The sequence below is a fragment of the Xenopus laevis genome, chromosome 1L, assembly GCF_017654675.1.
Source record: "Xenopus laevis strain J_2021 chromosome 1L, Xenopus_laevis_v10.1, whole genome shotgun sequence".
NCBI lineage: Eukaryota > Metazoa > Chordata > Amphibia > Anura > Pipidae > Xenopus > Xenopus laevis.
The window spans coordinates 56,437,425-56,509,513 of NC_054371.1; the positions used below are offsets into that span (position 1 = coordinate 56,437,425).

A 72,089-nucleotide genomic window follows, 5' to 3' on the forward strand; every position below is an offset into this window, starting at 1 on the left:
ATATATGAGGAGACAGATAAAAAAATCTTTGAACAATCTGGTATCTGAATCTGGTATACAAATCATACAAAACAATGTAAAAAACTGTAAAATGTTAGAGAAAATTGGTCCAAATAATTTGTAAATTTACTTGAATTCACAAGATCCTAGTAATTTTTACTTTTAACAGCAAATCTCACTTTTCATTGTATTTTTAAAGGGGGTGGTTCACCTTTAAAGTAACTTTTATTATGTTATACAATGACCAATTCTAAGCAACTTTTCAATTGGTTTTCATTATATATTTTTTAATAGTTTTATAGTTTTGTCTTTTTCTTCTGACCCTTTGCAGCTTTCAAATGGGCGTCACTTTCCCTTTCTAAAAAAACAAATGCTCTGTAAGGCTACAAATGTATTGTCATTGCTACTTTTTATTACTGATCCTTCTATTTAGACCCTCTTCTATTCATATTCCAGTCTCTTATTCAAACCAATGCATGGTTGCTAGGATAATTTGGTCCCAAGCTACCAGACTGCTTAAAATGCAAATAGAAGAGCTGCTGAATAAAAAGCTAAATAACTCAAAAACCTTCAATAATAAACAATTAAAACTAATTACAAATTATATCAGTATATCACTGTCTACGTCATACTAAAAGATATCTCAAAGGTGAACAACCCCTTTAAGATTTTTTTTTTTTTTTTTTAAATAAGGCCATCTAGAATTTCTGACTTCATTTTACTTTTAAACTGTGTGTAGAGCTTTTATACATACTGCATTAATTAGTACTAATTAATGCTGTTTACTATCTACAGCAGACCTGTTTAGACAATAGACACAGAACAAATGAACCGATGACAGGTGTTTTAAACACATACACATTCTCAACATTTGTTCCGCATATTTGTAATATCTGAAGGACAGTAGGCAACGCTCTGACAGACATCTGGAAAACACTTTAGGCTGTATATATGAATATTTATTTGAACAAGTACAGATATTAATATTGTACCCTGGGACAACATAAACAGTTCATTGTTTGTTTTCAAAGCATTGCCCTTTGTCATTTTCAAGTAAAATTAAAATGCCACCTTGCTGTATTTTCTTCAAATAATGAAGATCCATGGAGGGCATCAAAAAAGTTTACTTTCCCAAAAGGTTAAAACCAAAAAAAAAAACATTTATCACCACCTGCTGGACAAACCATCTTCATTTCTTAGAGAAACCCGTTAATAGAGAACCGGACACGACAATGCAGAAGGCTAATACTAGCAGCAAATAGTTTCTCATTCCCTGTAGAAAAATAAAGCAATATAATCACAGAACATAAGCATGTAAAAATAAATCCCCAAGCCAGGAGAAGCTAAAAGGTGATTCAGAACCCCTACTGTAGAGAATATAAACAGATACTACTTTGATTTTAATTAACTTTAACAAGTTAATTAAAAAACATATCACATGTTTAAAAGTGGCCTGCACAATAAATATATAAAGGATGGCTAACCTAAACATTATTACTAGTATTTTTAAACAAGTGGTATGCAGTGTTGCAATTCATTCACCTATAGTCACAACAGGTTTTAAAAGTATTTAAACTATTTATAATATGCAGACATATTCTGCAGAATTTTCACATCAGTTTCTGTCCCAGAAGAGCTTACATTCTATGCAGCCTGTTAATCTCCTCATCACCTATACAGTTCTATAACAATCCAGGTCATTGTAGCCTGTGAGTGCCACTTAGTACAAACGTCTTCATTTGCAGCCCAGAAATTGGGTGAAGAACTGAAAAGAAACTCACCTTTATTTCCTTGAATACTAAGACTCCCCACATTGCAGCTATTATTCCTGGCCCCTGAAAAAGCAAGAATGAGCAGATTGTTATATTTTTTTAAAAACTGAGAAATGATACTTGTCCTACAGTAGTATTATCTTTCAGCCAGAATATATTAAAAGTTAAATACATAAATCAATATTGTTCCTTTACATAAAAAGTAAAGTTACTGAGTGGGTTTGCAACAATATTTAAGGCAACATGAATTAAATCACAAAAAAAACCCACAAAACTATGATGCAAAATAATAATTATGAACTATGTTTTCATGAAAAATAAATGCACTTATGAAAAATAATGTAAATAAATATTAACAATTATGTGACTAGGAGGCAGGGCCGCCATTAGTAATCACGGGGCCCCATACAACAACATTTTCAGGGCCCCGCCCACCACACACCACAGTAAAAAGGCCACACAGACATCAGCTCTAAAAAATGGTAACCCCCCACATACAAGTTATGAAAAGCCATTGATGGTCAGGGCCCCCCTACAAGTTAAAAAAAAATAATTGGTGACCAGGGCCCCTATAAGTTAAACAAAAAAAAACCATTGGCGCCAGGGCCCCCAGCATAAAAGTTTTTTAAAAAACATTGGTGGCCATGGCTCTCCCATACTAGTTAAAAAGAAACATTGGAGCCACAGACAATATTTTTTAGCTTGGGCTCCTTTCGGCTTTGAGTCTTTTCGCGGCTTCAGGACTTCATCTTTGGCTCCTTTCCTGGCTTCAGGTCTTTTCGTGGCTTCAGGACTTCAACTTCAGGTGTTTTTGCGGCTTTGGGACTTTGGCTCTTCGGCACAACTTTGGCGCTGTCAAGGGGGCCTACCTTTTTGGAAAAGTGGAGCACAGCCAGGCCCCCCTTTAGGCCAGGTATAACAGTACCCCCTGTGGCAGGCGTTGCAAATGCCTCAAAAGCGCTCGCAGTCTTGGATCATGTGTGTGGAATGCTCTGGACAGCTGTTAAGAAGCTAAGCTGAGAAGAAGTCAGAAACAACCAAGTAGAAAAAGAGGTTCTGTCAAAGAAGCTTTTAGTCCTCCTTTGACCATATACATAAAACTGCTACCACCTTTCACCTCTGCTGGGATTTTATTATTTTGGATGTCACTATTAGTTCCTGGTGGCTGCCATTTGACAGCATACATTGCATCTTAAAACTGGGTTGTTAGACCTCTGTCAAGACAAGACTCGTGTAGAAACAAACTTTGGGTTAAAGTGCAACCTCTGTTGTGGGAAGATGGCCCAGGCTTTACATTTTCTATTCATACATATTACAATGAGTAACATTTATAATAAAAGTTTAGTTACTTACTGCGGTTATAATTGGAAAGCTGACAACAGCGCTAAGGTAATTATTGGCCAGGAACCAGCAACAAGTAGCAATTGCCCAAAGTACACCAGAAATAAAACCTTAAGAGATACAAGGAAAAAAAAGCAAATCAGTGCTTAATATATGAAAAAAGTAGAAATAATCAGTTAGAGTAATCAGATTAATCACTAAGCAAGGGATCAATAAAAAGGTGCAAGGTCTACAGAGCACATAAAGGAAATCTATACCGCAGAGAAGTTACACAGATCTTTATCAAACAACTGACTTCAATATGATCTCAAAAAGAGAGTAAACAGTATACAGCTTGAGTTGTTCTGATTATGGTCACATGTTGAAAAGATGAAGTAAAAAATAAACATTTTTTACTTTCATAATATGCGTACACTTCACAATAATGAATGTTTTGAATACCATACTCTCCTTGTAAATATACAAATATCAGAATTGTTTTCTGATTTATACGTGTTGGCTTGGGGCTGTATAAACTCACTCATAATTCAAGCTGAGTAAGTCTTTACAGAAAAGAGACATTAATTCTGAGTTTTGGATCTTTTTATCATGCTGATATAGAACAATAAACAAATCATTTTCTTCCTCTGTCCCTTTAGTAGAAGAAATTATGTTTGGCGGAAATATACTCAGGCTGTGCCGGTGCCTGATAAGAGGGTTGAAAGACGGAAGGAAGCAATTTGCCGAATTCTAATGAAAGTAAAGCTCATGCAAAAGCACCAAAAGGGTGAGCTGTCAGGATAACACAGGCAAAAAGTCGGATGAAACAGTGAAAAGCCTAAATAAATCTTTGGAAGTACTTACCTGGCAGTATTGCTTGTGGATAAACTTTCGGGTGATTTTTCATTATTGCGCAGTATATCAGAAAATAGACTGTACTTGTTAGGAAAATTCCACTGAAGTGTGCAAAGACGTAATCTAAATCTTTCGTTAAAAAAAGGAGTATTACAGAAGTCTATGACAATTTAATACCAATAATGCATTTTTAAGAAAATATATACCCTTAAAGGGGACCTGTCAACCAGACATAAAAAGCTGTATAATAAAAGTCCTTTCAAAATAAATGAAACCCAAATTCTTTTTTATTAAAATATCCATACCTGTTATAAACCAATTCAAAAGTCTTAGCTGTCAATGATATATTGCCTGTCCCATCTCTATACCTTAGGAAGGCAATTACTTTCACTTTCCATTCTGCACTTCCCAGATGTCACTGCACCAGGGTTGGTAGGTTGGCGGTTTTCCAGCCAAATTGGGATAGATGGTTTTGAATGTACAAACTAGCCAAGGTACAGACTTGGGCTACTCTTTGGGTCTTTGGCTGGTTTGTAATTTGGAAACCAGACAATGTTTTTCTTGCCCTAATGTGCCAAGCCTGAGTCTCCCAATGCATGTTGGGTAATGTAGTTTTCTTTTAACAATTTGCCAACTGCTAAGTTTAATGTAAGACTACAATTCCCAAAATGCAACGGGACTTGTGTAGAAGTTGGGAGTTACCAGTTTTTGGGCTCTGTACCACAGTCTCCTGTCACTCTTCAGCATTCTCGCATTTTACAGTAGCATTCCTCGATTTCAGACAATTTTGGGGCAAAAATCTGCTGGCCACCAAAACGTCTAGAGGTTGACCTGTTTTACCAATATTTATTGAAATTGTATGTTTATTAGGACCTTATGGGGTCCCTATACCTCCTGGGCCCCCCTCTGTATTTACCCCGATGACAGGCAAATCTGTCCCATTTGGCTTCATGGAAAAATTTGCGAAACAGTGAAAATTTGAAAAAGGTGTATTTTCACATATATTCATTTATTGTGTAGACTTTTTACATTGCACTTTTAAAGTGCTCTTGAGCTAGTTTTGGGCTGGTTTTGTAGCTGACTTTGGCTGGTTTTGAAAATTAGACCTGGCAACCCTGCACTGCACTCCTCACATTCCCCTTCTTTCATTGCCACCTAATTGTGTAGCCAGTGCATGGGCATAGTCATCAGGTGCCCAATTCAGACACAAAAACAAGATGTTGGCATAATTCAAAGCTTGCCTTAATAACAGTATACACATACAATGGCACCCGCCTGCTTGCTGTGACTGAATTGCAATACTAAAAAAAAACAAGATTTAAATAATTTTTGTATTAATAAATATTGTTCAACTCACCAAATTGGCTTGCACCAGCATATATGCTCTGATTATTTTTGCTGTGATCCTTGATGTAGAGAACTGGGATAAAGTTGGAGCCATAGAGAATTCCTGCTACAACTGCCATCGCAGACCCTCTAATACAAACACAATTGGCACAGAAAACAGTGACATAAGTCACACTACCATCAAAAGTGCATAAGAACCCAGGGTCAGTGTCATGTGACCCTTAACCTGTGGTATGGGGGGGGATAATGAAAACTAACCAACCATATCCTTTCCTTTTACCTATAGACCCAGGGTAGGGTACTATTAATTACAAAATGTTGACCAGAAATACCTTAAAAATAAAAAAGCCATTGACATCCAATCCCGGCAGTAACAGTAACAATAAAAATAAAAGTGTTTTAAAGTAATAAAAATATCATGCAGTGTTGCACTGGTAAAACTGATGTGTTTGCTTCAGAAACACTACTATAGTTCATATAAACAAGCTGTTGTGTAGCAATAGCGAAAATTTAAAAAAGGCTATATGGCACAGGTTAAATAGTGGATAACAGATGACACCATTATGTTCTACAGAGCTTATCTGCTATCTGCTGTGTAACCTGAGTCGTTTTTTCTTTGAATGGCTACACAGCAGCTTATCTATATCAATCATAGTAGTGTTTCTGAAGCAAACACATCAGTTTTACCAGTGGGAGTTTCCTAGGGAGCTAGAGCTAATTCATTGTCATTCCCCATGATAAACACCTTGGCTAGGAAGCGGACCGAAAAAAGTCTTCTTTCAATTTGACAAGTGAGCATTTGTCACTAACAACTGCCGTTTGAATCTGTTAAACAATACTCATGCATACCCTAGTAATGATTTCAAATATATGATCACTAACTGAGGAAACAGTCTTGGGTATAAGATTTAAATGTCCCTGGATTGTTACATGCATTCCAATTTTTTTCATTGTGATTTTAAATGTGATGAGTCAATGTTTCTTACATCAATCGTTTTTGCAGCGGTGATAGCTTGTCTACCCATGATTCATCTGAAACAATGTTTTGCTGGGAATTAAGCTATTGCAAAAAAAAAAAAAAAAAATTCACACGAAGTTAAATCATTCTGCAATACGGATACTATACCAGAAGACAAAAGATTCTTGGTGGAGCATGTGAATCAGAAACATATACGATTAAAATAGATCATTATAATGATTTTATTATGTAATACGTACACTATTGCTAAGTAGCGGGGTGATATCTGATTCTGAAACTGATGGGGCACTGTTTACGTCGGATTTCACAAACAAAAAAATGACGGCACTAGAAAGCAAATAGAAATAGTGCACATTAAATTGCCTTAAACCAAAACCAAATCATTACAGTAAAATGTATTCCATTTAGTGAAACTGTTTTTAAGTTGAGCTGTTATGGGATATTTTCATATCCAAATATATTTTTGTTGAGTGTTGTTTGGCTGCTGAAATGTAAAAAAAAAATTGCAAGTTATGATCCATAATGGGATTTAAAGCATGCTCATTCTATATGACAGTTTCTATCACCATTAAGTTACTTGATACACAGAGTGAATAGTTCAATAGACATGGTAGACCCTAATGTACAGATGAAGTAGGATATACTGGTCCATTATAAATTAACGTGTTACACAAGAAAAGGGTGTGTTATGCTCCATCATTACTGAGCATGTTCTTGTAAAGCCCAATCTATTTAAGGGGTTATTTATCAAGGTCTGAAAAATGGACCTTATTTATTAGGAAAAAAGCACAAAAAAATAGGGTCGGGAAAACTTCGGAGCTTTCCCAATCAATATTTGGCCAAAAATAATTCAGATATTTATTGGGCAAGTTGGAAACCCGTTAGGTGAAAACTACATTAGATGTTGATGTGCTCCTCTCCAGAATGGTCTCCACTGTCCTGTAACATAATACGATTGGATCTTTATTCTTACCTAAGTTGTTATTAGATCTCATTTATCAAGCTGCCTTGTTGACCAAAAACAAAAATAGGTGTAATATTGAGTATATAGAAAGCATTTGACTCATGCTAATCTAGCATTTACCTAATAGTGTTTTGTGTGCCTAAACTATTGCAGGATCTACTATAACTGAGACTCAAAGCAGTAACATTAACACTATTACTTCTACTCAAGGGTGACTAGCACTCTGCGACTGCATGAAAGTGAATAGTGTGCAAATGTAAAGTGTTTAAGAGAATGTCCTATGCATAGCTTACCTTCACTGACATGGAGCCTACAAAAAGCTACAGTATCCTAACATGACTTTGCATTGTGCAAGAGGATTAAGAAGAAGTGCTTGAGGCGCAGAGATTAATAATGTGCACAAAGAAACATCATTAAAAGGAACACAATGCTTTGAAACTTGAAATGGATCATACAGATACCTTAATGCTGAAAGACCAGCTCCAGCATAATTTAAGTTTGGGTTAGCAACAATTTCTGGGTCTATTCCAAACATGCCAAACCTGAAAAACAGCCAAACATGGTCTTGTTGGTGGTGATGCAATGATACCATTACAGAAATGTCTACCAACTAATTATGAACATGATTTCATGTATAACAAAACATCCTTTCACTGCTGGCCCCTGTTGGTTTATCTGTGCAATGGGCTGCCATGAATACCAGAAATGCACAACTGATGGTACTTTTATGTTGGGGTCGTAAATTCTGCATTTGTAGATATGAAAAAGGGATAATGCTTTCTCTTCCAGATTAATGAGAAACATGTCATTTACACTATGAAATCAATCATTTGTCAATCTATGTGATATTTTTGAGCTGTGCAAAATACTTTTATATATTGCCCTGCTGCTATCCAGGAACAGAGAGCCTGAGGGTGCCATCTCTTCTTATACCTACACTTATAAATTAACGGAGAACTAAAACCTAACTAAAGAAGTAGCTAGAAATGTTGTATAATATGTTTTGGGCTTCTGTACCAGCCTAAGGCAACCACAGCCGTTTAGCAGTAAAGATCTGTGTCTCTAAAGATGCCCCAGTAGCTCCCCATCTTCTTTTCTGCTGATTCACTGCACATGATCTGTGCTGCTGTCACTTACTGAGCTTAGGGACCCACTCACAATATACAGTACACATAGAATATAAATGTCACAGTATAAGGCTGATTAGTAATTAATACAGATAATTACTTCATGGCAGCACAGAAACCAATGCAATTAGCATCAGCATTTAAAAATCAGCTCTATAGCATCAGCTTATATTACAGGCCAACCTCATTTACTGCTTGATAATTTGTGACAACCCCTAAGCTTAGTTTCTCAACAGCTACTCAGAGCCCACTGAGCATGTGAGTGTCACAGACACTTTCCAAGATGGTGACCCCCTTTGACAAGTTTGAAGTTCTGGATCATTGCTGCTATTGAGAAGCTGAAACTTTAGGCTGGTGCAATAAGTTTAGTATATAAAGCATTTTTAGCCATATTCATTTTAAGGGTTTAGTTCTCCTTTATAATTGGCACAATAAATACCCATATTGAAAGGTGATTGTGTCATTCTTCCCTTCACATTTTAACATCAAATGATAAAAATGACATTTATTTTTACAAGCACACAACCCTTACCTTGAACTCGCCCAGCCAGTTAGAAGATTAAATGAAGCCCAAATTAACAGACCCAGTCCAAGACCAACTGTTTTAACAATTGGAACAACTGTTATGTTCCCTACAATCAAATAAAGTGTTTTACTCAGACACATATTTACATCTAAACACTGAATACATTTAAAACTGAACAAAGTATTATGAGATTTCAGTTCACATGCAAATATGGGGCAGATTTACTCGTGGGCGAAAATTCGCCAGTGACCGCTCGCACCCATCGCTACACTTCACCAGACGAAAATTTGCTCAGACAACGCTAATTCACTCAAATGCCGTGGGCACCGAACGTTAGCGAATTTTCACTAGCGTTACTTCGGCAATGAGAGCAATTGAAAGTGAAGATGCGCTAGTGTTCATTTCTACCTAGCGCAAATTCGCTAAAGGTCTTGCGCTCAGGTTCATTTGCATACGGCGGGAAATTTAAAATTGAATGGCCGTATATGTTGCAGCAAATACATTACATTACACAAGTCCAGGGAACCTTAATAAATAGAGTTGTTATACTGCCCTACACATGAGCCCACTGTATAGTGAATGCTCCATATGTTAGAAAATGTATGGGGGAACCCAGTTACCCAAAAAAAAAATTTAAGAACTTTTGCAGGCTATCACTCTGAAAAAAGGAAAAGACGCCAGCGTTTTTTGGACTTAGAAACTTTTTCCACTAAAAACTATGATGTAAGTAACAGAAGATTGAGGAAGATCTATGCACTCGAGTGCACTTCGCCTGGTCTGAGCTGGTGAAGGCAAGTCTGGTGAAAGAGGTAATGTTCAGTAAAATCCGCATCTTAGTGAATTTGCGGAGTAACGTCCATTTGCCAGAGTGAAAATTCGCCTGGTGATAGAGTGCGAATGATTGATAGCGTCTGTCTCTTTCGCTAGCAAAGTTATGCCTTTGCCCGTTAGTAAATCGTCGAAGTGCCTGAAAGCGGTAACGCTGGTGAATTGACGCACACATTTTTAACTTGTATGTACATTTTTAAAAGCTGTGAGCGCAGGTTAGAATAAATGCAAAATATATTGTTTTAATACAAATATTTTTGTGCGGACCACTATTTGTTGTGTGCGCTCACACAAGTGCACAAGTTAGAGGGAATTTTGCTGCCTATAACCGGCTATATCAGTACCATCGAAACCACAAGCCTTAAAAATGGTCTCTGGCTAATTTATGTTAAGAATTAATTTAAACATATATTATGAGGTTTAAAAAACAAATATTACATTAGTACACTAAGGGGGTGACTTACTAAAATTCGAATTAATCTCAGTTTATTATTAAAACAAAGTCGACCAAACTCCCATCCACGAACTGTACTCATTTATCAAAAAATAAAATCAATACCCCTAAATGATATGAAATATCATATTAGATTTGGTTTAGGGCAATGTTTGAGCACAACATTTATTTGAATGTTTTCCACCTTTGGAGAGTTTCCAAGGTTTCACTTCAATAAGGATATAAAAGTGACTGACAGTGCCTTTTTAAAGTAGACAGTTTAGTTCCTCTCTCTGCCTAAAAATACTAAATATTTTTGGGAGGACAAGGTGGATTCAGGTCAGATGCTGAATTTTACTAGGCTTCCACTTCTCATGCTTTCTTTCTATTTTCTCTAGGTGGAGTAGATAACAGTTTTTCTGCAGTTTTTCTTTCATTAAGAATACTGGACGCGCATAGAGTTTATGCAAAATTTGAAAAGATCTTACCTGTAGCCCAGACACAGCCTCCTACCATAGCTAGAGGCCAGAATTTTGGGGAATGAAGAATAATATTGACCACCAAAGAGACAATCCATATGGAAGCACAGAGTATCCACTGGAAAAACATGCCTATAGAAGAATAATGAGCACAGATTAAGTACCACTCCATGATAAATAGACAGACACTGTTTTTCAAATTCAATTACATTTACAAATAAATTAAAAATCACTGAAAATATGTACTAAATGTACATTCCACTTTCTTTTTTGCCCTAAATATCAATTCCCCCTCCCTTTTCACTGTATTGAGTCCTCCTTTCTGGCGAATTAATTAAGGGGGTTATTTATCAAAGGTTGAATTTCAAATTAATGTGAATTTATTTTACTCTAATAAACTCACAACTCGAATGGGAGGTTATTTATGAAAAAAACTGAAATGTCTAATAATCGATCAAATAGTCCCGAACTGAAAATTCTAATCGAATTCGAAACGAGTTTTCCTCTGAAAAAAAACTTGAATGTCAGGAAGGCAATTAACATATTCAAATTATTCAATGGACCTCTGCCATTGACTTGTAAATTAACTCCGCAGGTTTTAGGTGGCTAATATTCGAATAAGAACTGTTTCCATGGTCATGATAAAGCTCCCATTTGAATTTAAGTTCGAGTTGTTACTTTTTAATTCAAAATTGTGAGTTTTGACACAAAATTTTTTTTGAACATTTGAACTGACCATTCAAACCTTATTAAATCTGCCCCTAAATTTTGGAATAATACAAAGCTTGCCTTGATAATAATGTCCACAAAAAGGTACCAGATTGTATTCTCTAACTGTACATCCAGACAGAATGAAAGAAACGATTCAGCTAATTTATATATTGTAAGAAACGGTTAGTTTGCTCGACTAACACCATAAAAAAGGATTTGGAATTATTTCTTAGGATGACAGTTTCCCTTTGAGGAGAAGGAAACACTTAATCACTAGGGATGCAAATGTGTCATGTTGAAGATTCCCTGTGTTATAACCAGAAGCTTGCACAGAAGTAGTGTACACAGTGAGTAGAAGGGATATGGGTTGGGTGCAAATCCGCTGCAATATTTAGCAGGTTAGGGTCGGGTAGGGTTAAGTTTTGCGGGTTAGGGTCAGGTGTGGGGTAGTTTTTTCAGACCCCACATCACTACTGTGAAGGTATCTGGCATCACCATGTTCCAGGACTGTGAATTTTACAGTTTAGTCTGCAGTGTACAAAAGAAAACGTCTTACTGAAAAAGTTATTCTTGTGCCAAATAATTACACCACTGAGCAGTTTTTAAAAATAAACAAATAAAAATTTGCCATTTAAATAACTGGTTAAGGAAGAATTACATTGTAAATTTGTATTCTTATTCATGAGAATTCATTTTGTTGTGACTGTTATTACATTTCCCCCAAAACCTTTAAAAAACAAACAGGACAAGATTATGCCCTGCTTATGGATCTACAAATCCTTTTTACTCTTGTTTTGATATTAAAATGTAATAAATGGCCTCTCGGGCTCCAGCATATTTTATCCTTCACCTTACATTGCTGCTGGAATTTGTCACTGAGATATTTTCCAAGTTTCTCTGAAACGTTGTGAAGAAATCAAGGAGCGCTACCTTGTGGCTGCAGTATAGTATTACACTGTTCTAGACAACCCTTTCATTTGATGATCTAATTTGGTATAACTAAGTCGTAAGAGTGAAGACTTTTTAATCATGAGTAGTTGGTATCATCATTATATGCAACTTTTGTATGGTTTTATAGTATATTTATAAATCACCATATGCTGTTGGCTTTGCCGACATGTAACAACACTGCACTTTAAAGCAAACGGTTACACCTTTAGTAAATGCACTGATGTCTCTGTGATCCCCACTGGCCAGTGCTACGTACAATATATATAAATGTATATAGCCAAGGAGCACTCAAGGGACTTCATATGGTTACGTATGAGATAGGGTCTGTAGAATTTGTATGTAAGTTGAAACATATACATTGACTTATTAAATGCAACAAGACAGATGTTTGTCTTAACATATTATTTATTTTTACCTTTCTGTGCATATTTATATTTGCCTTTCTGTGCTCTGCAGTAGACAACACATACCAGAGTGGATTGGGGCAGGTGGTTTATTAATGGAAGCACCCTAGCAGAGTTTTTTCACCAGTGCACAGGCTCCCTCCTCAATTACATCTCAGGCACTTGCACAAACTTAACTGTCCCAATTTAGGGGCTGATTTATTATGGTTGAATTGTACATTGGAATTGAATTTTCCAGTTAGATATTTTGTCAAAACTCACAAATTAGGAATAATCCAAACTCAAATTCGAGATTTATCATACCTTGACCCTGGGAACAACTCAAATTTGATAGTACGCCACCAAAAACCTGCCGAGTTCATATAGAAGTCAATGGTAGAGGTCCAGTGACCCATTTGAATATGTTAATAGCCTTCCTGACATTCAAGTTTTTTTCGGGGAAAAAACTCGATTAGAGTTTGGTTGAATTTGATTTGAATTTGATTCGTGATTTTGGAAAGGTAATAGGCGATCGAGTTTTAGACGTTCAAGTTTTTTCTTAAATAAGATACTTTTCGTGTTTCAAGGTAGAAAAGAAGAGCTGCGCAGTAGAGTTGGTGACCACCATCTTTGGCTGTCACTTCTGTTTCTAGCGCTTTGTTGCTGATAACAAGATCTATGCTGGGAGCATAAGTGATGTAGCCAACAACATTACTGAGCAGTTTTGGATATGGCACAATTAAATAAGGGCAAGTGGCAGGGATGTAGTTGGGAAGAGGGATCTGTTCACTGGTAAATAATCTACAAATTTGCAAATTTAAAAGCACTGTATGTGCAAAGGTTTTAATATTCTTAATGCTCCCATATATCAGAGTAAAGCAGGGCCAGAATGGGGCTGCCCAATCCACAACAAACAGCTACCCCTGGAGTCAGAAGATGATCATTGCAGCTGTACTTGATATATATTGGTTTCCTCTCACTTTCACAATACATAAAGGAAGGTTTACTGGCATCTGATAGTGAGTAAATAGAAAACCTTAGACGACAAGTTACACTATGCAGGAAATGATGTGATAAGGTGCTGTGGAATAAGTCACTATATCAACAAATAATAACAATAATATTTACCATCTCCAGTATCAAACTTCTTTACTGGAACAAAGTTTGAGCCATACAGGAGAACCGATACAGCAGAGGAGATGAAGCCGATTGTAAGCTCAGTGTTGGTACTATTTGCAGCTGTAATTAGGTTTGCCATGTTAAAGCTTCCCTTTCGGTTGTTTTCCTGGAAAAAAAACAAAAATGATATGTAAATCCCCAAACAATGTAGGTCTCTATAAAAGATATTGCATAAAACAGCTCATATGTAAACCCTGCTTCATATTTTCATAATAATAAACCTTTCTTGTAGTATGTGCCATTGGGTAATCATAAACAGAAAATTGCCATTTTAAAAAATAATGGCCGCCCCCTGGGATCATACAATTTACGGCGCACACAAACATACCAACAAACCATACATGTTAGGTCACATGAGCCAATTAACAGACAGAGATCTGTCTTTTGCTTCAACACTTCTTCCTGTTACAGTTAAAGCTGTAGTATTTCTGGTCAGGTGATCTCTGAGACAGCACACAGTCCATCACGAAATGTTGGTTCAAGGCAAGAGATGTAAAAGGGCAAGATTTACTTAAATATATAGACGAGTTTGGTAACTATATGTTGCTTAAGTGTTCATTTTGGGGGTATAGTTTTCCTTTAAGTAGGTTTTACTACGTTAAACAGGTGTGTACAAAGTATACATGAGTGAACTATTGCAGATCCTTTTCCTTCAGCCTGAAAAAATGTGATCAAAGTTCCTGCTGTTTCTCTGTAGACACTAAGTCATATGACTTATAGGTCACGTGTCATATTTACCAGCAAATGAGTCAAAAGTAAAACAATTTGACAACAATTTTGTAACTTGATGAATTCCTTTGATCTTTTTTTTTTCTCACACTCAACAGACTTATCTATCATATCTGCAAGATAAGGTGACAAGTAGAGTGTAACTCATAAACTTCATATTTACCTGCCAGTAAGACTCAAGTCAACACAAACTGCTCTTGCTAAAAAGAATATATTGTATCTGACTATAAGACTTGTGAGGTTTTAAACATACTTTCTGCTGAATCAACAGGCTAGAAAATATGCCGTTCAGCAGACTTTTCTTCCTCAAATACTAGTGACAGAGAAGAATGAAGATAATAAACTTTTTTTTCCCTACTAGGGGTTGTTCACCTTTGAGTTAACTGTTAGTATGATGTAGAGAGTGACATTATGAGACAATTTGCAATTGGTGGTTTTTGAGTTATTTAGCTTTTTATTCGGAAGCTTTCCAGTTTATTTCAGCTTTCTGGTTTCTAGGGTCCAAATTACCCTAGCAACCATGCACTGATTTAAAACAAGAGACTGGAATATGAATAGGAGAGGCCTGAATAGAAAGATGAGGAATACAAAGTAGCAATAACAATAAATGTGTAGCCTTACAGAGCATTTGTTTTTTAGATGCGGTCAGCGACCCCCATTTGAAAGCTCAAAAGAGTCAGAAGAAAAAGACAAATAATTCAAAAACTATAAAAAAATAAATAATGAAGACCAACTGAAAAGGCCATTCTATAACATACTAAAAGTTAAAGGGGCGATTCACCTTTAATTTAACTTTTAGTATGTTATAAAATGGTCAAATCTAAGCAAAAATTCAATTGGTCTTCATTTTTTATTTATTGTAGTTTTTTAAAAAATGTTTTGACTCATTCCAGTTTTCAAATGGGGAGGGGTCACTGACCCCATCTATAAAACAAACGCTCTGTAAGGCTACAAATGGTATTGCAACGTTATTATTATAGGCTCTCTCCTATTTATATTCTCCTATTCAAATCAGGGCATGGTTGCTAGGGTTCTTTGAACACTAGCAACTACACTGGGGAAATTACAAACTGGAGAGTTGAATAACTAAAAAAAGCCACAAATAAGAAAACATGAAAACCAATTGCAAAGGTTCTCTACATCATACTAAAAAGTTAATCTACAGGTGAACAACCTTTACAATCATGTATTGTACTATATTGTACTATATTTACAAGTGAATACAGTGTGTAACACACTAAACACACTTTTTCAGGTTTAGCACAAACTTTCATATAAAAACACAAACGTCCAGTTAATAGCCAGTCATTGGCACACAGACTCAATTCAATGCAGATTCCATATTCTTTCATCTTAATGACAAATTGCTACACACGAGAAGCCCTTACCTCACACTGAGAGCCCCTCTGCTTCCCAGCAAGCTACTTTGTTTGGCTCTATTTCCTTCTGGTGACAGAGCAAGGAGGCGGAGCGGTCTCTCCGGTCATGTGACTTGGGAATCCGGCTCAGCACTGTGTAAAACGAGAAATGTTTGTTATGTGAATGCGCTTCCTATGGAGGCTTTAGACTGAGCGTGTTGCACATCAGAGGCTCACCGCAGTCTGCCTTTGAAATGGCTTCCTTTTTGTATACAGGTCATCCGATTGGTATTTGTTTGCTTTCAATAGACAGTCACTGCCTTTCTATAGACTGAGGAATGAACGACAGACAAAAAGTAGTTTTAAATGAGAGTTATATGTGTTTAAACAGACACTAATATTCATAATCAAGTCATACGTTCAGCAATTTGTGACTAGCCATGATGTTACGCCGTTTGCAGGTTTTTAGTCCCCGGTGGAGGGAAGGTGGGGCGATAGGGTTAACACCTTTGCGGGTGGCTAAACCCGAACAATGTAGGCGGGGCATATAGCATTGGGGGCGGAGCAGTGATGTTGGGGTGGGCATGATGACATCAGAGGCAGGCACAATGACGTGGGAGCTGATGGCCGCCATCAGGGGGGGACGGGCCGGCAGGGCTGCACTTTTCGAAGAGCCAGGCCCCCCTTGACAGCTCCGAAGCGGTGCCGCTCGATCGAAGTCCCGAACAGACGAAGTCCTGAAGCTGCGGAAAGACCCAAAGTCATGAAAGGAGCCGACACTGAAGTCCTGAAGCGGCGAAAAGAAACAAAGTCACGAAAGGAGCCGACACTGAAGCCCTGAAGCGGCTAAAAGAAACAAAGTCACGAAAGTAGCCAACACTGAAGTCCTGAAGTGTCGAAAGGAAACAAAGTCACGAAAATATTCTTGGGACCCCCAATTTTTTTAAGGGGGTCCTGGCGCCAAGGTTTTTTTTGAAAAAAATATTCTTTGGGGCCCCAAATTTTTTAACTTGTAAGGTTGGCCCTGGCACCAAGGTTTTTGTAAAAAAAAAAAACTTTTATGGGGGACCTGGCGCCAATGTTTTTTTTTTTTAACTTATAGGGGGGCCCTGGTCACCAATTATTTTTTTTAACATGTAGGGGGGCCCTGACGACCAATTTTTTTAAAGAAAACTTTTATGGAGGGCCCTGGCACCACAGTTTTTTTTTACTTATAAGGGGACCCTCAATAGCTTTTTAGAACTTGTGTGTGTGTGGGGGGGGGGGGTTACCGTTTTTAGCGCTGATGTCTGTGTGGTCTTTTAATTGTGGTGTGGAGTGGGGGGGTTCTGGGGCAGGGCCTGGGTGGGTGGGGCCCAGGGGCCCCCCATAATTTTGTTGTACGGGGCCCCGTGATTTCTAATGGCGGCCCTGATGATGTGTCAGGGTTATTACATCACTTATATGCAACTGGCTGGAGTTCTGTCCAGTTTTCGCAATGTTTCAAATGAGACTGAAAGTTTTGAATGGACAGCCCTTTGACAAACAGAGACGTCCAGTTGAAACCCACACAGCTTGAAAGCCTACCGCTATCTATTCTGCCCGATGAGTAAGACCAATCCATTAAACTACAGGTATGGGATACAGAATTCTTGGTATTTAATTGGTTTTCGGTTGGTCAGATAATGTTCGGGTTTCACAAGGCTGAAAACCGAACAGAAAGTTGAGACCTGAACAAGGCCTTAGAAAAACCAAACTGTTTGGTTCAAAACCGAACAGGTGGCAGCCCTATGGGGCGATGGCAAGAGGCTAGCAGCAGGCCCTGACTGGCAATCTGCGGGTTCTGGCAAATGCCAGAGGGGCTGCTGTAAATTGCCATAGACACTATATATTGGGCTGGTGGGGGGCCGCTGTGTGGCCTGTCTGGGCCTCTGTGTACCTGAACTGTCAGGGCCTATTTTGAATCTCAGTCCAGGCCTGGCCAGCAGGATGATGTCATGGGGGTAGGGTTGGCAACTGGTCCGGTCGGTAAAAATAATGGTCGTCCCAATGTTATTAATAGGGAAAAAAGATAAATATATAGGAAGGACGGTATTTTTTTCCAGAAAAGGTGGCAAACCTACATGGGGGTGATTAGGGTTATCATATTCAGGGGACTGAGTAGGATCCAAGGAGATAACAAGTAGATTTGGGGTAAAAAAGAGCATGGACGTCAGGTGCAAATCCTGCCTTGCTCTGATAAATTAGCCTATTAGGTCTGAACTCTACAGCGCGATGTCTTCAGATCCGGATGCATGCAGTTTGTAAGTGCAATATTTCTATTACATTATATTCGGCGCATCCGTCTTGTCACATGTGCTTCCTCTCAGTGTGTCAGATCTGAAGACGTTGCGCCGTGGAGTTAAAACCTTAGTCGTTTTTGTTCTTTTTTTACCTAAAGTAAAGAATGAAAGTGTTTTAAAGTAATGAAAATATCATGTAGTGTTGATTAAAAAGCAATGTAGTGTTGCCCTGCACTAGTTGAACTGATCTGTTTGCTTCAGAAACACTACTATAGTTCATATAAACAAGCTGCTGAGTAGCAGCATGGTGGAAATCAGGACCGGGCCGCACCGCAAGGGCGCCCCTAGGCAAGCCGTGCCGGCTCAGTGCGAGTGCGCATGCGCGAATTGGCGCTCGGTGCGGTCCCCTCTCTGCCCGCCCGTTCCTGGCCTTTTCTTCTTTCTGCACTACTGCGCATGCGCGCGCACTTGTGTTCGCGCATGCGCAGAAAGAAAAGAAGGGCAGAAACGATGTGGCAGACAGGGGACCTCACGCGAGCTCCAATTCGCGCATGTGCAGGAGCACAGAAAGAAGAAAAGGGCAGAGAGAGTCGGGCGGAGATGGGAACAGACTGGGGGTAGGCGACAGAGGAGGTATGTGCCTGGCGCCCCCCAGCTTTGCGCCCTAGGCACGTGCCTACTCTGCCTACCCCTTGGCCCGGCCCTGGTGAAAATTGAAAAAAGGCTAAATGGCACAGGTTAAATAGTGGATAACAGATAACACCATTATGTTCTACAGAGCTTATCTGCTATCTACTGTGTGACCTGAGCATTTTCTCCTTTAAATGGCTGCCCCATTGTTACACAGCAGCTTGTTTATATGAACTATAGTAGTGTTTCTGAAACAAACACAGCCATTTTTCTAGTGCAGGATAACACTGCATTATATTTTTATTACTTTAATTTTTTGATGTTACTGGTTAATATTAACTTTTAATATGATGTAGAGAGTGATATTCTGAGACAACTCGCAAATGGTTTTAATTACTTGTGGTTTTTGAGTTATTTAGCTTTTTATTCAGCATCTCTCCAGTTTGCAACCTCAGCAGGGCCCAAATTACCCTAGCAACCATGCATTGATTTGAATAAGAGACTGGAATATGAATAGGAGAGGGCCTGAGTAGAAAGATGAGTAATAACAGGTGAAAATAATAACACATTTGTAACCTTAGGTGGCGTCACTGACCCCATTTGAAAGCTGGAAAGAGTCAAATAAAGGAAGAAGGCAAATAATTCAAAAACTATAAAAAAATAAATAATGAAAACCAATTTTGTTGCTTAGAATTGGCTATTTTGTAACATATAGTTAACATTAAGGTGAACCATTTCCTAGGTACTAAGATAATTGTTTATAGTTTACTTATTTTTAAGTACTAAACACCCTATACATTTATAGGGCAAATGTACGTATTTGTAAGTACTAAATAGTTATTTATAGAGAGAGCAAGGGAAGACTGGGGAATTTCTAAAGCAACATTTGTAGTTCCCAGGCATCCATTGCCAATGCTTTGTGCTTCCATAGAAAGGTTGTTACCTTTGGTGCTGCATAACACTGTCCAGTAGTCAGAGGGGCTGGGTGTAAGATTGTGGGTCCAGTCAGAGTCGGACTGGCTACCAGGGAGACCAGGAAAAGTCCTGGTGGGCCCAGGTTTCAGTGAGCCCTCATGCTGATAAACATTTGGCCTATTTCATGGCCATTCCCTATTTCTACGAGAACAAAGTGGCTAAATAGACGGTATAATAGATTATAGTGTGTACAGAAAAGGAGAATAGATGAGTGAGGAAAGGAAGAATAATAGTAATTAGAGTGGGCCCCTGGTCTAAGATTAATTGGTGGGCCCCTAGTCAAAGGTTTTTGGCTGGGCCCCTGGTGTCCCAGTCCGATACTGGGTCCAGTAGAGACAGTTGGGTTGAAGGATCAGTCATGAGGGTGGGGAAGTGGGGCATGGAGGTGGGTAAGTTGGGGAATTACAAACTTAGTGACAAGTACTTTTGTAATACAGGTCCCGGCCTTGATTATTTACTAGCTATTCTGGTGAAAAATCAGCTGGGGACCAGCATTATCCCTTAGGGGGTAAGTGGCACATTTTGGGAACCTTTGCCTTAGTACCTCTGTCATATAAAGCACCTTATGTCACTATAATAAAGAAATGTAATTTCCCACTCTGTCAGCACATCAAATGCTGGTGGGTTATTTATAAACACTGGGCAAATTTGCACCTTGGCAGTAACCCATGGCAACCAATCAGATGATTGCTTTCATTGTTCAACCTACAGCTGCCTGAAAAAATCTAATTGCTGATTGGTTGCTATGGGTTACTTCACAGGTGCAAATTTGCAAAGCGTTTAAAAATGACCCCTGCTAACATATATTAGTTCTCCTTATATGAGCAAATTAAGAAAAATAAATCATACTATACATAGTAGTATATGGACTATGCCCTGTGAATTGATTTGGAATCCAAACGAAAGGGTAAGCAAAGATATATAATGTTCCCCCACTAGAGGGATCCTTGCAGTTTCAAATAGACAAACCTATATACAGTCCATTTTTATGTGGTAAGGTCATTACATGGATGGTTTCCCATTTTGCATAATGATCAAAGTGGCTCTTCTTCTGTGCCATGTCCCTTGTATAGAAAAATCTCAGACTTAGCAGGAGCTTAAGTGTACTCTTTACAAAATATATGTTTTACATCCTTATATTTAGATGATATAAATATAATACATCAGTATAATAAAGCTTATAATAACTTTTCATTTTTGTGATAGTTCCCCTTTAATATGTATGGCCAACTTAATGCTGAAATTGTTGCAGGAGGTACTTTATGGAGTAGTATGAGAAAAGTGCAAGTGGAGCTGTGGATAAAATTGGGAGATTTTAGTATATTAGAGTGAAATGCACCTTTAGATATGCCATATACGAGTGGAAATTGCCTCTTCTGCAGGTCACAAGATGCCCGCAAATACCTTCCCCTTTGTATGCATTTGAATCACAGCATGTAAAGCACTTCATGCGGCAATCTGAAATGATCTGCATTTTACTACAATTACGCCTAATCACCAGATGCTAGGTGCTTTACATGCTGTGTTTTGAATGCATTCAAATGGGAAGGTATTTGTCTCCCGAGGGAATTCCTGCAGGTGACAAAGCTCCATGTTTATCATTCCCTAAAACCTGTATGGTAATGTAGAGGCTTTTTTTTAAATGCTGCTTTATGTTTGGTCTCCTGTGTGCACCCCCACTCAGGCACTATCTGGGGTTGGTTTGTATGTACACAAAACCAAAATCTTCGGAGGGGCCCAGCACGCACCTACCCTGTCATCCCTGCACCTCCCATCTGTGTGTGTCCCCCGCTCCTTGTTGTGTTGAACTTTTTTTTCCCAACAACAACCACAGACAGTGGTGATACTGCGGCTGCTGTCACCTGCTCTCTGCACTAGAGGAGAAATACAGAAATTTGACTCTCAAAGTTACAAAAGGCTACTTTTGCCGCCCTTGGTAACTGGCAGCTCACCATGCCTCAAGTCAGTGGGTGTTTTCGTGGCATTTCGGGGGTGTTTTCAATGGGCTTTTCTGGTACAGTTTTTTTTCGCACAAAATCCATTGAATCCAATGAGCATTTTTTCTTGGGTTTTTTTCTGCTGCAGATTTCTTGTGCTTTTTTTCATGGCAACATTTTGCTACAGTTTTGTGGGGGAAAAAATTGAGGCAAAATAAGGAATTTTGCCATGAATCTATAGCTGCTGAAAAACTTTGCTCAAAACCACTTCTCAGGTTTTACAGGTTGGAGTGAATAATCATGGACAACTGCGTCTTTGTAGACTGGCAAAAGGTGAGACCTGCCTGGCTGCCATGTGCCTATTAGTAAAGGGGACGAATCTATCCCGTTTTGCTTGCCAAAAAATTTGCAAAACTCCGAAAAAAATTGTGAAACGGTGAAAAATTAGCGAAACGCATTGACGTGCAACAATATTTACACAGGCTACTTTTTTGTCACATCAAATTTTTTCACTGGCGAATTTTCACAGTAGTTTTGAAAAACAATTCACAGGTGGCGAAATGTGGAAATTCCCCGCAAATCCACGCCTGGCAAAAAAATTTGCCCATCACTTGTGTCTATGTATCCCAACCCACTTCTGCCAAGTTTTTTCTCCATGATGTCAGCATAGGAACTAGGTATGTAAGGAAGCAGAGGCACCTGTCTAATGTGCAATTTATTTGGAAAAAGATAAAACTCCACGTCGGACACTGCCCTTGCTGGCCAACAGGGAGTTGCCTCCAAAGGTGCTTTGGAAGGAAACTTCATGTAATGTGTAGGTTTTACTACTGGCGATTTCAGTTATTGCAGATGGAGAAGCTTTTCAGGGAGACAAAGCTCATGGGCTGGCTCTGCTCAATCCCTTCTATTTGTATGCAACTAGTGTCACTTGCCACCCCATGTGGAGACCCAAGGTCAGGGCTGCCATCAGGGGGGGCTTAGGGGGTACTCCTGCACCGGCAGTGTCAGACTGGGACACCAGGGGCCCACCTAAAACCTTAGATAGGGGCCCAACAAAAGTTTTTAGACCAGGGGCCCACCCTCAGTACTATTTTCTTCCTCTCCTCACTCAACCTCTCTTCTTCTAGTCTCTTTTCTTTACATACTATAATCTATTATTCCACATATTTAGCCACTTTGTTCTCATAGAAATAGGGAATGGCCATGAAACAGACCAAATGTTTAGCAGCATGAGGGCCCACTGACACCTGGGCCCACCGGGAGTTTTCCTGGTATCCCGGTGGGCCAGTCCGACACTGTGTACCGGGCTGCACTTTTCGTAATAGCCAGGCCCCCATTGACAGTGCTAAAGCCGTGCTGCCTCTCCTGAAGTCCTGAACAACTGAAGTGCCGAACAGCCGAAGTTGCGAAAAGACCCAAAGTCACGAAAACAGCCAAAGTTGAAGACCTGAAGCGGCGAAAAGACCAAAGACACGAAAACAGACGGAGTTGAAGTCCTGAAGTGGGCAAAAAGACCCAAAGTCACGAAAGAGGCCGAAATTGAAGTCCTGGAGCAGGGAGAAGACTGAAGTCATTAAAGGAGGCGAAGTTGAAGTCCTGAAGCCACGAGTTCAGTTCTACTGAACACCAATGTGTGTTTATTTATTTATTTTAATCCCCTGGCCACAAATGTATTATTTTAATAATCTATAGGCCCCTGCCACCAATGTTTTTTTTTTTAAATATTCTCTGGGGCCCCACTTTTTTTTCAACTTGTAAGGGGGTCCTGGTGCCAATGTTTTTTTAAAAAAACTTTTATGGTGGGCCCTGGCACCAATGTTTTTTTTTTTACTTATAGGGGGGCCCTGACCATCAATAGCTTTTTATAACTTATGTGTGTGGGGGGGTTACCATTTTTAGCGCTAATGTCTGTGTGGTCTTTTAACTGTGTCGTGGGACGGATCTAGGGTGGGCGGGGCTCAAGGGCCCCCAAAAATTTTGCTGTACGGGCCCCATGATTTCTAATGGCGGCCCTGCCCAAGGTGCACGTCTTCTGCCACTGAAGGTGTGATTGTAGTTTGGCTAATTGATAAACAGAAGTGGCATGTCCAGTTGCAAAGTATTCCACTGGGCACAATAAAGCCTAATCCTGTGCTGATAAACAGAAACCCTATTTAGCTAATGTTCTTTAGGGAAATACATTCAAAACATTTTTCCACTCTATTTATAAACAACTATTTTTACAGCATAAATCTACAGCCCTCTTTCAACGGGTGAACTTCAACCCCAGTCATCCAAACTTGACAGGCTGCGTGAGCCAATGCAGTGAGTTGTAGTTGCAGAACAGCAGGGGGCTGCTGCTGGCTGGACTTGTTCGAGGGCAGACAGCCTGTGTGACATTTGGGCTGGTGCTCTCCGCCTCGCTGTGTTTACACAGTTGTGTCCATTCACCCTTAGCAAGGAGTCACTTCCCCAACTGGAGCTGATAAAAGGCAGAGAGGGGTGGGCTGGTCGATGCGCTTCACTCCAGGACCCAGCGCTCTCCTCTCTCCCAGCACTCTCCTCTTCCAAGCATTCTCCTCTCCTCCAGCACTCTCCTCTTCCAAGCATTCTCCTCTCCTCCAGCACTCTCCTCTTCCCCAGCACTCTCCTCTCTCCCAGCACTCTCCTCTTCCCTAGCACTCTCCTCTCTGCCAACACTCTCCTCTTCCAAGCATTCTCCTCTCCTCCAGCACTCTCCTCTTCCAAGCATTCTCCTCTCCTCCAGCACTCTCCTCTTCCCCAGCACTCTCCTCTCCTCCAGCACTTTACTCTTCCCCAGCACTCTCCTCTCCCCCATCTCAGGACTGGCTCTCTGCACTGCTAGTGCTGACTATAAAGCATGTGAGGTCCGGACAGGAGCCTGAACAAGTCCAGCAAGTGCTGTCACTATGTAGATCCTGAGGAGCAATGAGCCCGGCCAGAACAGGGAGAGGCAGCAGCAGCAGCTCATTGAAAAGGCTCGTGTGCAGCTCATTTGTCAGGACTTGGGGCAGGAGGCGGCCAAACCTCAGGAGGGCACTTTTGCTGATTTGCACCGCCACAGCCGTCTATGGAATTCTCATAGCCAGTCAGGTGTTCGGCGGCTCGTCCCACGGTAAAGCTGTAAGTAAAGTTGAGCAGAAAGTTGTGACAGATGCTGCTCTCAGACTGCCAGGGAGCGCACTGGAACGGAACACTTTCTACATGGAGAACGCGCAGCCACTAGGGGGCGCCACAAACAGCGCTCTAATAACTCTGCAGCCCAACGTAGTCTACATCACCCTGAAAACCAAGCGCAGCAAGCCGGCTAATATCAGGGGCACAGTAAGACCCAAGAAGAGGAGAAAATATGGTGCCCGTCGGCCAGGTGTCCTACACGACACAGAAAGTAAAAAAGACAAGTTATGGGCGCAGGGGAGTAAAATTCCTAATTCCCAACATAAAAGCCAGGCTCAGAGTTGGATCCAGGGCATAGGTGGGCTCAGGGGAGGCAGAGGGAGCTCTCAGAGTAATATTAGGATATACAGTGACAGTGCGCCCCCCTGGTTCACTAAGGAGGATATCGGGGCAATGCGATTCCTCGCAGACTCCAGTATCGGTCACATCAAGCAGGTGCTTTCCGGCCCAACCAAGCTGCTCCTTTTTGAAAGCGACCAAACCCACCTCAAGAAAATGCCAGTGTCCCCAGTTGGCATGTGCCAGGGCCAGTGCGGCGTCATTAAGCGACCTCTGGACATGAGCGAAGTGTTTGCCTTCCACTTGGACCGGGTCCTGGGACTCAACCGGACTCTGCCATCTGTCAGCAGAAGCTTGGAGTTCGTTCAGGGTAAGAGGATCTATTGTTCTTTGGGATCATGGCATCAGGTTTCTCAGTACAGTCTCTGCCATCTCTGAATAACACAACTTTGCTTCACATGGCTTTCCTCTTCACTCTGGTGAGTCTGTACAGCGTTTTATTGCACTTTTATTATGTTCTGATTCATGCAACCTGCAACTTTGTTGGACTACACCTTTCAGCAGCTGGTACAGGGGGATCCCTAGCTTTTCTGGTTTGATCTGGACCCAATATAAACTGCACTCCCTGGGGTCTCAGTGCTAACACTGTCAGTTATCTTTACAGGCCTAAGGAACTGCTGGGTGCTAGAGGAGGGAGCATTTGATTTGGGTGAAAAAAGGTTAAATGGAGGCAATAGTTATCAATTACAGTAGAAGTATGGGACCTGTTATCCAGAATCCTCGGGACCTGGGGTTTTCCCTATAACAGATTTCTTCGTAACTTGGATCTTCATACTGTAAATCTACTAGAAATTCATATAAACCCAAATAGGCTGGTTTTGCTTCCAATAAGGATTAATTATATCTTAGTTGGGATCAAGTACAAGGTACTGTTTTATAATTACAGAGAAAAAGGAAATCATTTTTAAAAATTTGGATTATTTGGATAAAATGAAGTCTATGGGAGACGGCCTTTCGGCAATTCAGAACTTTTTGGATAACGGGTTTCCGTAGAACAGATCCATACAGTTCCCATAACATCAGAAGGACAATAATAGGTGCACTTACACAAATGGGCTTACTGGAACCTAGGGCATGCCATGAAACTTAGCCAGGCCTGGATTTGTGGTAAGGCCACCTAGGCCCAGGCCTAGGGCGGCAGGATTTTCGTGGGGCGGCATGCTGCCCAACCACACCCACATTGGTTCAAAAACACTGGGGATGCACTGGAGATACAATTATTTTTAACATTTCCTGTGCACCAATCCCCATTGCTCCATGCAGATGATGAAAATTTGCATGAATAAAGGGGAAGGGACAGGGGCAACGAACGGCAGTGGGCCTAGGGGCGCTCACTATGTAAATCCGGCTCTGAAGTTAGCCACATATTTGCTAGCACCAAGCCCAGTGCATGCTGGAAGTGTTGCATTCCTGCTTGTGCAAATAGACTAAATAAAACTATTTAGAGCCATCCTGGATTCGGTGCATCCCTAATATGATTATTATATATAGATTTGTATACTTTACTGATCCTGGACTGGTGCATTTTTTTTACAGACATGGAGAACTGGTCCAGAGGGAAAAGTTAGCGATTTAATATACTGTGGAATGCTTAATATATTGCCACCACATGTGTTAACTTCTCTTTGTTCTTTATATTTCAAGTTATTCTCTTTTAATAAATACATGAATTAGATTGACATTGATATGCTGCCAATGTCTCATCTAATGCCTCAAACATGCATCCCTGTTCTCTTTCTGTTCAAGTCTGGGGTGGTGTTTTGCAAGGGACATTGTGGACACACTTTGCCACTCTCTAGTTAATGAGCAGACCACTGAAATAGCTGCTTGGAGCCTGCAGAAACAATAGTACAGGGTAGTAGCATCTTAAAGGAGTTGTTCACCGTTGAGTTAACATTTAGTATGATCTAGAGAGTGATATTCTGAGACAATTTGCGATTGGTTTTCATTTTTTTATTATTTGTGGTTTTCGAGTTATTTAGCTTTTTACTCAGCTGCTCTCCAGTTTGCAGTTTCAGAAATCTGGTTGTTAGGGCCTAAATAACCTAGCAATCATGCATTGATATGAATAAAAGACTGGACTATGAATAGGAGAGGACCCACAGCAGTGGGCTAGTTCTGTTCTAACACCGGCAAGGAAATGCACCTTTACCCACCATGCTCAAGTGTTTAATTTTATTCTTTTCACTGCACCTTACATTAGTAAATAGGCTCTAAAGCAGTGATCCCCAACCAGTAGCTCGCTAGCAACATGTTGCTCTCCAACCCTTTGGATGTTGCTCCCAGTGGCCTCAAAGCAGGAGCTTATTTTTGAATTCCTGGCTTGGAGGCAAGTTTTGGTTGTATGAAAACCATGTGTATTGTGTACTGCCAAACAGGCTCTCCTGTAGGCTGCCAGTTCATATTGGGGCTACCAAACAGCCAATCACAGCCCTTATTTGACATCCCCATGGACTTTATCATGCTTTTGTTGCTCTCCAACTCTTTATACACTTAAATGTGGCACACAAGTAAAAAGGTTGGGGACCCCTGCTCTAAAGTCTTATAAATAAACAGACTTCACCTTAGTACACTTTGCCCTTATAAATGGAGCACCCTAATCTGGAGGCAGGAAGGTGCAGCACCCCAATAGTTACAGGCCAGCAGAATGTATGCGTGCTCATAGCACAGAACTGTGTGTGCCTCAAAGCTCAGAACTACTCATAAATGGCAAGTGCTCATCTGTGCAGGAGAATTGCCTCTCTCTGGATTTGCTCAGCTGCACAAACCAATTAACAACTCTGTGCTCAGCATGTTATATAAAGGTGGAGTGTTAAATTTGGTTTTAAATGAAAGTTAAACGTACTGGGTGGTGCGATGGAAAGGTCACAATTGCTCTCTGATGCAGTGAACCAAAAAAAGTTTCCCATAGACGCGACGATTCTTCTTGCCGAACGACCGATTTTAGGGAAGCCCGACCAATCCTTCGAAATTATCGTGCGGTTAGTGGGATTCGAACGATCGTACATCTTACGATTTTTTGGCCGACATCTGTCAGGAAATTGATCGGTCAGGTCAAAAAATCTTTGTCGGTCCCAGTGCAATCTATCTATGTTTGCAGGGACAAGCAGGCGGCTCCCCTTTGTTTTCCTGGCAAATTGGTCTTTTTAGTTGATGGTAAATTCGTACGATCGTACAATCGTTCTGAGAAGATCGTGGTCTCACGATCAGGATCTGATCTTTTAATAATCTCAGCATCTATGGCCAGCTTAAGCACAACAACCCATGGGACACTTGGTGGTACGCTGATTTATTGATGAAAAAATTAGTGAGGAGGTGCATGCTTTCATTTGTGCTGTTTCATCATTAAGTTTATACTGTAGGAGCATTTATTGCAGTAAAAGAAAACAAATTCGGGGCAGAAGAATCCTGTGCATTGTGGCCTTTAGCACCTTGTATATTGTTAGTATGTGCTTTATGTGATTGACTGTACATGAGGGAGCAACATGATTCACACAAATTACAGGGAAAAAAATGATTGTGGGAAAAAACATTGATCACTGAAAATGATTGTAATTAGTCAAGTTTTTTTGAATGAATAAATGTGTTTGCTCTATGGGACAGGGACCTCCTTCCTCCAGTATCTCACAACATGTGCCACTTAACCTTTGTAATTGTATGTACAGTATTTATTTGTCATTGATTTCAGTGTTTGCTAACCCTGTCAGTAAAAAAGCTTACAGAGCTTCCTGAGCTACAGAAGTAAAACAAAAGATTGTTGTGTTCATCTAAAGTCTTAATCAGGCCTAAATAAGGTGCAAATCCAAAGCATGTGGATGCCTGCCTGTCCAACTTCTCCTTCCAAAACCAATAGCATTAATAGGAAGTGGTCTTCTATGTGCTCTTAAAGGAAAACTATAACTTCAGAATGAATACTTAGCCAGCAGGTTGTTTATATCGTAAAGTCCAAAGTTGCTGAAGCACACAAATTTGTTTTTGGTGATGCAAAAAGTGATTTTTATTGGCTCATTGCAGACTTCAAAACATGGCCATGTCCATGTTTTGAAGTCTGCAATGAGCCAATAATAATCACTTTTTGCATCACTAAAAACGGATTTGTGTGCTACAGCAACTTTGGACTTTATTGTAACTGTCATTGCTCTTAGCAGGGGGCCTTATATGCTTAGCACCAGACACCTGAAAAGGTCTATGGAGTAACAGGTGAGCGCTCTAACTTCTGTATATCATATTAAGTGGCCTATTTAGAATAGGGATGCACCAAATCCAATATTTGGTTCGGGATTCAGCCTTTTTCAGCAGGATTCGGGTGAATCATTGTGCCTAGCCTGACCATGGCTAGTTACACCACTGCATGCATATGGCTCTTTTCGGTAATGGAATTCAATGTTGATCTGATGGTGTGGCCATGTTAGTGCTGATAGCAGCTTATAGGCAGTGATATGGAGACACTGTCAGAGAAGCACCATGAGCATGTAGGTGTTGGATCACTCTCTGCAGCTGCTCAGAATTGCTAAGGGTGCTGCTCTCACAATGCACCCATATTCATTCCAATAGCAATGTGACAGAGAGAGACTGAATACCTTCTTTCTTATTCCTTTCATATTCATGGCATTTTTAATAAGTGCTGCTATGGAGTTTGTAAGCTGCATTAGACCATACTTTCCATTTAGTTTTCCCAGGGGTGCGTAATTACGGTTGTGAACTAGTCTGGTTCAGCTTTTAAGTAGCTGCTTGTTCTCTTTAACATAATAAACCTTTTGTCACTTCACTTGCATTTCTAAATGAACGTGTGGGCTGCAGAATTAGCACAGAGATGTGTTGCTCCAGTCTTGCAGAATATTTGAGAAACCATGTTGTTTTTTCCCCCATAAAATGAACATGAATATTTCTTGTTAGGCTAGTGAAAAAAGCTTATTTTCATGATTACATTACTAATATGCTGTGACTTCTGGCCCATGACTATAGTAAATTACTATGATGCTGGATATGTGAAGAATAAGTAACAGACAGAAAATTAAAAATTGCCTTTAGGCTAGAGGGTAAATTGGCTGGTGCGTTTATGAGTTGCGGTAGCTCTTTCTAATAAACTTGAATTCTGCCATCCAAGTAGTGAGGTGATAGAATTTTCACCTTGTAAATCTACACCCATGTTCAGCAGAAGCCCAGTAGTACTGGATAAACCGAAAATGGGCTCTGTCTATTGTTCTAATAAAAGCAATAAAAATATGCAGGGTGCTATAAACTGAAGAAAGTGCTACTAAAATCATTAATAAAATTACCATACCTTACTTACCTTAATTACCTTAATAAAGTAACCAATTAGTAATTATTTTACAATAATATAAAGCACTCCTGGAGAACACACGCTATGAATAAAGCTATTCAGATTGGTGCAGTATAGGTGTGTGCTGGTTTTTATCCCCGCAATCTCCTGTATACTCATGTATACATGATTAGTGAAGATAAAAGTACAGAGGTATGGAATATTTCCCTGTAAATAAATGTAAAGATCATTCTGTCAACCTAAAAGGGCCAGTACAGATATGTAGGAGCTGTTCTGCTATAGATCATCTGTCTATGAAAAATATGCAGAAGCATATTTGTCAAAGCAGAAAAGACCAGAAATATTGTAAACAAAGACAAAGAGAAAATACATACTTTCATATGCCCTTTTCTTTTCACATGTGCCTTTACAAGTTAAGAGTCGTTGGGTGGATTAGACATTTGCAGAGCAAAGGAAAAAGTAGGACAAAGGTAATATCTAGTGGTGTAGCTACTCTGTTAGTGTATGTAGCGCTTACCTTTGCTCTACATTTCCCCCGATCAAGTGTGTGCTTTAGGGATCTTACAGATGAGCGTTTGAAGCTGTGCTCCCCTGCGTTCCGTTTTTATGCGTTCAGCCGCAGGGGAGCGCAGGAGTAAACGCATTCAGTTTTTTTCAATGGGGCTGTACTCACACAGGCGCATGTAGGCGCCGAACGCAGATTGAGACACAACATGCTGCATTTTTCCTGCGATCTGCGCCTGCATGAGCCTGTTTGAGTACAGCCCCTTTGAAAAAAACTGAATGTGTCTACTCCTGCGCTCCCCTGCGGCTGAACGCATAAAACCGGAACGCTGGGGAGCGCAGCTTCAAACGCTCGTCTGTAAGAGCCCAAAGTCAAGTCTCTCAACTTCTCACATCAATAATTTTATTCCGTCCCTAGCTTTCCCTTGCCAGCCTGTTTGCACAAGTGAGAAGCTTTAATCCAAGAGTATATGTGAAATAGATTAATAAAGTCTTTGTGAAACAGCACATGTAGGGCCAGAGGCAAATTAGTGAAAAAAAAATTATTTTATGGTTAATCATGTGAAAACATATGCGCGAGATTCAGTTTGAGGTGGAAAAAAACCTTTCTCCTAATTCAGTTCCAGTTTTTTCCCCTAGACGTCAACAGAGTTGTGAGAAACAGGGAGATAATTTTTTCTCAATGAATTGCATCTGGCTCTTTGGGAACATCTGTAATTGAATTAGGAGACAAGCTTTTCTCATCAAATTGAATTTTGCCCATACTTTGGCGCTTTCTAGACAATCAGACCTAAATTCTCCTGCTATGACATTTCTTCAAACTATTAAAGGTATGGGACCTGTTATCCAGAATGCTCAGATGAATCATAACTAACCAGAGAAAAAGGGAAGTTAGGCACTCAAAAAGCTCAGTCAAGCCTATGTATGAGGAAGTGCTCCATGTAAGGTGATTAAGATGATGTGTTAAAAAAGTTTTTTTTTTTTTTTTACACTACATTGTTGTGACATTTGTGGCTTTTTGAGTGCCTAACCCTTCTTTTTCTGGTTTGTTTGGCTTCTGCTCCCCTTGCTGTGGACTCGGGTCTGGTGCACCTGTGTCATACTTTACACTTAGTTTTGTTTGTTGACTTATATACTGTGAATTAGGTATTATTGTTTTTTGGATTATGAGTCATAACTAAACAAACAGCAATGCATGAGGTAAGCTCAATGGAGCTTAAATAAAATACACTAAAAACTGAAATAAGTGACCAATTAACAGAACAATTACAGACAGGTCAACGCCATGCCAAAGTAAACTTGACTACATAGCAGCCTACATACACATATTTTCCTGCATTCTCCTTAGGAAATATAAATGAGGTTTTCTGAATAATGGATATTTCTGCAATTTGGATCTTCATATCTTAAATCTATTAGAAAATCATGTATACATTAAAGGGCCAGTAGTTCTGAATTACGGAATGGCCTCTCCCATAGACTCCATTATAATTATAATCATTTCCTTTTTCTCTGTAATAATAAAACTGTACCTTGTAGTGGATCCAAAGTAAGATATCATTAATTCTCATTGGAAGTAAAATCAGCCTATTGGGTTTATTTAATGTTTACATGATTTTCTAGTAGTCTAAAGGTATGAAATTACAGAAAGACCCATTATCCGGAAAACTCCAGGTCCCGAGCATTCTGGATAATAGGTCCCATACCTGTATATGTTATGTGGAGCTGGGCTTCTTACTTATTGCTAGCAATGCTCTTTGGCAGCTATAGTGCTTTGAAAGGTTATGGTTTGCAAACTGGCATATTCCTCAGCTAGCTGTCATGTTTGTACTTTACGTGGTTTGAGGGGAATAGGTGTGGTCATTTCATCCTAAAATAATGACTTCACCGCACTGCTTGGAATTACAAAATTAAATATTTTTGTTCTTTAGCAATTATCCCAGTCATGTCCTACCCTATATTAATTATTTTTTGTTTATGTGTTATTCATAATTAAGAGGAAAGCTAGCATTTAACGTTCATAGATCTGACAAGGCAAGTCCTATTCGCAGGCTCTGATTAGCTGTATAATATCCTTTAACATAACATATACAAATTTGTTTTTTGTTTTGTTAAAATCAATATTGTTGCCTTCATTAAGTCACAAGTGATAAAATTCCTACTTGTAATATATGGCACAATCATTGTTCGTTTGCACAATTACAACAATAAAATGACTATTAAGGCTTATTTTATCAGGAGTCTGCCTGAGGGAGGAAATTGGAGACAGTTCCCAGAGGAAACCCACAAAAGATTAGGGAGAACATATAAACTCCTTGCAGATAGTTCATGGCCTTGAGGGGTGAACGCTGCTAATAAAAAAGACTAGATATCAATAGGTGAGCAGTAAGAACAAATTATTCAGAGAGGGACGTTGTGACGCTGCAGGAAAGCAGTTTCTAACCACGCCTACTCATTTTGCTATGGGGAAGGACAGCAGCTGAAATAGCGTTATTCACTGTAATACTTTATTGTTTTAATGGCTTTTTAAAAAAAAAAAACAGGTCAAAAGTGAGCTGAGGACACATTTATTGCACTATACATTGTGATAGCTTAATTTTTATATCAAAGGTGAACCACCCCTTTAAAATAAATTATCCATCTATAACCCTGTTGATTTCGTTGAAAGTTTTATATAATACATACCTCCCAACTGTCCTGTTTTACATGGGCAGTCCCAATTTTGACGGCTCAGCCTGCAGTCTTGGATTATTGGCGAAATGTACCAACTTTCTCTTTGATCTCCTGCACTGAATAGCCTGAAAAAGATACAAAGTTTATAAGTTTTTAATTAAATAAGAGGCTTTTGGCAGAGAGCCCAGAACACTCAGTGCCTGCACTTTGATACATTTGTAGTAATTTAATATAAGCAAAGATACAATTGTAACTATATAATTATCTTATAGTTACTACTATATATTTGCTTATATCACCAAGTCTCCTGGGAGAACTGAGACTCACAGCTTAAAGGGCAATTCACCTTTATTAGTAAATCTGTTATAATACATTAACATGGCCCTAAAACTCCCAGAAATGTGTTCAAACTTTACATAACCTGCCAAATGTTGTAAAATGGACATGGTATTTAGGAGGCATGGCCATACAATGGGCGTGCTCAAAATATTTTTGCCATGCTGCTAGCAGCAGATCTTCTTGTCCTTCTTTCCGTTTTTGAAATGTTGCGAGGTATGATAATACATATTTATGATTTGTGAAGCCATACAGCAGGGGTGCCCAGGACGTCGATCGCGGTCTACCAGTAGATCACGTTAATGTTCCTAGTAGGCCGCAATCTGGGGCCCGGCGTCACTGACTTGAAGAGAAGAGGAATGAAGGAGATGAGCAACACAGCATGGAGGGAGGGGCACGAGCGGCACGAAGGGAAGAGAGGGGGAGACGAGCAGCACAAAGGGAAGGGAAGGGAGAAGAGCGACACAAAGAGAAGGGAAGGGAGAAGACTGGCACAAAGGGAAGAGAGGGAAGACAAGCGGCACAAAGGAAAGAGAGGGGAGACGAGCAGCACAAAGGGAAGGGAGACGAGCTGTACAAAGGGAAGGGAGACGAGCGGCACAAAGGGAAGGGAGGGAGACGAGCAGCACAAAGGGAAGGGAGGGGAGGGAGACGAGTGGCACAAAGGGAAGGGAGGGGAGGGAGACAAACAGCACGAAGGGAAGCGAAGGAAGGCAGGGAGACGAGCACCACATCAGGGCGGGGAGACAAGAACAGCACGAAGGGAGGGCTGCAGGCCCAGAGGCAAAAGACAGAGGAGAAAGAGCTGCAGGCACGGAGTGAAAGGACAGAGGAGGGAGAGCTGCAGGCATGGAGGGGAAGGACGTGTTAGGGAGGGCAAGGGAGGGCTGACAGCAGGGAGAGCTGAGAGCAGCAAGCACGGGGAAGGGAGTGTGTTCAAACTTTCATAACCTGCCAAATTTTGTAAAATAAATGGTAATTAGGAGGTGTGGTCGAAATGGGCATGGTCAAAACATTTCGCTGCACGCTATCAAGGTAGATCTCCTGATGGGGGCCAAAGTCTGGGCACCCCTGCCATACAGCATGAAAGTAAGGATATTTATAAGTATAAATACAATACCATCTATAAATGCATATTTTTTTTTTTTTTTTTTAAAAAAAGGCAAACAAGGCTTATGTTATGTATTTATTGTTGTTATATGCCTTTAAATTCTCTTTGTTTAAACTCTTTGTTTAAACGTGATTAAAAAAATATTTTTTCTGGGATTGTTTTCATTTGAAGTTGTCTTCCTCACTTTAAATCTCACTCCCAACTGCTTCTATTTCCTCCTCCCCCCACACCCTTCCCTTCTGGATAGCTAACTTGAGGTACTGAACATCATCCTTCATCATACATAAAATAATTAAGCAATTCAGAAAGAGATACGGAATTCTTCTATTAATGCAGAGTAATTCATTTATCCCTGTTTGTGACTCTACATTAAAATGATCTAAAAGCAGTTTATCATGCCTTTCCCATATTTCTGAAAAATATCCCTTGGCAATGCTTTTGTTTCTTTGCTGATTGTCAGGTGGAACCGTAACTGCTGCTAAGTATATTGAGGAGCACTAGAAACTGCTGATATCAGAGGAATGTGGAATGTACATGGCCTGTATCAATACAGTGTTCCTTGCCGATACAGTAATTCATTCAGACACTAGGAATGCCTAGTTATCTTACTTTCCTTTTTTTGTTGTGAGGTGCCTTTAAAAGGCTCCTTAGAGCAAAAAAAGAGTTAAATCTAAAAACATTTAAAGTTGAGGTTTTTTACCTCTTCAGTTTTACTGAAGACTAATACCATGTATTCAACAAAATGAATAGTGCTTCTGGTGATATGTTTGCCTGTTTTCTAGTTTATTAAACAAAAGCAACAGAAACTAGCTTTTATAGTTTACAAACAACCAGGGTTGCTCCTGCCGGCTCCTGTAACTTTAAGAGATGAAGTTTAAAGCGTGGAGCGGGAGAGGGGGGGGGCAGCAGCTCCAAGTTTGCTCCTGATTCCCACAAAGCAGCTCAAGAGGAGAGGCAGAGATTTTTTATGGGGGTCTGGGGGGGGGGGGGGCAAATAACACTACAACTTGCAGTGCAGCAGTAAAGAGCAACTTAAATTTATCAGAGTCACATGACTGTGGGCACCTGGGAAACCGTCATAATGTCTAGCCCCATGTCAGATTTCAAATTTAAATATAAAAATTTTTTTTGATCCTTTGAAAAATGTATTTCAGTGCAGAAGTCTGCTGAAGCAGCACTATTAACTGATGCATTTTGTGCATTTTGGAAAAAAAAATGTTTTCCATGACAGAATCCCTTTAAGTATATATTTTACAGGTTATTTTGTACATTATATAGTGAATAAAGTACCACCTCTTGTAAAATATAAGGATTATTATGTTACCGAGGAGTTCCATGACCACATTAAAACATGAGGCAAAAGGGCGAGTGTTTTTATACAGGTTATGGAACTCTAAAGTGACTATTAATAGCCTCAAATTTTTAAACAGGGGTACTTTAGTTATTATAATGCACAAGTTTCAATGAGTCAGGTGACAGAAATGACATCACTAAACTCTGATTTATAACTGATGACATCGATAAGCACCGTTTATAACAATATAACACACAAGAGTCATGAATATCCTGTACATTATGTCCTAGAACATTAAACCTCATTGGGGGAACTCACAAAAGTGTTGACTAAAATAAATGTAAAAAGTCTTACACACGGTTTCCAACATTTTCCCACCTTTTTTTCGTTTAGAAAAAATGTCATTATAAGAGGAAGGGGGCATGGTTAAATATGTGGAATAGCTAAAACATTTTTCCTGCCAAAATTGCCACCACATTGAAAATAATGGGGAAAATACTTTCATTACACACAGTACACTGTTGTGAATTAGGTGCAATAATAACACATATTTATGACACTTGAAAATTTGGTGGCATTACAACAAATCCATAAGAAAAATCCTGTTGTACTTATGACACTTTTCCAATTTGGTAAGCAACACTTTTAGAATTGTGTTCCTACCAACAGCTGTGTGATTTCTCACTATAAACCCCATTTTCCTCTCTAACCTGTGGAAAAAAAGCTCTCCAGGCACCCACATATATTCTTTCATGAGAAAAGGGATTGTTCCAGTTCTGTAGAACTAATGTTTGAAAAAAAAAGTACAGGAAAAGAAAAAGCTGGCAAATACAGTAAATCTGATAAATAATTAAACAGTGCTTTGGTTGTGTAGCAGGCAAGTGTGGAATGTTTTGTTTCACATTATCCAAGAGTAGCTTCCTCAGGAAAATGACTCTGTTTACAAACGTGCCTGTTTCTTTATGATATGATTGTTTCATAACTTCAAATGTTATACCATTGTTAATAAAGGCTTGATCTTAGCAAGAAGGAAGGTAATTGTTTTCATATTAGTTTTGGGGTTAGGAAGGTATACATATATTTCAATACATCTTATTTAATATAATTCTGCAACTAAACTAAATTGAATTTGTTACTGTATTGTTACTGGTTTATGTTCTGTGTATTGTGAATGCCATGTAAGTGACAGCCCATGGACATCTACCTGGACACCCGTTCAGTAGTGAGGCACCTTTAGACTTTAGGGAGCCCATTACAATACATGTACAAATCTTGTAGGTATATAGCACAAGAAGTGCACAGTGAGCATTACATACTGCTGAATTGTGTATTATTGTGTAGTACATGCAATGTTCTGTTGTAGGAATAGTTATACATTATAGATACTTTAGGCTTAATTCTTGCTTTTATGTTTTTGCAGATGGGCAGCCTTGTCCTGTTATTTTATGGGATCCATCACTGATGCCGACAGATAACCAAACCCAGTCTTCTGTCAAGCTAAAATGGGGCACATATCAAGAGATGCTGAAGCCTAAATGCTGGCTGAATGGCAAAGCACCAAAAGCTGACCTGGGCTGTACAGAAATCCATCACCAGGAATGGTGCAAGATGGCACTTTTTGATTTTCTTCTACAAGTAAGAACAATTTAAGTAAAGGTACATACTGTATTAGAGACAAAAGCATAAAGGACAAGGGGAGTGACATTTTGAAAGCTTATTGGTTAGTAGGCCACCCCCATGACTCCAGTCCCTAACTTGTTTTTCATTGCTTTACTCCCTGTAGCTTATAATTTGCTGATGCATCATCACTTGACTGCATTGCCATCTTTGTGGACAGCAAAGGCCTGAGTCCTGGACAATACATGTCCCCATTAAAAGCCCTTATGTCCATGAAATCTGTCTGGGACAATGTACCAGGCCTGCAGAGATAGGTTCAATATCAGATACAAGCACATCAGGACTTTAGCAGGGATCAAATATGGACTGCTCACATAACAAATTTTTAGAAATTCAACTTCCCTTGCCCTTTACGTGCTTGTGAGAAAGTGAATGTGGAAAAAATATTTTTAATAAATGAAAAGGTTAAGTTCACCTTCACAAAACATATTATTCCCAATAATACACCACAAATAATTTTTATTTTTCCACCCCCTAACTTTTCCAAGTAGCAGCTCTGTAAACCTGGTTGCAGACTCCCTAAACTGTTCTAAATTGATGCTGGGATTTTGTAATAATTGCTTTACTTTAGTAAAGCCAGGAGAAAGCTTAGAGCCATGGCTGACAGGGAGATTTGTTGCCTGTGATAAAGTACATGACAAAAGGGGCGATAAATCTCCCACAAATGCTTCTCCAGTGGTAACAATTAAATTCGCTGGTGGTAAAACCTAGGTGTCGTGCCATGTACGGCTGAGACTTTATTCTCCTAACAACATGCACAAGAGTCATGGAGACCCTTCCCAGAATTCAGATGTTTATACTTTATGAACATATAACAACATGAACACTTACACCTACTGACAAAAGTAAACAGTATAATACAGGATATGAGCAAGAAGTTGTTTGTTGCTGACACACACACTAGTCTACCTCTGATAGGGTTGCCACCTTTTTACTTTGGGGAAAATGGGCAGGGGGCAGGGTGGTGGCTTAAGGGGCTGGGGTGGATGATGTAAGGGGTGGGACTGATAATGCGGCGATCAGCGATTGGCTGATCACCATGTCATTCACTTCAATCACTTCATTCACTTCAATGCCCTGTCCATAGGCAAAATACCTGTAGTCTGAAATGTTTTACAGTGCTCAGTTAAAATTAAAGTCAGAAAAACTAGTTGAGAAGATCAAAGTCATGAAATAAAAATAGAATGTGGCAGTAGGCAAGTGACTCCTTTTGTCGCCATGCTATGTCTGGCATCCAATATAGAGTCATGTAGGATTATAAAAACCCCAAACATAGTTGTAATCTTTTCAAAATAGTCTAGCGTGTGTCATCATTTGGAGGCATGCCGCGTTATCTGAACATTTTAATAGTCATTTGCTTCTTACCTCATACACCGCTCCTACAACAAAGGACACAAGTGGGAAAAATGTAAGATGGGTGTTTTTGCTTTGCCAGTGTTAAAGTGACCTCAGAGGAGCAGATGATAAAGTTTTGGGAAGTGTAGTGAGAGAGCCAGAGCAGTTATGTGCAGTAACATTCCTATGAAAAGACTTGTTTGTTATCCTCAAATCAGTACAGAGCATAGAGTGGATATGACCTACAGCAGATGCCATTGAGGATGATGAAGATGCACTTTCACAACAGCGGTATTGTGACTTGCCTATGAATAACAGCTTTGTTGTTAACCTGAATTTGTGTAATTTATACTTAATGTGGCTACTTGTTAAGCTGAATCACAATGTTACAACATGTCCTAGTGGAACCTTCAGTCTAATTACAACCAGTTTCACCAGGAGTGGGCAACTAAAGCATCCAGATATAAAATCACACACATATGGGGAAGTATTAAACGTACATGGCATCCTAGACCCTAGTGAGACCTAGTAGTAATGCTAAATACTGCACTGCCCCAAAATCAACAGTATCATTTTAGAATCTTAAATTTAGTGCAATAAATACCAGAAATACAGTAATTGGTTAAATGAGTCAATTTATTTCTCAGACACATACAAGGAATATAGGAAACTATAGAGCCTTTTCAATATATGAAGGAGGTCATTTACTAAACCTCAATTTTTTTTTCTGGTCGAGGCTTTTTGGGCAACAACTCGAATTTTTAGAGAAAAATAATTTTTTTGAGATTTATTATACCCTGTAGCTGCTAAAAGTCAGAATCTGAAAATCCGCCATCTCAAGCCTGCTGAGGTCATGTAGAAGTCAATGGCAGATGTCCCTTTTACAATTTGAAGATATAGTGATCTGCGCTTGGTTTTGTCCGATAAGGGAAGAATTCTGGGTTTTCATGCGATAATTTGAGCGATTTGGGTGTCTAATCCAAAAACTTTGTACGATTCACGTTGTCTCTTGATTTTATCTAGTCTTTTCGTGGCCAAGCTTTATTGATAAATAAGATAAAACCGTGGATGGGAGTTTTGTCGAGCTTGATTGAATAAAAAGAGATACATTTGAGTTTTAGTAAGTTATCCCCAAATTGTTGGCTCTATTCTTTTCTGTCCTGTTGCTCCCATTGCTGTGACACATGTTCTAGCTAAGCAGAGAACACAGTAACAGTAATTGTAAACCATTTAGGGTAAGGCCAGACAAGGAGATTCAGGGAGATTTTGTCGCCTGGCGACTTATCGCCACGTCTTTTGCGCGACTATCTCCCCGAACTCGTGTGGCAACTTTGGGCGACTATTGAAAACGCATCGCCGCATGTGCATTAGGCATGCAGGCAATTTTGTGCTGTAGCCTATGGGGAAAAGACGCTGAGGCAGTTTGGGGAGATAGTCGCGCAAAAGACGTGGCGATAAGTCGCCAGGCGACAAAATCTTCCCGAATCTCCTCGGCTGGCCTTACCCTTAATGTCTAAAATTTGTTACAGTTTACCTTAAATGCTAAATGTAGCTAATTCTTTAAATGGAGCCTGTCACTCAGACATAAAAAGCTGTATAATTAAAGTCCTTTTCAAACATGAAATACAAATGCTTTTTTTTTATTGAATCATCCATAACTGTTAAATAAAATAAAATAAATTGATTAAAAGTCTCAGCTGTCAATCATAAATTGCCCGCCCCTCTTTATCCATCAGGCATAGAGGCAGGGCAGGCAATTACTTTTCAAATTAAACATGAAATACAAATGCTTTTTTTTATTGAATCATCCATAACTGTTAAATAAAATAAAATAAATTGATTAAAAGTCTCAGCTGTCGATCATAAATTGCCCGGCCCTCTTTATCCATCAGGCATAGGGGCAGGGCAGGCAATTACTTTCACTTTACATTCCGCACTTCCTAGATGTCACTGCTCTCCCTTGGTGTTATTTGCCAGGTGTTCCATGAAGAGTAAGTAATGTAGAGATGACATTAGTTTAGTCTGTTGTAGGGAATGTATTTAACAAATAATCTTTACCCTCCATATAACCACTATCTGAAAACGGTGTCTGAAAAGCACTACATGGACCTACAGTCTTAAAGTAAAATCCTTTCCCCCAGCACTGTATGTGCAATACAGGCAACATAATGAAGGAGCTTATTGCTTGCTTTGATATATCTGTTTCACTTTAATTCAGTAAGAATGTCAAGTGAATTTCACATGCATATCACAAACCCCATCATCATTCTGTTTCACCTTCACTATTCTATACTATTTACATTATATGCAACATTCTGTTAAAACAAACCCCCCCATATACTTTCTGCCAAAAGATTGTTTCAGTTTTTTATTCTAACTGCTCCTTTATATTATATAAGGAGGTCTTTGCTTCATTTGCTAAAAGACATACATTACTAGAGCCTTTTACACACAGGCACAAATGATTTAAAAGGAAATATTTACAAAAGGAAAGATTATGTGCTTAGCAAACTACAGCAAAGCTAGTATCATGTCCAAACTCCCAATAGTGGAAGAGCCTCATCAGACATGGCTGATTTTAGGAGTAGAAATAACATAATTCAGCTGTAACTCATGGGAAACCCACGTGTTGCTACACAGAGGATGACACAGTGCCTCAAAGGCAGGAAAGTTTATTTTGTCCCATTGAGGCTTGAAATACCAATTTATTTTCCCTTCCTCCCTAGGATTATTTGAATGTGCTATGTTTATAAAGAACATTGTTTTAGGCAAACATAATGCACAGTGTAATGCACAGATTATTTCACAATATGGCACAGTGAAAAGGCAAAGGGTGAAATGCTAGACCTGTCTGTTGGAAATTGGCAGATACAGTTATGGCTTTTGCAAATGTATTGATTGCTTCATTGATAGTTGTAAAGAAATGTATTATGTTTTCATTTAACAATTGATATAATTTACAACAACGAGGCTTAGATCATAAAATACTATTCATATCAGAGTTTTAAAGGGAGGTAAAATGCAGCACAAACCCTTACAGATTACTTACAAACCCTGAGCAAAACAGGAGTTAAATAGGCCCCGTGTGTTCATTTGTTGAGCAAATACCTTAAAGGAAAAAAATAAATATTAAAAATGTTACCGTGGCATACAAAATTGCAGAAATGCTTTGGTGGAATTCCAAAAGGCTTCCTTTGATGTACAACATCTTTAAAGTAACACAAATACCAAAGTCCAATTTAAAGAATAAATTACCCTATATGCTAATAAAAAAAGCTTTAATTTTGTAGTTTTAGCTCTGTAGCTTTAGCTTTGCCAGGAGGATTTCTTTAATTGACTGTGCTTTACATTCAGCAAGAATTTGTGCCCCATGAAGGCACCACTTGGTGTGGGTAAATATGTAGCATTTGTCAGCAGTATCGGCATTCCTCAGCCACCAGAGACATTCCCCGGAAGCTGTAAATGTTTGTACATCCAGATCAGTATAGACTAACACTTTACTTTAATGTTGAAACATATCACTGTAACAGAAACCATAGTGATTTATGAGGTAAGACAAATGCATCTGTCCCAGGCACAGGATGGCATGAGCCATAGTTATGTAAAGAGTTGTGATTTATGAAGTTATGAATTATTCTTGTTACATAATTATAGTCAAGTGAACGTCAGAACATTTAAAATACAGGTAGAAATTCCTGAATCTGTTTGTAGTATCACATATAAGATTAACTTCTAAACCCTGCTAACCTTCCAGCGCAGTTCATGCAACATCTGATGCAAGATTCTTTTTTTTCTAACTTATGTTCACTTCAAGTTCTTGCCCGTATTTTAAACTTTGTATAACATTTAGCATTCGTTGTTAAGTTTTCAATCTCAAAAGTCATCACATTGTTTTAATATATACTTTGAAATGTTACAGTTTGGACAAAATTAATATTACTACTTGCACAGATTTTACTACCCCTAGGCAAGTAGGTCTTGCCATCTAGCCCCCCACCATTCTGTTTAAGCCTGCCAATGAAGAAACATTTGCAGTCTCTGATCACCATAGTACCCAATTGCTTATTCGTCACAAGGGAATATTTATACTGTGTAAGGAGAACTGATTTGGCCAGATTTAATGGTCAACTAATGAGATACTTATAAGGGGACATTTACAAACGTGATGACAGGGTGCACTTTGCCCTTCATGCTTAAATGTATTGCCACAGGTCTCTGCACTCTGATACCTGCATCAGCCCCAATGAACACAGCACTACCTGACTTTGGCAGAGCTGTATTCATGAGGAGAAGAATGGATGAAGCACATAGGTGTCCCCTTTCTGCCCCCTACCTGTTGTCTAATTTGCATGTCATTCAGACACGGCAGTTGGGGACTGGCAGTGGATGCAAGTCGCAACACTACCTCCTACCCCATAGCATCAGTAAGGAAGGGGCTGACCTGTACCCTCACCCAAATTATGTTCAGACCATTGAGAACAATGAAGCGATCAGCACCAGGATTCGGCTTTTTGCATTCGAATTCTGATTCAGGTGAATCCAAGTGCCTGGCTTTACCAAAACTGATTAAAAAAACATTTTTAACCACGAGGTGTGCACACGGTTCTCTTTTGCCCTTTCCAGTCCTAATTTGCATATGTAAATTAGGGTTTGGAGTCAGTTCAGTGTTTGGCCGAATCTTTCACAAAGTATCGACTGAATCCCAAAATCGTGGATTTGGTACATCCCATATTTTTATGTACTTTTGTGTAGAAGGATAAAACTGTTTTCTACAGCTGTCTAGATAATGAGCATCCATCTTGGTCTGTACTTTACTAAGATTAAATGGTTTTCTTGTGATGGACAACACATGTGGTTTGAAGTCTTGCAGTAATGCTAGTTTGTAGTAGGTAAGATAAAGAGGTAGTTAAATCACTCTTTCGTGTCAAGCTATTTTTATGTAGCTCCCGTCTTTCAAATTTAAGTCAATGAAAAATATTTTGAGGCTTGGGCAGACAGCCCGGTCGTCTTGAAAGAGTCCTTGTTCAAACAGTGTTATTTGCTGTCTGGCTTGAAAACCTATATTTAACAATCACATCATGGTTTTAGTCATCCTCTAGCTAAAGATAGCTTTGACAAGGTGGCAGTCTGGATGAGGAATTCTTTTTGTTAACGTCCTTATTTAGGGGAACTGGTTTTGCATTATATTTACTGTATATGTTATAGATTTTTACCATAAAAGGCATATATATATATATATATATATATATATATATATATCTATATATATATATATATATATATATAAAAACAAACTACTGGATAGGCGCACTCAGAAAACATTGGAAATGCCTAGGTGCTGGAACATATATCAAAATCTATAGAGTAAAGAAATCCGCACCCATAGGTCTTTTGTGAAGAACAAAAATGGGTTTATTCAACGTTTCGGCTCTTAGACTCGAGCCATCATCCTGATGACGGCTCGAGTCTAAGAGCCGAAACTTTGAATAAATCCATTTTTTTCTTCACAAAAGACCTATGAGTGCGGATTTCTTGTCTCTCTCTCTCTCTCTCTCTCTCTATATATAATTAATTGCTTTAGGGTGGTTTAGTGTTTGGTAAAGTATCACTTTTAATAAACCCTGCTCTCCCAGAGTTACAGCAAGGGCCCGGTGTTCTTTGCATCCTCATCATTGCAGTTCAGGCCAAAACTGGAGCTACAATATTATATATTTAGTATTTCATTGTTATTGTCCTATTGACTGCATTTCTACAGAGAGTCTTGATCATGGCATTGCACAATTTTGACTTATGTCATAATGTCCACTAGCAATTAATGTTTTAAACAGAGGTCTAACTAAAATTGGCACGTGTTCTTGAAATAAAATTCATTACATTTATAAACTGTAATTCTGCATATAGGCTGGAAATATAAACTACAAATATGAACTTTTTTCATTCAAAGGCATATGTCACAAAAGTTTTTTCAATCTTACTTTTGTCGTGTGCATTCTAATTAGAGATGATTGATGACTGTTGAATTGGGTTTCTTTTCCAATACTAACAAATCACAAAAATAAATTTTTGAACCAGCACATTGTCAATTAGTTACAAAACAGGAATAGATAATATATATACTGTAAATAATAAGTCATAAGAAGGCTGCTATTGCAGGAATATACCCATGAGGAATGCAGCTACAGCACGGGGACACATTGACCATTGATAATTCACAATAACAGATTTGTAGCATGTTTAGGGGCCTAATTATCAAACCTCACATTGTTCTGGTCGAGTTTTTAAAGGGGAAAACTCCCCAAAGCTGCTATAAATCTGAATCCACAAATATAGCTAAAACCTGTCGAGGTTATGTAGAAGTCAATGGCAGATATCCCTGAAGATGTTTCTTGACATCATGATCAGTGCTGGTTTTAGTCTGATAATTCAATAAATGCGAGGTTGTGATTTGAATTTGATAACGATGAGTTTTCGGAGCATCAATTAAAAAAAAGTTGTACAATTCAAACCGACGCACGTTTTTTTTTATAATAATATGAGTGCGTTGAAAAGGTTAATATAGTAAACTAAATCACCTCTATCACTGTATATGTTCTGATTGAGAACCTAGAATTAACGATATTACATTCTGTAGGCTCACCAATTTCTTAGGATGGCGTAATTTGAGAATTATCATGAACTGGGAATACTTACCATGTAAAAATAAAATTTTGTGGTTTTATAGAATATTCTATATCTGTACCTGTGAAATTATTTTATTATGCATGATTTCTCAATATTCCATGTCCTGTTTTGCCAAATACTAAACAATGGTATGTTTAAGAACATTCATTATTTCATTAATGCTTTGCCATTTAACAGGAAAGTGTTGGAATTATAATAACAGAGTTATCTACGATTTGTTGAACAGGTTTACACTCGACTTGACAGACACTGCTGTGGCTTCAAACCTCGAAAAGAGGATTCCTGTGCACAGGAAGGATTATACTTGAAATGTAATAATCCAGAGAGTATTGATTTGACACATATCATTCAAAGAAGGCAAGATCCCAGGCGCCTGGTCTTCATTGATAACAAAGGATTTTTTGACAGAAGTGAAGATAACCTGGATTTTAAGTTGTTGGATGGAATAAAAGAGTAAGAAGAATATTTTAAAGCATTTTTCATTCATATAATTTCAGTTACGATGTATGATCTTCTATACATCATGCCTGATATTATGAGCACAAAGCAGCCAGATTGATTGATTTATCTGGATTAATTTGAGGTTGATTCTAGTTACAATACTGCATATAGAAACAAAAAAACCCCCAAAAAAACAGTAATAAGAGGCGTTCCCAGCCAAATGACACAGCAAAAAGCCATTAATATCTTGTAAGATATATCCTTATAAACGGTGAGTTCTGATGTCATCAGTTAAAAAGATGACGGATATTATTCTGCCTGGTGTTTTTATTTGGATATTAAAAGATACCTCAGGGTTCCATGACCTGTAAAAAAACACTCGGCCTTCAGCCTCGTGCTTTTATATGGTCATGAAACTCCTCAGTAACTTATAATATCGAAATAAAAACACCAAGCAGAATAATATCCTTATATTTTATAACAGGGGTTACTTTATTCACTATATAATACACAAAAGCCATGAATATCCTGTAAATGATATCCTTGTAAATGGTGAGTTCTGATGTCATCAGTTATAAACGGTGAGTTCTGATGTCATTTCCGTCACATGACTCACTGAAATTTGTGTATTATAATAAATAAAGTTCCCCCAGTTGCAAAATATGAGGATATTAGAAGTTACCTAGGAGTTCCATGACCTGGCCTTCGGCCTCATGCTTTTAAATGGTCATGAAACTCCTCGGTAACTTATAATATCCTTATATTTTACAAGAGGGGGTACTTTATTCACTATAAATACTGGGAAGACAAGTAACATGATAAATACAATAAATATATACAAAGTATTAGAGCTTAACTAAGGACATATGGTAAGAGAGACAGAAGGAAGGACGTACCTGCTCTGTAGAGCTTACAATCTAAAAGAAGTAACTTATTTATATGGTATAAATTAAAGCCCTAATAGTTAGGTTTACAGTTTATTAGATGGGAATAAATAATCTTCAAAAATGGGTATTTTGTCTTTTCTATCGTTTAAATATATTCTTTGTGATACTGAAAAATACTCATTATTAAGCACTTTGGTACTTTATCTTTCAGATTTCCAGAAACTGCAGTTTCACTGCTAAAAAGCCACCGGTTACGTGAAAAGCTGCTTCAGTCTTTTTTCTTGGACAAGGTCTATTGGGAGAGTCAAGGAGGACGTCAAGGAATTGAAAAGCTGATTGATGTCATTGAAAGAAGGGCACAAATCCTTGTGACTTATATTAATGCCCATGGAATCAGAGTCATTCCAATGAATGATTAAAATAAGTTGCCCACTGAACATGTCTTCGAAAGGAGCTTTGCATTAGGTGAACCTGAAATAGCACTAAATATCATATCACAAATGGTTCAAAGATGTGTAACATATTGTGTTACAATTGGGACAGTTTAGGAATGCTGCTCCCAAAGTATCTAAATTGCACTATTTTTGAATGTGTTGTTTGTATTTGTTTGAATTTTCCCCATGAGATCTGATCAGATTAATGCTGGAAAGATGCATTTTTTTATTCTTTAGAAAAATAAGTTATATTAAGAGTATTTTTGAAAACCTTTAATGCAGCAACATTTGATAATATGGGTTTAGTAATGCAGGGACGTGCACTATAGCAGACAAAAAAAATCCCAGATCACATGCCCTATATGTGCAGTAGTTTGCCATATAGTATGACATAGCATGCCATATCTAAGCATTACAAGGAGCATGTGATACACATATGTATTTATATTGCGTATATTTTACATGCAATAACAATGTGCCCAAGTAGTGAAAAGGTCCCTAAGTACCTAATCAGATATAAAATAGCAGTATTCCAAAGATAGAATTCTATTTCAACATACATGTTAAACGCCTTGTTTCTTTTATCCGTGTCTTTTTATGTATGTAGGAGCAGCTTCTTGGACATCCTGTTTCCTGCCAAATATTCACAATTCATAAAAAAAAAATTTAATTATCTGTAATGTGCTTTTCTATATCACATATTTTTATGCATTGGACCAAAATATATACAGACCATTTTCTATTGGCTTTATCTATTTTTCTTATATGTTCCACATATGTTTTCAAGGTAAATTTATTAAGAGTTCACATTAGACAATACTTTTCTGGAACGGTATTTGATGACAAAAAAATAGCATTTAAAATGTATATGACTTACATCCCTTCCTTTATAACTTTGTACCTTTATATCATATTTATACTAATTATCATCTTCATAATTGTCAGGAAAAATGTTAGTAACAAACTGCACAATCTTGATGTTTATTATCTAAATAAATCATTCATAATATGCATTATGAAGGGATAATGATACAGAAAGGCACCTGATAGATTTTTGCTGGTACAGATGGCCAAAGTCCTAGGCCTGACCTGCTTAAAGGAGAACTAAACCCCCCATGATAATCTTCGGTAATCGCCATGAAGTGAGTGGTGTAATGCGCACGCGTAGGTGGAGCAATCTTCCCATTCATGACAATTGCGCATGCGCCGAAAGAGACGGAAATTGCCGAAAGGGAGAAAGAAGACACAAAGATTACCGAAGAGCAGAAGATGGCGCATGTGAGCTCACTCTGCATGTGCAGTCACTATTTTAAGAGGGGACAGAATTCTGGGATAAGACTGTGCAGGGGGGTGACAAGGGGGGGGCCAAAGGAGGGAGGCCAGTGGGGACTTAACATTGCGGGGGTTTAGTTCTCCTTTAAGCTTAGGAAATTGTGTTGTCTTACGTTTGTGTAGTCACACATGCAGAGCAACTTGAATTCCTAAACTTTCTAAGTGAGTTGGGTACCACCAAAAATCACCTTTTAAAAAAAAAAAAGTGTCATGTTAACAAAACTGGGTCTTGGGGAAGACATATGTGTTTGAAGTATCAGTATCCTTTAACTAATGTGAATTATGTCCACACGACATACTATATTTGTACCAAATTACATCTTATTTGTGGTTAGTGGGAGAGTCTTAGTGATCTACATTGGTTATGTAAATATGCCCAAAATCTAGACTCCTCTGTAATTATGCTTATCATTTATTAGTACTGGATTGCAATATTGCATGTTGATGGTGACTCATTTTGAATAAACATTAAAGGAAACTATACCCCCAACTGATTATAGTTTATATCATACTAAGTGGCCTATTAAAGAATCTTACCCAAATTACTATTAAGGATTAACCAGTGGCACATACTGCTAGAAAAGTATAGTTTTATAAAAATTGTTTATTTAGATGAAACAGGGTTTTACATATGGGCTGTTTTATGCAATATATTTTTATAGAGACCTACATTGTTTTGGGGGTATAGTTTACCTTAACTTGGAACCAATGTATGGTAACTCAAAGTTACTGGACCATTGCAGTGCTGGGTATTAGGCATATCACCTGCAGCACATCATGCACCACGGCTGAAAGCAGCTAGAGTACCATTATAAAGTCAGGCAGATGTACTGCTCAGCTGGAAGTTTTTTTTTTAATATGTTCCATAGGAAATATAGGGGCACATTTAACAATGGTCGAATATCGAGGGTTAATTAACCCTCTATTCGACCGTGGAAGTAAAATCCTTCAACTTCAAATATCGAAGTCGAAGGATTTACCGCATTTCCTACGTTCGAAACGAACGATTAAATCCTTCGAATTGAACGATTAGAAGGATTGTAACCCATCGATCGAATGATTTTCCTTCGATCAGAAATGTGTTAGGAAGACTATGAGGACTTTCCTGGGTAACGTGATAAAGCGCTCAGCTGGCTCAGCTCATTGGGCTTAAAAATTACCTGCTCAGGAAAATATTATTGCTGCAGCTTTTTGCACATCCTATATGCACATAGTTTGTTATGGTACAGTTATGGTACAGTTTGCTTTAGAACCAGTGTTATCTTTAATAAATGCCTTCCATACTTTGCCACGTCCCTTACATATGAATGCAATTCATTTCTATAGCAGACTCTATTTATGGCAGGTGGGATAACGGCTCCAAATAGTTAGTAATAAAGCACAAATAGCTGTATCTTCATCTGACAATACATACAGTACATGTGAAGAAACTTGTGAATGTTTCCTCTGCATTAACAAAGGATCTAGAAGATAAAGGGAAGAAACACACTATAAAGACTCATAGGGGCAGATTTACTAAAGGGCGAAGTGACTAACACTAGCAAAGATTTGTGACGTCATTTCATTATTTTGCCAATTTACTAATGGTCGCTGGCGTAACTTCGCTAGCAAAGGAGATAGACTCTAGCGGTACTTTGCTCCCTAACGTCTGGCGAATCTGGCGCTCTGGCGAATGGACGTAACTACGCAAATTCACTAAGTTGCAGATTTTACTGAACGTTACCTCTTGCGCCAGACTTGCCTTCGCCACCTCAGACCAGGCAAAGTGCAATAGAGTAGATAGGACTTCCTAAAAAAATAGTTGAAGATTTTTCTAAGTCACAAAAAAAGCTGGCGACTTTTCATTTTTGAGGGTGATGGGCTGCAAAAGATCGTAAATTTTTTCTGGGGTACCCGGCTTCCCCCCTACATTTCCTAAAATATGGGACATAAACTATACACTGGGCTCATGTGTGTGTGTATAATAACTCTATTTTATTTTATTACGGTTCCCTGGGCTTGTGTAGTGTAATGTATTTGCTGTAACATATACGTCCATTCAGCTTTATCTTCCTGCCGAATGCAAATTAGGCAACACTAGTGCAACTTCGATTCGCTTGCTGCAGTAACGTAGCGCTACTTCGCCAGTGTTTGGCGCCCTGGACGCAACTTTGGATTTTAGTGAATTAGCGTTGTCCTGGCGAATCTACGCCTGGCGAAGTGTTACGATGTGATTGAATTGGACGCTAACACAAATTCGACGTTTAGTGAATCTGCCCCATAGCATGCCCTGGATAAGTAAAAATGAAGACTCCAGTTAAGGCACCTGCTATGCGTATAACCCTTAAAGTGATACACTAAAAAATTATTCTTCAAAATATTAATCTACATTAAAATGTAACTATAGGTCATGTTGATCATTTTTCACCAATAGCTCTGCTTTTGTAAGTAATTGTTACTTGAAGTTAATAAACCTGGCTGTTTGCCAACCTGACTGTCCCTTCTCAGCCTGTCAGTTAGAATTTCTAACGCTAACAGACTATTGAAGCTCAAACATGGCAGCCCCCTCATAGAGGAACATAGGGGACCAGATGGGTAATGTAAAAGCATCTGCAAATACTTTTATGGCAAAATTATAGATAGTATGCAAAGACAATTTTATGATAGATATAAAAAAGAGTTTCATTTCTGGTGTCAGTATCTATTTAATAGGGATGTAGCGAACCGCCGAGTATGTGTTCGCGAACGCCGTTCGCGAACACCAGCAAAAAATGCGAACAGTTCGCGAACTGTTCGCGAACTTCGAACATCCGAAAATCGTTCGATTCGAACGATCGAACGAAAAACGAAAATCGTTCGATTTTAGCGATCGAATGGTCGAACGATTTTGACGCGAACGTCGCGCGACGTTCGCGAACTTGCGGCGGACGCGAACAGTCGAAGTTCGCGCAAACTAGTTTGCCGGCGAACAGTTCGCTACATCCCTACTATTTAATCAAAACCTGTCATTGATGAATTATACAAATTACTAAAACACTTTTCCATAAGCGATTTTCACAAATCTATTGATTAAAAACACATATCTTAGCGATACATTTTACTTGCAATAATCAGAAGACATTTAAAAAAGGTGAAATATTCTGCACTGGTATAGAGTCTATATTACATACCAGATGAAGGTGCTCATATCTCACAACAGGGAAGCTTTCTGCTGTGCAGGTACAAGTATATTCTAACTAGGGCACGTCAATTCTCCCCACTCTTATAGACAACAATTTGTTTCTGATTTAAAAAAAAAATGACATCATGAATGGGTGCTAAATCTGCTAATCAAAGAGAACTAATTGCCATCAAAACCGTTGTATGCTGACTAGCAAATGCTCAGTGGGGCATCATACAATCCCAAGTGGTATGATTCAAGAATCGAATTATCCATCTCTACTGATGAGGCAATATCTAATGTAGTTCTCAGCCACATTTCCAGTATTGACAAGATAGCACAGTGTTGTAGATGGAAAATAATTAGGTATTTGCTCCATAGAGTACCTGCACAAGTACTAGCGTGACACAAAATGTCAGTGTTGCATACAGAGAATGATGCAACTATCTAAGCTCCTCTCCAGGGCCTAAAAAAGTTGTGTCTGTGAGTGACGAGCAAAACTCTCTGGGTGAGAAGAGCATAAACTTTATGGCAAAAAATACTCAGTGCTTGGTGCCTAATTATTGCACATCTGGTAAAGAAATCATAGAGTTGTAGATGATTTGCAGGGGTTGGAGTTGGAGAGCATTTATATTCTTGTTCCTGACTTATCACTTATACAGAGGCAAAATGTTTTGCTTTTGTATGTTCTAGTTTAGAAATTACTCAATTTGTCTAATTACCTTGTTTTTACTTAAATGTTCACTAGAATTCTACCTGCAAGTGTACAGTGGCATCATTTGCACATACTAGTGGGGTTCTGCCATTTTTACATTTTCTAAGCTGATTCATTATTTAGAGGAAATCCCATGTAGCATTCTATTTTATATCTATGCCATGTGATGGTAACGTCTGTAAAAGTCACCTTATTCTACTTTTGAATAAACTATGTATTTGTGCACACTGATACTCAGCCAAATATATCTTCTTTTGCAACCCATTGTTTAAAACCTCCCAGTTAGACTCATGACATCTTTTTTCTTCTATATGCATACATCAATCCAGCTGCTAAAAAGAAATGTGTAGCTATCCCACCTAGTAACGTAACCTCAGCCTTGTTTAGTCTCTGGATTATGGTTGCCTGTAAAAACTAGCTGAAACTTGTTATTTGATTTAACACACAGTAAAATGAATGCCTTTTCGTCCATTGCTGCCGACTACACGGGTTCTGTGCCCCTTGGTTGACTGGGAGGACCTGACGTTTGAAAACCTTTAGGGGCCGATTCACTAACTTCGAGTGAAGGATTCGAAGTTAAAAAACTTTGCATTTCAAAGTTTTTTTTGGGCTACTTCGACCATCGAATGGGCTACTTCGACCTTCGACTACGACTACGACTTTGAATCGAAGGATTCGAAGTAAAAATCGTTCGACTATTCGACCATTCGATAGTCGAAGTACTGTCTCTTTAAAAAAAACTTCGACCCCCTACTTCGGCATCTAAAAGCTACCGAAGTCAATGTTAGCCTATGGGGAAGGTCTCCATAGGCTTGGCTAACTTTGTTTGATCGTAGGATCTCCTTCGATCGTTGGATTAAAATCCTTTGAAGGATTTAATCGTTTCGATCGAAGGAATAATCCTTCGATCGTTCGATCGTACTATCTGCCCTAAATCCTTCGTCTTCGATATTAGAAGTCGAAGGATTTTAGTTCCTAGTCGAATATCGAGGGTTAATTAACCCTCGATATTCGACCCTTAGTGAATCGGCCCCTACATGTGTTTTCTCTCTGCATGTTTGTTTTTTGTCATATGAATAGGAGCTGTCGTGTCCCCCAGATAAGGCATTCTTTATATACAATACTGCAACAGGTCTGGTGGATCCAAGCTTGTCTTGGAGTTTTGCCTCTGATCGAGCAAATCCTCTACATTAGCAGACAAGACTATCACTGACATCTATGGTTTTCTCAAGAAGCTAGTTAGACAGTTCAACCTTTGAGCAGCAAAAAAGTGCCCTCAAAGCCTGGGTGCATCATACAAAAATGAGACAACACCCCAAAAAAAAGAGACATCCATAAGTTAATTTTCTCCTATGTCACGAATAGCGGGCTGCACCAATGAAGGAAACAAAGGACAAAACTGGAACCCGAACAACTGAATTTACTGGAATTGGTGAGAACCGTTGTGCAGCACGAGTGTCTGTTCTGGTCACTGCTTTATTGTTAGACCAGTAGTGCACAGGGCGTTTTTATATATACAGGTATTTGATCCATTATCCAGAAAGTTCTGAATGGGGTTTGACTCCATTATAATCAAATAAGCCAAATTTTAAAAAAGTATTTTGTTTTTCTCTATAATAATAAAACAGGAGCTTGTACTTGATCCAAACTAAGATATAATTAATTCCTATCAGTAGCAAAACCAACCTATTGGGTTTATTTAATGTTAACATGATTTTTTTAGTAGAATTAAGGTATGAAGTTCCAATTATGGAAAGATTCGTTATTCAGAAACCCCAGGTCCCGAGCATTCTGGATAACAGGTCCCATACCCATATATATATATTTTGTTAAGTTTAGTGGAATCACACCGGGATTTGCACCATAAATGCAGGCCACTCCAGACTGAAGGAAAAAGTCAATTTATTTTGAAATCAAAAGGGCTTTTCCACCCATTCACCTGCTGTTCACTTCCTTAAAACACCCCTTGGATGTCCAGCCCACACCTCTGCTTGGTTAACCCTATGGTGACTCTTAAAGGGGTTATACCTGCCATCCAGGACATATTCCCTCTGATTTGTACATATGCTGTACATGCTGTACCACCTATCTGAACTCCTATATATATATATATATATATATATATATATATATATATATATATATATATATATATATATATATATATATATATATATATATATATATATATATATATATATAGTGAATTTGCTACTTCTACAATATTAAAATTGTCTCATTGGTATCCTGTTGACTCAGCTAATATATACAGTATAAATAGAATTTGGAACTCTGTGCATGAGGCGCTGCCAAAAAGAAAGAATGTCACAAAGCAATTACTGTATTCCTAACAAGGCATCCTGCACTTGCCCTGTGCTACCACTATGACTAATGCTGGATATCTCTCACGTTTGAAAGTTTTTTCATTGCTTTATGCTACTTTTCTTTCTTAGTCATTAAGGGTGACTTCATTTTTATTTTCCATATGAATTTGCCATATGGAAATTTTAAAACTGAATATATTTTCTTTTCCAGTTGGTTTATTACACTAAGTTTCAGTAAAAGTATTAGTGGTTCACTTTTCAGTTTTAGCATTACCATAATGGCAGACTGTTCCCAAGCTCCTCATCTTTCACTGGTTTATTTCTTTTTATTACTTATTTTTCTCTTCAGGCCCTCTTGTATTCATATTACCTGCCTGGTTGCTAGGGTAGATAGACCATAGCTGCTAAAATACCAAGATGGAGAGCTGCTGAACAAACAGCTAAATTACTGAAAAACCATAAAAAAATAATAAATGAAGACCAATTGCAAATTGTCTTGAATATTAATGTCTACATAATATTAAAAATGAATTTAAAGGTGAACTACCTCTTATAACATGCAACGCATCCAGGATTTTGTTTGGAATTTGCACCAAATCAAAAGTATTCAGCTGAACCAAATCTGAAAAGTCACGTGACTGGACAATTGAATGTAAATCATCATGTATTGTTCACACCTGATGAAAAATTATGAATTATTTTTCAAATGTTAATATCCAAATTAGGGTTAAATTATAATAGGTAGCCACCAAATATTTTGTGTTGTATTCTGTATTTAGCAGAAACCAATAATTATTGATTTGGTACATGCCTAGTTTATAATTTATTACAAGAAGCCAGAAGTGGTACAGGTATGGGACCTGTTATACAGAATGTTTGGGACCTGGGATTTTCTGGATAATGGAAGTTTCCATAATTTGGATCACCACACTTAGGGGGTTATTTATCAAAGTCCAAATTTATCTCAATATATTCTGCTACAAACTCTGATCAAATCCGCTCAGGTTTTTTGCTAAAATTTGCTTTGCGGGAAAAAAATCAGATTTTCACGTTTTTTTCTGATTTTTCACCCGAAAACTCTGATTTCTAATGCTTTTTACCCGAAAAATTCGGGGTATTGCATGAAACCCTGCGCACATCAAAAAAAAATTCAACCTCGACAGGTCTGAGATGCCAGATATTCAGATTCTGACTTTTCCATCCTCGGGGTTTAATAAATTCTAAAAAATTCGAGATTTTTTAAAAGTCAGATTTTATAAAAAAAAATAAAAAACACAAATTTTTCGTGATTATTGCTTCCGGAGTTTAGTAAATAACCCCCTTAAAGTCTCCTAAAAATAATGTAAACATTGATCAAACCCAATAGAATTGCTTTGCCTCCAATAAGGATCAATTACATCAATTATATCATGTACTGTTTTATTATAACAGTGACAAAGGGAATCATTTGTAAACATTGGAATTATTTGATTAAAATGGAGTCTGAGAGATGGCCTTCCTGTAATTTGAAACCTTCTGGATAATGGGTTTCTCATACCTGTATACTATAATGCAGAATTCTGCTGTACAATGCCAGAATATAGTGGCACTTTAAAGTCACATGCTTCCTGTTGGATATTTACACAGTATTTTCTTGCCCTTGTCAGACATCCCTGGAATAAACATTTTAGATATGGCCATATTTTTACTGTTATTCCATGGGCCTGAAGAAACTGCAAAGAACTGAGAACAAATGATTTGTCCCTGCTCCTCCTTTGCGCTTTCCCCAGACCATGGGTGGCGGTGTAATATTTCTGAACAAAATAGCATCTAGCTATAAAACGTCTCTGTGGCAGTGAAAGCAGCAAGTGTTCTATAAACCAATGTTATTTGCTGTCACAGTAACAGTGATCAAAAGGCGGTGCCAAAGGATCACAGCTGGTCCCTTCACCCTGGCTGCAATGTGAAGCTCTGCGAGTGTGATGTCTGCGATTGTTAGACAGCGAGCGATCAAAATGCCCTGGGTGTGAAACGTGATCTACATTTTGTTCACAGTCAACAATGCTTTTAAAGCTAAAATGGCAATTATATAAATTGTCTCATTCATTTGCCGCAAAACTGACATTTATCTTTTCCACTGGGAAAATTGGAACATGAGCTTTTAGCTTCTTTCATTAGGAACAGCAGTAAAAGATCTAAAAAAAAGTGGTGTGGGTGGATTGGATTTTTTGAAATTAATGAGTTCATTACGTTTTTAAAGGAAATATGTGCTTTTAAATAACTTTAAAAACCTATTACCGTGAATGATTAGAATAATAATTTCATACCTGTTTTTCGCGGGACAGGCCAGAGATTGACAGCTCAACCCACAATCCCAGATTGTTATTGAAATGTCCTGACTTTCTTTTTGATCTCCTGCACTGAACGGCCAGAAAAAGATACAACGTTTCTAAAGCTTAATTAAATAAGAGGTTTTGGGCAGATAGTTCAGAATACGTAGCTAGTGATGGGCGAATTTATTCGACAGACGCGATTTCGCTGTGAATTTGCGCGTTTCGCCACCAGCGAATAAATTCGTGAAACGCCCGCGAAAATTCGCGGCAAAAATTCGCCGGCGTCAAAAAAATTTTTTCCGGAAAAACGGATGCCGGCGTCGAAAAAACGTGCGCCGGCGTCGAAAACACGGGCGCCGGCGTCAAAAACGGGCGCCGGTGTCAAAAACGAGACGCCGGCGCCAATTCGCGAATTTTTCGCCGTTTCGCGAAATTCGCAAATTTTTCGGCGAAGCGAAACGCCGCAAATTCGCCCATCACTATACGTAGCAACTGTACTTAAATACTTTTCTAACAATTTAAGATAAGTAGAGATATAATTGTAACAATGTAAGATAAGCAGGTATCTTAAGGAAACTGTGACTTGCAACTTAAAGGGCAATTCACCTTCACATAAAACCTGGCCCTAAAACCCGCCCAAATTTTGTAAAATGGATGTGGTATTTTGCGGATGTGGCCATAAAATATCGCCGGCCTACGCATGGCAGATCATTTTGTTCCCCTTTCTATTTTTCATATGTTGGGAGGTGTGTGATTTGACAGTTCATTCTTTTCATATACAGCCTTTTCTATTTGTCTAGTGTACATATATAAGGTAGAATGAACATTGTAACATAAACAGCTATATCAGCACTGACTTAGCAGATAAAGCACAACAATATGTTTGATGAATTCAGTGAGCTACAAAAGGTCAAAGTACCAAAGAGTTTAAACATCTGGTTAAAATCACAAACTTCTACTTGATTTGGCTTTGCATAACCAGAGTCCAGGCATGAACTTGAAACTAGTGCACTAGTAACCACAAGCTTCTGTTGGAGCACATTAACACAATAAGTGATTAAATATGGGGTACAATGATATCACTTAAGTGATTCTTTTATGCGGGGGATAATATGCACAGTTTTCACAATGCTAACTCATTTTAGTCTGTAATGTAATATAAAGGACAGCCTGATTTCCTCAGCATTTCTTGGAAAAATACATACATCTGGTGGCAATTAGCAAAAAGATCATTAAACTCAGTCTTAAATTCCATAAATGTTGCTAATGGTTTTACTCACTGTTGCTGTGATATGACTTCTTCCGTATAAACCAAAGCCAGAATCAAGAGCAAGCCCTTTATCAAGGGTCTAATTAAAAATTTTAATTTTCTTGTTTTTTTATGGTCAAAACTGTCAGATTCGACTAGGGAGTTATTCAAATTCGATTCGAGTTTTTTAAAAATTTAAAAGAGAATTATCATACTCTGGCCCTTTAAGAACTGGAATTTGACTATTCGCCACCTAAACAAATTGCTGTTTAAGTCAATGGGAGAAGTTATTTGCAGCCTTCCTGACATTCCAGTTTTTTTCTGAGAAAAAAAACTAGAATCGATTTTTTTAAATTCAAATCAAATTCGATTAGAATCTAATTTGAGTTTTCGGGTCAATTCTCAAGTAGTTAGATCTAACTTTCACCTATTCATAAAGACAATTCTAAAAATTTCATACGAATGAATTTAACGTGGTTTTGTTTAATTTATTAAGCTAAAAACTGACATGATAAATCTGCCCCAGGAACAAACAAGGGAAAGTTGTTCTCACCACTAATTTTTAAAACCATTAGGCGGGGGTGCAATGAGGCTGTGACCACAAAATACATATAGACAAATACAAGAGTCCTCTGCACTCAACCCATTATCAATATATTTAAGACATTTTGTGCATACTGCTACTGAAAAAATGCCTTACCCTTTAAACAAAACAGGGATTGTTTGTCAATATATTGCAATATATTTAAGCTGGCCAACTACGTCAAAGTCATCCCATATCTGGCCAGTCCTATGCTCAATTTTCATCTGATTCATTAAGAATTCTATTGCTTCCTTATACATTTTACAAAGGGACTAAGTTTTACCTGCAACTTACTTGCTGCTTTCAAAGTAAAACTCCCAAACTTGGCTGCCCTTTTATTAGACACCAGTGGGATCACCTGACTAAATCTGCCCCAGGAGTCACAGACTAGTAAGGGTTTTTTTTTTTAATTCAAATCTGCTTTTATTGCAAAATATAAGCAAAAATAAACAAACAGAAAAAAAAGAAAATAAAAGGTAAGTACAAGGTATTTGTTGCAAGAACATGCAGTAAATGTCACAAAACACTATCAAAGCAAGTTCACAACCTCCTATGCAAATTCCCTCACTACGTGCCTAGGTGGATGGGAACATGAGTGTGGGTGGACATGGAGATCTGATAGTCCAGGGTTCCCAAATCTTAACAAATCTATTTCTCCTGTCAGTGTCTGATTCTGACATTATCTCCATTGTCCTCCTTGTGTTTAGCTGAGTATACAAGGGTTTTTTTTCCTGTGAGATAAAGCAGTAGCAGTAACGTAACTAATGAGGGTCAGGTCCAGGTGCAGGCCATGCAGCCGGGCTCCCCCACCCCTAGTGATGTGCGGGTCGGGAAAAATCCAACCCATACCCGACCCTATCCCGCCCTCCCTCAGCCCGCGCCCCAACTTTCGGGTTCCTTTTGTAGACCTGCGCCTGACCCGCTGATTACATCGCAAAAGGGACGGAACGAGCAGGTGTACGTCTATAAAAACGGAAGTATAAGGTGGCGGACGGCCACCTGCAAATGGGGATACGAGGTTGGCCCGAATCCACCCGACCCGCGGGTCCCAGGGGTTTTGGGTCGGCCAGCACGTCACTACCCACCCCCCCCTCTGGACGCAGTTTTCTGTGCATTCAGAAGGCCCGATGGGATGAGGGTAGTAACGGCCCTGAGCAGTAGTCGTATATGCCTAGAGGTGAAGAAATATGCAGAAGCATAGCTGACGTGAAAGTTTGTAAGAATGTAATTTCCTCAGGATTTTCGATTTCTTTGCATATGTAAGCTGTGACTAGAACAGGACGATGTTAAGCTTCTGTCTTTTGTGTATAGAATGCCAAACACATGTATTGTGTGTACTATAAAGCAATGTTTCTATTGCTATGCAGAGAATGATGTGTAGATTTACATTAACAGGCTATAACAATCACCATAAGTTGTCAGAAGAATCCGTTTTTAACAGAATAATAATATGTTCTTCTCTTCAAGCTTTCTAAATTGAACCATGACCAGACACAGCTGTATCATGCTTGTTTTAATCCAACAACTTTTTTTTAAAAAAAATCCTTATATTCAGCCAAAAAGAACTATGTGTTTTTTCCCAGATCCACTCCATACTTTGAAGAAGAACCGTATTGTGATTGTGACTCGATTGCAAATTGAAAACATCTGGACATAAAATAAGAATAGCATTAAGTAAAAAGAAAATTATTGCATTGGATAAATGTTTTCTGGTTTTCTTGTACCCCATAAATATGTTTTATCAATTCATTGAATTAAAATTTAAAGGGGTGTTTCACCTTTGAGTTAACTGTTAGGGGCAGATTTATCAAGGGTTGAATTGAAAATTTGTATTTTTAAATTTAGAATTTCGAGTTTATTATAGTGTGATTCGACTAGGGAATAATCCAAATTCAATTCAAATTTTAAAAAAATTCGAAATTCAAATTTTGAAATTTATCATGTAGTCATGAATTCAAATTTGACTATTCGCCATCTAAAATCTTGAATTGAATTTGCAGCTCGATCCTATTCACCCATTTTTAGAAAATGTCAATTGTTTAATAAATTTCAAGTTTATGGGAGTTGATGGGAGTTTTTAGAAACTCCCATAAACTCGAAATTCAACCCTTGATAAAGTTGCCCATTAGTATGTTATGGAATGGCTAATTCTAAGCAACTTTCAATTATTTTTTAATTATTTGCCTTCTTCTTCTGGCTAATGCTCTGTAAAGCTACAAATCTATAGTTATTGCTACTTTTTATTACTCATCTTTCTATTCGGACCTCTCCTGTTCATATTCCTGTCTCTTATTCATATCAATGCATGGTTGCTAGGGTAATTTGGACGCTAGCAATCACATCGCCGAAATTGTAAACTGGAGCTGCTGAATAAAAGCTTGAAAAAAAATGAAAAGCAATTGCATAATGTCTCATAATATCACACTCTACATCATACTAAAATGTAGATTAAAGGTGAACAACCCCGTTAAATAAATGCTTTGTATTTGTCTCCAGCACCAGTTCTATAAGTGAGTATTATTGTTGAATATATTGTAAAGCAGCGTGTATGTAGCATGATGCAGGATACATTAATAAGCTTTCTACTATATTTGACGCAAATTGGAGGGCCTTTTACCTCCTTTTAACCCACCTTACTTCCATCATTTAGCTACTTTATACAACTCATAAGATAAGATATAGTAGTAAGCTATGCAACCAGACTAATGCTCACATTAAGGCTGCTGGGCTCTGCAGTTACTGATGGTCACTGATGACATTTTGGGGGCCTTGAGCTTTTCAGGGCTGCACCAGGGAGATTCAACCCTATTAAGAACACCAGGCAAGCAAAACAGCTCAGAAGGAAGACAACATAACCCTAGTTGAGGCCAAGGCAAGCAGCAAACCTCCAATTAAATACACAAAGATCTGAGCAGAAGGCAAAAGACATGGTTCAGCCAGTTTCAAGACCAGGTAAGAATTGCTTAGTCTGACAAATAAACATATAAGAAGTGATTTTAGTGTCTTCTCCCTCTGATCTTAAATAGTAAGTTAGGCTGAAAAAAGACACACATCCATCAAATTCAACTTTCCTCATAGCTAAAAATGTCCATATCTTTTACTAGATTAGTTGCCCTTCTCTGTACCCTCTCTAATACAATAATGTCCTGTTTGAGTGATGGAGACCAAAACTGTACGGCATATTCTAGATGGGGCCTTTCCAGCACTCTGTACATTGGAAGAATGATTGCTCAAGACCTTATTTGCCCTTGATGCTGCTGACTGGCATTGCTTGCTACAGCCAAGTTAATTATCTACAAGGACTCCAAGGTCCTTTTCCATAATGGATTTGCCTAGTACAGTCCCATTAAGGATATAAGTGGCTTGCATAATTTTACATCCCAGGTGCATGACTTTACATTTATCAACATTGAATCTCATCTGTAGGGATGTTGCGGACTGTTCGCCCGCAAACTAATTCGCGCGAACATCGACTGTTCGCGTGACGTTCGCCAATTTGGGTTCGCCTTAGCTGGCGCTTATTTTTGACCTCTCACCCCAGACCAGCAGATACATGGCAGCCAATCAGGAAGCTCTCCCTCCTGGACCACCCCCACACCCCCTGGACCACTCCCCTTCCATATATAAACTGAAGCCCTGCAGCGTTTTTTCATTCTGCCTGTGTGTGCTTGGAAGAGCTAGTGTAGGGAGAGAGCTGTTGAGTGATTTGAGGGACAGTTGATAGTAACTTTGCTGGCTAGTAATCTACTTGATACTGCTCTGTATTGTAGGGACAGAACTCTGCAGGGATTTGAGGGACATTTTAGGTTAGGTAGCTTTGCTGGCTAGTAATCTACCTTCTACTGCAGTGCTCTGTATGTAGCTGCTGTGGGCACTGCTTCTGATCTCTCATCTGCTGACTGCTGCCTGTAACCCAATAGTCCTTGTAAGGACTGCTTTTATTTTCTTTTTTGTTTTTTTACTTTGCTACTATAAGAGCTACTATAAGAGCCCAGTGCTATTAGTCTAGCTGTGTTGGGGAGTGGGACTGGTGTGCTGCTCCTAGTAGTTCAGCACCAACCAGAGTAATTTTTTTTTTTTTTAATATATATATATATTTTTTTATTTTACTTATCTTAACGTGTCCAGTGCTGTTTGCTGTTCTTCATAGTAGTGCACCAATAGTAGTGCACTTGCAGGCATTGTTTGCCCAGTGTGTTCTTCAAACAACTGCCGCCTAGCTGTGTGAGCTTTTTCACATTCTGTCTAAATATCAATAATAATACCGTCTCCAGAAACACCACCTGAGTGACGTTTTTCAAGCAGCAATAATATATTCCGTATCCACTGCTGTAGTGTATACGTTGACCTTGCAGACATTGTTTGCCCAGTGTGTTCTTCAAACAACTGCCACCTAGCTGTGTGAGCTTGTTCACATTCTGTCTAAATATCAATAATAATACCGTCTCCAGAAACACCACCTGAGTGACGTTTTTCAAGCAGCAATAATATATTCCGTATCCACTGCTGTAGTGTATACGTTGACCTTGCAGACATTGTTTGCCCAGTGTGTTCTTCAAACAACTTCCACCTAGCTGTGTGAGCTTTTTCACATTCTGTCTAAATATCAATAATAATACCATCTCCAGAAACACCACCTGAGTTGTTGTTGTTGTTTTAAAAAAAATGACAGGCAAAGGCAGGCCGCCACGCAGAGGCACTAGGGGCCGTGCTGCTATGCTATCCTGTGGCCCTAGGAAATTGGCCAGTTTTACAAAGGCAATTACCCTGAACTCCCAAAATGCTGAAGAGGTAGTTGACTGGCTTACACAGCACACCCCATCCTCTACCGTTTCTAACTTTGCCACAACATCCTCATCCTCCTCTGCTATGGGCACCCCACGTAACACTTCCTCCACCACCGGCGCCCCTTCTTCACTGGAGTCAGATGAGTTATTTACACATGAGTTTCTTGAACTGAGTGATGCGCAACCATTATTGGCAGAAGAAGATGAAGGAGATGAGGACGTTACACCAGATATAATTCTGGCAGACAACACAACAGAGATGGACATAATGAGTGATGAGGAGGTCCCCGCTGCTGCTTCCTTCTGTGAGCTGTTAGAAGAAATTGATGCATCTGAGGAGAATGATGAGGAGATTGATGTTTTGTGGGTGCCCAGTAGAAGAGAGCAAGAGGAGGATAGTTCAGATGGAGAGACGGAGAGTCAGAGAGGCAGGAGGAGAATAAGACTTAGAAGAAGCAGGGAGGACAGCTCGCAGGGAACAGTAGGGCAACAACTTGTATCGGCACCTGTGGTCAGCGCACCCGCCATTGCCGCCAACTTCTACTGTTACCGCCAGATTGCCAGCTTCAAAAAGCTCAGCAGTGTGGGATTTTTTTAATGTGTGTGCCTCTGACAAAAGTGTTGTAATTTGCAATGAGTGCAGTCAGAAACTGAGTCTTGGGAAGCCCAACACCCACATAGGTACAACTTCTATGCGAAGGCACATGAACGGCAAGCACAAAGCACTATGGGAGCAACACCTCAAAGGCAGCAGACAAACTAAAAGCCACCCTCCTTCTGGTCCAGCATCTTACTGCTCTACCTCTGCTGTCCTTGACCCGTCTGAACCACCCTCCACTCTGCCTTCCACCTTGACCACCAGTTCCCAGTCATCTGCCCCCAGCCAAGTTTCTGTGAGGGCCATGTTTGAGCGTAAGAAGCTAATGTCTGCGAGTCACCCCCTTGCCCGGCGTCTGACAGCTGGCTTGTCTGCACTCTTAGCCCGCCAGCTTTTACCATACCAGCTGGTGGACTCTGAGGCCTTCCGCAAATTTGTAGCAATTGGGACACCGCAGTGGAAGGTACCCAGCCGCAATTTTTTCTCCAAGAAGGGAATACCACACCTGTACCACCATGTGCAGAGCCAAGTCACCGCATCTCTGTCACTTAGTGTTGGGGCAAAAGTCCATATGACTACTGACGCATGGTCCTCCAAGCATGGTCAGGGCAGGTATGTCACCTACACTGCCCACTGGGTGAACTTGCTTATGGCTGGGAAGCAGGGAATGCGTGGCTCAACAACAACAGTGGAGTTGGTGTCACCGCCACAGATTGCACGCGGTTCTGCCACCACCTCTACTCCTCCTTCGCTCTCTACCTCGTCTTCTTCCTCTGCTTCCTCCTCCTCTGCTGCTGGGTCCTCCTCCTCCACACCTGTGCACCCCCAGCTCCCCCTAGGCTATTCGACGTGCCAGGTACGCCGTTGTCATGCTGTCTTGGGGATGACGTGCCTGGAAAGCAGAAACCATACCGGATCTGTACTCCTGTCATCTCTGCAGTCACAGGCCGATCGGTGGCTGACCCCACACCAACTGAAGATCGGAAAAGTGGTGTGTGACAACGGAAGCAATCTGTTGGCAGCACTGAGACTGGGCAATTTAACACATGTGCCCTGCATGGCACATGTTCTGAATTTAATAGTCCAACGTTTTGTCTCGAAGTACCCAGGATTCCAGGACATTCTCAGGCAGTCCAGGAAGGTGTCGGCCCATTTCAGACGTTCCTACACAGCCATGGCACGCCTTGCTGACATTCAGCAGCGGTACAACATGCCAGTCAGGCGTTTAATTTGCGACAGCCAGACTCGCTGGAATTCAACGCTCCTCATGTTTGAACGTCTGCTGCAACAACAAAGAGCCGTCAATGAATACCTGTTTGAACTGGGTGGTAGGACTGGATCTGCAGAGCTGAGGATTTTTTTCCCCCGTTACTGGGTGCTTATGCGCGATGCCTGCAGGCTCATGCGCCCTTTTGAAGAGGTTACAAACATGGTCAGTCGCACCGAAGGCACCATCAGCGACCTAATACCCTTTGCTTTCTTCCTGGAGCGTGCCGTGCGACGAGTGACAGATGAGGCTGTAGACCAGCGTGACGAGGAGCAGGAAGCGCACGATTTCTGGTCGGAATCACCAGAACGAGCCCAGGCACCTGCTGCAACGCAGGGAGAGGTGTCAGAAGTGGAGTCAGAGGAGGAAGGTGGCTTTGTGGAGGAGGAGGACCAACAGGAGCAGGCTTCCCAGGGGGCTTGTGGTGACCTTTTGGGGACCCCTGGTCTTGTACGTGGCTGGGGGGAGGAGACCGTGGATGATATAGTCCTTGATAACGAGGAAGCGGAGATGGATACCTCTGCATCCAACTCTGCAGCTTTCCTTCTCCTTTAACAACCACCATCTGTACCTGATCCTGTAGCCAGTTTCCTATCCATGTGCAAATGAAAAGCAATTGAATTTGTCTGACATGACTTATCCTTAAAGGAGACATATTGTGTAAAAAATAAGAATGTACCAATGCTTATACTCATTTAGATATAGAAGAATTGTGCTTAAAAAAGTATTGTTTCAGCCTGATTTATTGAATATTTCTGCAAAAACTCTAATAGTCCCTCCCTTCTCTTCTACTTTCAGCTCCCTGAATTCCCAGGCTGTGCAGGGGAGTTGGCAGCTCTCAGCTCACTGTACTGTAGGACAGGAACCAATCAGCAGCTAGCAGGACTTGATAGGGAACTTAAGCCTGTCTGTGCTTGTGTGACTGCAGGGCTGTGATTGGCTGTCCCCCTCATACTGTGCTTCTGGCAGGGACGGTTAGGATATACCCACCCCTCATTTGAAGCACAGACAGGGACCAGAAAACATTTATATGGAGCTCCAATAAAGGGGCTATTTTTAAAGATAATATAAATTTTTAGCACCATGTAAAAGCAACACCATATATAACTTATAATTGCCTACAAAATTAGGGTTTTTTCAATTATCCTATATGTCTCCTTTGATAATGCCATGCTGATTGGTGATCATGATGTCATTTACTAGGACAACATTTTGAATGTGATCCATCAATAAGCCTTCAAATAATTTGCTCACCACAAACTGGCCTATAATTGCCAGGCTGAGATCATAATCCCTTTTTAAATATAGGAATAGCATTAGCTTTCCTCCAATCCATAGGTTCTATACCAGATGAAAGCAAGTCTGAGAGAACCCCAGGGTGTATTCCATCTGGCCATGGCACCTTGTTCACAATCGTATTTAGTAAAGCTTTATGAACCATGTCCTGAGTCAGCCACAGACTAGACTGAGCTGAGCCAACAGTGCAGCTATGAGGCGGGTTTTGAAACTCTTGACTCCTCTGTTGTATAAACTGAAGAATAGAACTGAATTAGCACATTTACCTTTTCTGTATGTGTTATAACCATACTGGTACCATTTGAAGGAGCAGCAATCTCAACCCACATCTTTTTACTATTAATATACTTAAAAAACTTTTTGGGTTAGTCTTAGCTTCTGCCGCAATGCGCTCCTCATTTCCTTTCTGTGCCTTCTGGATCGCTGTTTTATAACATTTATTATAATGTTTATATTTGTTAAATGCAGCTTCTGTCCCCACAGACTTGTAGTTTTTAAATGCCCTTTCCTTCTTTCCTATTAACTACTTCACTTCCATATTAAGCCACATAAGGTTTTTTATGGTGCTTTTACATTTACTTTTTAAGGCAATAAATTGAGAACAGTAACAATTTAATATAATTTTTAATGACAACCATTGCTGTTCTGTATTTTTAGCAGAAAACCTTATGCCCCAATCTACGGTCCGAAGGATAGCCTTTAGGAGCTAAAGTTTGCTTTTTGCCCCAGTGTATATTTGTTTTTTGCACCAGACATTAAATACGATCACATTACGGTCACTATTGCCCAGGGATTCAGTAATGATATACGGGGTCATTAGAGATCACTAGATCCAGTATAGCATTTTTTCTGGTTGGCTCCTCGACAACCTGTGCCAAAAAATTGTCATGCAACAAGTTTATAAAGTTGCTCCCATTAACTGTCATGGTAGTAATGTTGCTCCAGTCAATATCTGGATAATAAAAATCCCCCTTTATTAATACTTTCCCCAAACTAGCAGCCTTTTCTATTTGAATCAGGAGCTTAGCCTCCTCCTCTTCACTTACATTAGGGTGTCGCTCTGTTCTTAACAGTACCCCAAACCAAATCTCCTCCCCCATTTTAATTTCTATGCCCACTGCCTCATCTAACCTGTCTTCCACTGAATCTTTAATTGTTCCATCCCCCCATGCCTAGTTTAAAATCTCCTACAACCCTCTAGCCATCTTCTCCCCAAAGTAACTGCACCATCACCATTGAGGTGCAGCCCATACCTGGCAAAGAACCTGTAGCCGATTGAGAAATCAGGCAGTTCTCCAAAAACCCAAAGCCCTCCTCCCTACACCAATCTCTAAGCCATGCATTAATCTCCCTAAGATCCCTCATCTTTTAAGTTTGCTCATGGCATAGGTAATATCTCTAAGAAAATTACCTTGGAAGTCCTTGCCTTAAACTTTTCACCTAGTTTTTTTAAAATCATTCTTGAGGACTTCCTCCTCATCTATCTTTGTCATTGGTACCTATGTGTACCAAGAGTGGTGGGTCTTGCCCAGCCATCTTTACTGAGGATTAATTTTTGAATATGTTATTGAGGCCATACAATATACATAGTCTAGCCCAAGTCTTACCAAAATTCCTGTTAGCAGAGAGCTGATCTAAACTGCATGTGCAGCTTCTCTGTAAGTGAGGACAGACACACCAACTTCTGTGTGAACAGTAACTTGGTTGCTTTATAGAACTTCAGCATGTCTGCAACAGGAACTTTTATAGAGAACATACACAGGAAGAGGAAGAAGAAAATCACACAGGGTTACAGGTCAAACCTGACATCACATTGCTAAGCAACATTAAGTAACATTCACTGGAACAATCTCTGTCTGTTGTTTTCCAACAATTTCACCATAATTCTTCATCTTAAACCTAATCTTTAGTGAGAGGTACAGTGCAAATGAATGGGGATAATGCAATAACAGCTGCTTCAGGCATTAGAAATGTATCTTTCATTTAAATCATTTGTTGAATGCCATCTCATTCACTACCCAAACCTGTCCCTTCTTTGAAGGTTTTGTTGATTAGAAATAAGCATTCGGAGTGAAGTCTTCTATCATGTATTTAAAAAAAACCAAAAAACATTTAACTAAATAAGGAGAAATGAAAAGACATGTGGACATGCAGCTGCTTGGAAAAGTGTCAAGGTTTTGTCTCTTAGGATTAAATCTTGCACTGCAGTGCAGTCCCAAATCACAGGTTAAGTTAGAGAACAATCTTACATGATGTGGTTATTTATACACTCTTTAATTACCAAAATATTGTGCCAAGGGGGGATGCTATTTTCTGCAGAATCAAAGCCCATTACTTTACAGTGACAAAAAGTGACAAAAAGCAAATGAGGTCAAATTTACTATAGAAACTGCCATTGATAGAAATATGCACGCAAACTGTAATGAATGATCATTCATTTTCATTTTTAGGGGCATATTTATCATGCTGTATAAAACATTGGAGAAAACCGTAACTGGTGGCATTGTCCATCGCAACCAATGAGCAAATAGATTTCCACAGTCACCTACAACTTGCAAAGCAAAGATCTGATTGGTTGGAATATGCAACATTACTGCCGATGTTCTTCTCCAATGTTAATAAATATGCCCCTTCATTCTGAGCTATAAATAGTTTGTTAATGTGCTTCCTCAACCTTCATTTTCCCTGCTGCAGATAACCAAAACATCCTGTTTGTCAGGAGTGCATTTTGATTCAATCTGCCAGTTATAGCTGTTGTAACGCTGACGATATTACAAATGCAATCATTACATAAACTGTATAAAAAAAACTGAAGCAGGTTAATTAAATTAACAAAGTCATTTTTCATACACGTATGGGATCCGTTATCCTGAAACCCATTATCCAGAAAGCTCCAAATTAAGGTAAGACCATCTCCCATAAATTACATTTTATCCAAACAATTTTTTAAAACCAATTTCCTTTTTCTCAGCAATAATAAAACAGTACATTGTACTTGATCCCAGCTAAAATAGAATTAATCCTTATTGGAAGGAAAACCAACCTATTGGGTTTATTTAATGTTTACAGGATTACTACAAGTATGGGACCCGATCCAGAATGCTCGGGACCTGAGGTTTTCCGGATAACATATATTTTCGTAATTTGGATCTTCATACATTAAATCTACTAGAAAATCATGTAAACATTAAATACACAAAAAAACACACAAAGCACAATGCACAGAGTATGTTGTAATATTAAGCACATCCTGTTTGCAGTAATCGTACTAAATACAGCAAATATGGTAAACATAATCTTTATGCAGTCTCCTGTAATGATGCCAAATTAAACTCTTATGCAAAGTGTTATAACCATGATGGTCACACAGACTATATGCAATGTACTGTACTTTAGCAATGCTATCTATTGCCCATATGGATTATCCTAAAGTTACACAAACCACATCCCATATTGTAGTGCACTGTAGTGATGGGCAACACAATCCATATGCTGTATGTTTATGTTGTTATCATATTGACCCCAGACCTATGCAGAATACATCAAAGGAGATCTAAACCCTAAAAATTAATGGCTAGAAGTTAGTGATGGGCGAATTTGCGCCGTTTCGCTTCGCAGAAAAATTAGCGAAATTCGCGAAACGGCGAAAAATTCGCGCCAGCGTTGTTGTTTTTTCGATTTTTTCGGGTGAATTTTCGCGGGCGTTTCGCAAATTTATTTGCTGGAGGCGAATCGTGCAAATTCACCGTGAATTCGCGCCTGGCGAATAAATTCGCCCATCACTACTAGAAGTACCATATTTTATATATTGAACTTACTGAACCAGCTTAAAGGTTCTGCATATCTATAGTAGTAATGATCCAGGTCTTCAAAGTTGTCACAGGAGTTTCCCATCTTGTTAGGAGTGTCAGTGACAGCCTCAGCCTTGTATTGTGACATATATATATATATATATATATATATATATATATATATATATATATATATATATACTGTATAGAGTAAATTGTGCATCAGTCCCTAAGCTCAGTAAGTGACAGCAGCATGGAACATGGGCAGTGAATCAGCAGAAAAGAAGATGGGGAGCTCCTGGGGCATCTTTGAAGACACTGATCTTCACTGTTAAGGGGCTGTGATTGCATTGGGCTGGTACAGAAGCCAAAAACATTATGTACAACATTTCTACCCTACGTCTTTAACTAAGGTTTAGTTCTCCTTTAAGGCGGCCCCCAGAAGTGAAGTAACACACATGCGCAAATAGCAAAATTGCAATTATTCACACATTCTAAATGGCGTCCTGAATGCTTACTTTGCATGCGTGCCCAGAAGTTAAAGAGAACCTGCACAAAAAATCAAGAGAATACTTAAAATTTGGGGCAACTCAGTAAAATGACTGGAAGCCGAGAGGAGAGAGCCAAAATCAGGTCATTTATGAAAAAAGTAGAGGGGGTTGACAGCTCTGTATATACAGTATGCTTTAAGTAAATGAAAAAGCCACAAATATTGCCTTGATCACTAGTGTAACAACCATAGCAGTGTCATTTATAGTGTATTTGTATGTAAAGTTCAT

General features: G+C 39.1%; 2 protein-coding genes across 4 annotated transcripts; one reads left to right on the forward strand and one right to left on the reverse strand.

Annotated features, from left to right (window-relative positions):
* Positions 1-937: 937 nt before the first annotated feature.
* On the reverse strand, positions 938-16,421 carry tmem144.L (transmembrane protein 144 L homeolog). Of its 3 annotated transcripts, XM_041580121.1 has the most exons (14): positions 16,360-16,378; positions 16,179-16,272; positions 15,972-16,094; positions 13,804-13,960; positions 10,640-10,762; positions 8,897-8,996; positions 7,699-7,779; positions 6,513-6,600; positions 6,281-6,354; positions 5,305-5,423; positions 3,957-4,076; positions 3,126-3,223; positions 1,782-1,835; positions 945-1,273 (listed from the first exon to the last, which is right to left on the reverse strand). In XM_041580121.1, the coding sequence occupies exons 4-14, from the start codon at positions 13,931-13,933 to the stop codon at positions 1,190-1,192; spliced, it is 1,071 nt and encodes a 356-aa protein (XP_041436055.1). In that variant the 5' UTR covers positions 13,934-13,960; positions 15,972-16,094; positions 16,179-16,272; positions 16,360-16,378; the 3' UTR covers positions 945-1,189.
* A 7,541-nt stretch (positions 16,422-23,962) lies between these two features.
* Positions 23,963-48,927, forward strand: gask1b.L (golgi associated kinase 1B L homeolog). Its single transcript, XM_018231124.2, has 4 exons — positions 23,963-25,570; positions 37,883-38,097; positions 46,382-46,608; positions 47,695-48,927. Exons 1-4 carry the CDS (start codon positions 24,673-24,675, stop codon positions 47,900-47,902), a joined length of 1,548 nt encoding a protein of 515 aa, XP_018086613.1. The 5' UTR covers positions 23,963-24,672; the 3' UTR covers positions 47,903-48,927.
* Positions 48,928-72,089: the final 23,162 nt, after the last annotated feature.

Coding starts and splice junctions, on each gene's coding strand:
- tmem144.L (XM_041580121.1), bottom strand. CDS start 13,933: ATGGCAAACCTAATTACAGCTGCAAATAGTACCAACACTGAGCTTACA. Junction 7,780..8,896: donor ACTGGCTGGGCGAGTTCAAG/GTAAGGGTTGTG, acceptor GCTGTTTTTCAG/GTTTGGCATGTTTGGAATAG. Junction 4,077..5,304: donor TGCTGGTGCAAGCCAATTTG/GTGAGTTGAACA, acceptor TTTTAACGAAAG/ATTTAGATTACGTCTTTGCA.
- gask1b.L (XM_018231124.2), top strand. CDS start 24,673: ATGAGCCCGGCCAGAACAGGGAGAGGCAGCAGCAGCAGCTCATTGAAA. Junction 25,571..37,882: donor AAGCTTGGAGTTCGTTCAGG/GTAAGAGGATCT, acceptor ATGTTTTTGCAG/ATGGGCAGCCTTGTCCTGTT. Junction 38,098..46,381: donor TTTTTGATTTTCTTCTACAA/GTAAGAACAATT, acceptor TTTGTTGAACAG/GTTTACACTCGACTTGACAG.